The following is a 72089-nucleotide window of genomic DNA, read 5'->3' as shown; positions in this document are numbered from 1 at the left end:
TTACAAACAATCCATGGCTGGCATAGGATAGCCACAATATCAATAAAAAGCATCTTTATCCAATTATCATTATCATAATTCCAACCAATCCATACTCAAATCTCCATCACTATCACAGTTAATCCTTATGTAGGCCACATAGCTGCAATGATACCATGTCCAATATTTAGGCTGTAAAATGTTTTTTTTTTTTCATTTATTAAGTTAAATAAGTGAATATGAATATCATTATCGATGTTGGTTCCACATTCTTCATTATCTATACTCCCCCGATGGGCTTTCCAATTTTACATATCTACTATGGCACAATAAGTGAATCATAAGGTAATTCACCAGCAAGACCAAGCTATAAATATTTACGAGGGGTCGGGATATTTATATAAAGCTTATATGTTCAAAGTAGGCTCGGTTTATTTGAATCGAATATTTTAAATTTAGTTAGTCTTGTTACCTAAATTGATATTTAGAAAAAATAAAATAAAATAAGAGTATGTTTGATAAATTATTATAAATTTTTACTTAATATAATATTTTCAATAAAAAAGTGTTAATAAAATAAGTAGGTAAGATAGCTACTTATCACTTAAAGTAGGAAATGTTAAGTTGATTATATTTTATTAAAATCTTGAAATAAATTATTCTTTTTTTTTTAAAAAAAAAGTGAGATATTCAAATTACAATATTTATCTTTCATCTAAAACTATCCAAAATAATATAAATATTATATTAATAAGATAAAAAAATAACCTTTTAAAACTCAATACTTACTTTTATCAAACAATATAATTATATTAAATACTTATATTTACTAATTTACCAAAAAATTTCTAATAAAAATTTAGCACTTATTTTAAAATTTTAGTTTATCAAACACACTTTTAAGTTAAATGCTCAATTTGTATTAGATATTATAATTATTTAAGTTTATTTTCTATCAAATTAATATTTAAGTACTACTTTTATATTTAGTTACTACAATTATTTAGTCTTATCCTTTACCTATTTATATGCTATTTTGTATTAATTTATCAAATTAATATTTAATATTACAAAATTTTATCATAAAAATTATAAATTCTATAAAAGAAATTAAGCTAGAAAAATACTTTGGAGAACTTTGGGGGTTAGACACAAATTATCAAATTTTTTAAACATTAATTATGAGGTTAAAATAAAATTTTAAGAAACTTCATAGGATTAAAATAAAAATTTTACAAAATTTAAGGGCACTTTAAATTCTTCCTTTCTGACTGGATTGAATTTTAACTTGGTGTTGTTCAAAATTCTCATATTTATGCATGGTTTAAAAAAAATAGATATTTGATAAGTGCTTATGAAATTCATCCAAAGTTATCTTCAAACTAAGTGTTGTAACATCTTTGTGGATAAAAAAAAGTGTAATACCTGCAAATAAATATGCAAATTCAATTATGTGCTTACTTTATTTATATTTATATCTGATTATTTGATATAAAAAAACAAAACATAATTTTATTTTTTATTGTTTGTTTATTTATTATTTATGAATTTTATTAGTGAATATGTTTAATTATATCTTCGGTAATACATTTGTTTAATGTTCACTAACACATTCATTTGATGTCCGTAAATAAATTCATTTAACTTGAGCTAACGTACATAAATATATATAATTTTAAATAAATTAATATGTACATAATTTTGAAATTCTTAAATATAAACACCAAAATAAACAAACAAAATTAAAGATTCAAAGCATTAGACCTTGCAGACACCCATCTTCATGCCTGGAACTCATAGACACACCCATCACAGCATGTTGAACCTTGGAAAGCATTAAACCAAACAAAATTCAATTTCATTCAAATTCGATTCATTTACAATACAATTCACATATTCCCCTCCATAAAAGTCAGCTATAAGCTCACTTGGTAGAATATACTCTATTTGTTGCACGTGCCAGATAATTTTGTCAGTCGATCCTCCATTTCTACCACTTTCATAATTAAAACCTGGTCGTATCACATCTTGAGCCCAAAGTCCTTGAAAAATTGCTTAAGACAGAACCAAAAACTTTTATTTTTAACTTCTAAATTTTCTTACTTTTTCTTTCTCTATCTTATATCAAATGCTTACAAACTATTTATAGACTATTGCCCTTAAAAAAAACTGAAAATATTAAAATCTAATAATAGCCATAAATCAGTGACTCTTGACCTTTCATTCTCTTAAAAACAAATTCTGAATTAAATCCATTAAAATCACATTTAACGTTTAATCAACAAAACTCACTGGTAAACTTAAATGTTTCTGCAATCCTTCATGCCGATTAATTTCTTGCAGTTGTAAAAAAGTACCATCGATAACGGTTTTGTGAAGATATTTGCAACTTGGTCCCGGCTTGCCACGTGCACTAACTTCACACTTCCTTCCTTTACATGATTTCAGATGAAGTGAAAATGAATGTCAATGTGTTTGCTTCTCTCATGATTCACTGGGTTCTTTGCTAACTCAATTGCTGATTTATTGTCAACTCGTATCTCAGTCGCACCGAGTTGTTGTTGCTCCAACTCGTCCAACAAATTTCTGAGCCATATAGCATAACACACACACCAAGACGCTGCCACATATTTAGCTTCACATGTCGAGAGTGTCACGATTGGTTGCTTCTTTGAAAGCCAAGTAAACGCCGTGTTACCCATAAAGAACACATATCTCGATGTACTTTTCCGATCGTCTAAGTCTCTGTACCAATCACTGTCAGAGTACCCAATCAACTTGTAATCTTCCACATTTGAATAGAATAGGATTCGCTTCAACGCCTTCCAATGTGAATAAACTAGCTCCTCCATGAACTGACTTACAATGCCAACACTTAGCGAAAGATCAGGCCTTGTACAAGTGAGATAGCGAAGACTTCCCACCAAACTCCGGTATTTGCTCGTATCGACTCGTTCTCCTCCATCGAATTTCGAAAGTTTTACACTTGGTTCTATTGGTGTTGATACCGGTTTGCAATATACCATCTTGTATTTCTTCAAAATTTCCTTTACATATGCCTTCTGTGACACAAAAATATCTGTCTCTTCTTGTCTTACCTCCAAACCAAGGAAAAATTTCATCAAACCTAAATCTGTCATCTCGAATTCTTGTGTCATTGTGCTGTTAAAATCTTGTATAATCTCACTATTGTTCCCCATAAAAATGAGATCATCAACATAAAGAGCAACAAATAACATATTACGTCCATTCTTCTTCTTCACGTAAAGGGCATGTTCATAGGGACATTGTTTGAACCCGTTCTCCTTGAAGTATGTATCAATATGAGTATTCCATGCCTGCGGTGCTTGCTTTAACCAGTAAAATGCCTTCTTCAATTTCGGCACATTCTTCTCTTTTCCATTTTTCATGTACCCGGGTGGTTGTTCGATGTAAACTTCTTCTTTGAGCACACCATTCAAGAATGCCGACTTGACATCCATTTGAAATATCGACCATTTGAATTGAGCCGCTTGTGAAAAGAGCAATCGAATTGTCTCCATTCTTGCAATGGGAGCAAACACCTCGTCATAATCGATTCTCTCTTTTTTTTTTGTATCCCTTTGCAACAAGTCACCCCTTGTACCGTTCTATCTCGCCTTGAGCATTCATCTTTCTCTTGAAACCCATTTCACATCAATGGGCTGGCTTCCTTTCGGCAACTCCGTTAACTCCCATGTGTTGCTGCGGTCGATTGCTTTAATCTCCTTATCCATGGCAGTTTGCCACTTCTTATCTCACACCGCCTCTTCAGAACTTATATTCTCGGAATCTGCCAAAAGACATACAATGTGTACCTCATTTTTTGAATCATACAAATCTTGCAAACTTCGTATTTTGGGTTGTTGCGGTTCATCTTCATCATCTATAGTTTCAGGATTTGTCGGTATGATTGTTGGTGTAGTGGTTGATGATTCTCCATCTTTGATGATGACCTCCGTTGAGTTATTCCAATCCCACTGACTTGCTTCATTAACTTGTACATTACGACTCAACACAACCTTCTTGCTTTTCGGGTCGAGTAGCTTGTATCCTTTTGTTTTCTCATTATACCCAATAAAAATAAACCTTTTACTTTTATCTTCGAGCTTCGTTCTTCGCTGATCCCGCACATGTGCATAGGCCTCACTACCGAATACTTGAGATGAAAAACTATTGGTTTTTGTCCGCTTCATGCCTCTTGTGGTGTTTGATCATTCAACTTCGCATGTGGACACCGATTTTGCACATAGATAGCACATTGCACGGCTTCCGCCCAAAATTCCTTCGGCATATTCTTGCTCTTGAGCATTGATCGAACCATCTCGAGAACAATCCAGTTCTTCCTCTCTGCCACACTGTTTTGTTGGAGAGAGCACGGTGTGGTTAGGAATCGTCTTATGCCTTGCTCCTCACAATACTCCATGAAAGCCGTCGAAGTATACTCACCACCTCAATCGATTCGTACAGATTTGATGTGTCTACCAGTTGCCTTTTCCACCACCACTTTGAACTTTTTGAACACTCGAACCCTCGGATTTTTCTTTTAAAAAATAAACCCAAGTTTTTCTTGAGAAATCATCGATAAAGAAAATGAAATACCTTTTACCGCTAAAAGATTCGGGGGTGATTGGTCCACATATGTCGGTATGAATCAATTCGAGAGGTTGCTTAGCCCGATATTCTGTCTTCTTTTGAAACGAAGTTCTCGCATGCTTGCCGAGCACACACTCTTCACAAAATTTTCCTTCGCAGTCTATGTCCAGTAACCCGTGCACCATGTTCTTCTTTGCCAACTCGTTTAGACCACCATAATGCAGGTGACCAAAACAGAGATGCCACAGCGACGCCTTGTCTTCTACGTCGACTCGAAAATATTTTTTTCGAACGCTTCTCAAATTCAACTTGTATATGCGATTTCTCCCTATTTCAACTCTAGCGACCAAACACCCTTGCTTATCTTTCAAGTGTAACACCCGGTCTTGCATAAGTACCGAATAACCTTTTTCCATGAGTTGCCCCATATTCAAAATGTTACACTTGAGGTCTGGTACGTCATACACATCTTGGATAGACCCAGCTAACCCATCCTTTTGTAAATAACAAATGGTACCTTAGCCTTTTACCTCAACTTTCGACGCATCTCCAAACGACACATGTCCCGTTTCAACCTTTCGCATCTCTTTGAATAGGTGCTTGTGCCTGCACATATGGTTACTTACACCCGTGTCAAGGTACCACACCATATTGTTTTTGGTGTTGACTTCGTTGTGTGCCATCAAGAGAAAACCTTCTTTCGCTTCCTCATCTTTCGTGGTTAGGTTGGTTGTCTTTTCCACCTTTTTTAAGATGTGATATTCTTTCGCGAAATGCCCTGTCTTGCCACAATTGTAACACTTATCAGAGTTGCAATCCTTCACATAGTGACCATATTTGCCACACTTGTAGCACTCGATGTTAGAATAATTCGACCGACCGCCTCTTCCACAACCGCGTCCTCTTCCACGCCAATTTTGTTGGTTTGATTGCTCCTTCTCCTCATAATGCCCTTCTTGACCGCGATCATTTCCTCGACCTCTACGGCCACGCCATCTACCTCAAAAGTTTTGAGAATAGAAAACCTTTCCGTCTTTGATTGAAGCCTTAGTTTGAAGTGTTTGCTCGTCTCCTCTTTCTTCTTCTTCTTACGTTGTTCATGTGCCTCGAGAGAACTGACGAGCTCGTCGATTATGAGCGTTGCTAGATCATTTGACTCTTCTATGGCACATACGACATTCTCGAAACTGTCAGTTAACGACCTCAAAATCTTCTCCACAACTCTTGCATCGGTTAACGCATCTCCATTTCGGTTGAGTTGGTTCACCACGGTTTGAACACGCGTAATGTAGTTGGAGACACCTTCCGATTCCTTCATCTTCATGCCTTACCAAATTGAAAAATTGCTTAAGACAGAACCAAAAAACTTTTATTTTTAACTTCTAAATTTTCTTACTTTTTCTTTCTCTATCTTATATCAAATGCTTACAAACTATTTACCTACTATTGCCCTTAAAAAAACTGAAAATATTAAAATCTAATAATAGCCATAAATCAATGGCTCTTGACCTTTCATTCTCCTAAATTTTTTTTTCTAAATTAAACTCATTAAAATCACATTCAACGTTTAATCAACAGTGCCATCCCTCAACCATCAAATGCTGACTATATATGGATTATTGAGGGTAGTGAAGTGGTGTGGTCCTCCTTTATTGCGGCTTTAAAGCTGGCTGGCTGGTCCATAAGACACAAGTATGAAATGAATTAAAGAAGTAGAAGAAGAAATGGCGAAAGTTCTAAACCAACATCATGAGGTGATGAAGAGTTTCTCAGTCAAGCAGCAGATTTTCGTACTTGCAATGAAGCACTGGAGGAAATCATTGTCTTTCTGACAACAGCAAAATTTGACCAATGTCTTCTCAAAACTGATTCAGCGGTTTAGGACAATAAGACTGTTGGTATTGTAGGTCAAGTCGTCTGAGTTTTGTTTGGTAAAGTGCCACGCATATCTATTCCAATGGCATCTCTTTAAGATCAGATTGTATGGGTGAGAGTTTGAAAGCGATTTCACCTTTGCGGCAGCAAATATTCCAAACCCAATTGCAACTAACCCATGAAATACGGAATTCAGTGATTTGGGCAAAAATCATCTATCTAAAATCTATAATTAGACCCTCTTTGAATGTTGGGATGGTTCAATGATTTGGTGTCATGTCGCTTGATGAGACACATGGTGGAATAAAGGGGAAAAAACCCATTCCTCTTGTTTTTGAAAAATTTCTAAATATGAGCTTTATTTTAGTTGGAATGTTAAAAAAAATAATACAAATAGCACAAATTATTATAAAGTTTTGTGTAATTATAATGTCAAAAAAGTTGAATAATGCATGAACCATGATGTGCTTCTCACATACGGTCATAATGAAAGCATGAACATTCTCACCATTCATGACATGCATGGAACATAAATATTGGGTTCAGTTAATGAATCCAAGTGCAACTAAATGTTACTTCCAACAGCCAAAAACTATGTTAAACTCTAAAGCTTTATTACTCTCTCTGTCAAAGGCACCAAATTATTATTTTATATATATATTATACACATACATATATGCCTCATTTGGTGCATGGAATTCAACAGCACAAATTGTAATTAAAGTGCAGTTTCATTGGCAGGTATATAATCAGGGCGAAACAGAACAATTTTTTAAGGGTCGAATGAAATTTTAACTTTTTATAATTTATATTTTTATAATTTTTAAATGATTAAATCGATTTTTTTATAATTTTAGGAGGGTCAAAGTGTAATCTTATCTTTATTAATTTACAATTTTAAAAAGACCTAAATAATAATTTTTCATTTTAGGGGCGGTGCCCCTGCTTATTCCCTAGCTACACCTCTGTATATATCAAGAACATTAAATAAATAAAGGGTTAAAAGTAAGGATGCATTGTGCAATTCCTTTCCTAATCTAAACCCCATCATATGCCTAAGTAAAGCTGCAATTGGAATAATATAATTGTTGCAATTATGTAGTCCAATTTGGTCATGGAATCACTTCCAAAGGACACCTTTTTATTTATTCATTGCTTGCATGTAGGTGAGTGGGTAGTCTTTATTTGAGTAAGTTTCCGAGTTTAAAGCCAATATGAACAGTGTGGAATACGCGTTTATGCCTAACAGCATATTGACTCAATGGAGAGGAGGCAAACATAGGGACCACTACTCCATCAAAACCATTCCAATCAATCCATATAGATATTATATATATTAAAATAGAATTTATATATTACTATAAGGATATTTATATCTTTTCTCATTCTAAAATTAAAATTTATTTTTTATATAAAAATAATGATATTTGACACATTATTAGTAGAGTTTTTAAATTCTATATATAAGGTAAAGAGGTTGATAAGTGTCTTATATGTAGGGGTGTTCAAATTTCGGTTAAAACCGAATTAACTGACAGAAGTGATTTAATTCGGTTAATCAGTCGGTTAACGGATTTAATTCGATCGAAGGTTGGTTAATGATTTTTTGAAAGTTTGGTTATCGGTTAATTCGGTTCGAAATTGGATAATTAACCGAACTTAATAATTCATAATAAAAATTTTATGTAGTTTTAATTTAGATAATTCGGTCAAATGAACATTATCAATTTATATTTTTTTTATATGTTTTATACTTGTTTTGACAAAAAAATGTAAATTTTGGTTAACTAACCGAATTAATCAAAATATTTCGGTTCGATTAACGATTAAAAGATTAAAAAGTTTGGTTAATTCGGTTAATATTAATTCGGTTCAATTAACTATTTGAACACCCCTACTTATATGCGTATAGTAAAATATTAAAAAAATATAGCTTATATACACTTGTCATCATCCCAACCTATTTGTGGAATTTTTTATATAAAAAATTATAATTATTTAATACATTGAGGTTGAAAAATTTTAACTTCACAAAGTGTGGCTCAATTTTTTTCGAAGTATATATTTAAAAATTTTAAAAATAAATTAATAAGCATATGAAAAAATCACTTGTCTCTTGGATGTGTATCTATGAAAAAACTCCTCATATTCAAATTCAATAAAGTTACACTCAATTTAATAAAAATAATTATCCAAATTCAATTAATGAAACATGATTGTGGTGAATAAAGCGAGTTGTGTAGGGATGAAAGCTGCTAACATTTCCCTCACTAATTTTTTAATGACCATTTAAATGTCTAGGTTTTGGGGTTGGTCCAGCACTTTTCCTTTTTCACCCTCAACTCTAATGAAACGTGTACATAATTTATTGTTAATTTGAAAGTGGTGTGTATGCATGATGCATGCACGTCAACATTGGAAAACTCCATACTAGGCTTCAACTTCTTTAAAACAAATTTAAAATCCAATTTGATGTTAATATATATTGATTAAAAATTTAAACATGCTGGCAGAATAAGATGATGATAATATCTTTTAAATTTTGTCTGATTTTGTTCAAATAAATACGCAGGTGATGGTGTGAGTAGGCAGTTTGCATGACATAACTGGTCCGCTTGGTGTAAATTCTGGGCCTAGGTGATATAGATTTGCCTACTGTGGGGACATTGAGTACATGATTTTTGGCTAAATGATGTCATTTTTCTTCCTTAAATCTCCATATATTTTAAAGTTTTTTTTACCAAAAAAAGGGTGGGGAATTATTGTAGTTTTGACTTTTGATTCGTTGGTCCTTTTCAAAACAAATACACTTAATTTCATATAAAATATTTTTTAACTTTGTTCATCAATTTAACTTACACCAAGTAAATGCGTGATAAACACTTCTAATATGTCTAACACAATTATAGCCAACGTTTAATGGCGTCACACTTTTTTTTGTTGTCTCTTGTACTTTCCTTACGTATTATTTTACATAACATTTTTAATGTTACAAATTTGTAAAAAAAAAAAATTGTACTTCAAAAGCCACATAAAAATTAGATTTGAAAGATTTATAAATATATATATATTTTATAAATTTTAAACTATGAATAGTTTATTAAGTTAATAAGTATACACGAAAGCAAAAAGAGTAGGGAATTATGAGGGAGTAGAAGCACGTTTAGCGTATGCTTCACGTGTCAAAAACGGCAACCGCCGATAAATAATAGATCTAAATTGTAGTACCTTCCAAGTAACGATGGGTGTGGTATGCCGTATGGCTTATGGGTATAATGAATGATGTGATCATCCAGATTCTCTTCTCCAACCAAACACTAATGTTAAGCTTTCCTTTTTGGATGAGCCGGACATTGCACATGTGATTATGGATAAATCCATTTTTTTTTATTTACCCTCAATTAATTTCAGCTATGGGTGTGACAACTTTAGTAATTTATTAATATTATAGAGTACAGACTGTAGCCAATCTGGAGTTCCCACAGTCCATATATATGTCCCTGGTGCTCTAGTTGGAGTATCAAGTTTGACCGTTGACACCTCCAAATCATTTTCAACAAAATTTTCCTAAATTCTCTTTATTGTCTCTCTCTAACAACGCATACAAAAAAACATTCCAATTTTTTAAAATAATTAATCATCTTTTATTTTTTAATTATTTGTCAAAATATTATGAAACGTGGGGAAAATGAAGATAAATCAGTAATTCCATTTTGGTCAGTCAAACCCATTGAGTGATGTTCCATTAATTACTCATTAATTGGTAAGGACAAATTCAATGCCTTACTTACTCGGCAACCTCCTTTAGTATTAAATGCCAAATATTTCAGTTTTTCCAGATTTAAGTCAGAATATTTCTTCCTCATTCTCCTCATCAAATATTGGACCACATTCATTACTCCAATTTATTACTACTTTATATATACATAATTCTTCATTATTGATACCATGTGTTACTACATATATAATATCACCATTCTATTATTTTATGTGAATATGGATCTATATAGTCTCAAATTAATATATAAATTTTTAAAAAAAATTATGCATGTGAATCCGATGTAATGGTTTAATGGTTAAAATGTTCATTATTCCAAGTGTTAATTGTTCAAGTTTTACCATATTCTTATATTTCACTAAAAAAAACATTATGCATGTGTTTGGGTCCTACAAAATAATTATAAGAAATCACATTTATTATGTAGCAATTACAATGAATTCTACTCTTTTTTTTTATAAAATGTAATTATTTTTTTAATTGAATCCTCTATGCATATTAGTTAAAGTAATGAATAATTACAAATAATTAATAATTATATTTAAATCTAATTATTAGATGAATTTTACATCTCAAATCCATTATTAGTAAAAAAATCAACTTCTTTAATTGGTTCAATACTAGGAATATATTGCATTGTAACATCTTAAATTATAATGCATACTAATAATTGAAAGTTAAGAGCATGAAAGTAGGATGGTGTAGCTAGTTTCTGTTGTTTTAGCTACAAATTAAATCAATATTTGTTACTCCATAGCCTTCCTTGAAGTTTCTGAAAAGACAAAAATAATGCAAGTAGTGCTTTATATCTTACTAGTAGGAATATTAATGTCTAATTATGCTTTTAATCTTTACACTCTTTCAAATTTTGAATTTTTTTAATAATATCTAGTCTAATTGATAATACTCCAAAAGTAATGACATTTAAAAAAAAAAGTCTCACGTAATCAATTTAAAGCTACATAGAAATTATGTAAAAAAATAAGTATTGACTTTTACTGTGCTTAATTGAAATAATGCTGAACAACCTTATAACAACATATTTAGAATTGAAAATCTTGCCATATTGAACTCAACAATTTTATTTGCTTTATTTTATATGTTATATATATATATATTAAAGATGCCACATAACCTAATTTAACTCAATTCATTTGGTAGTGTTATCAATTAAACTTAATTCTGAAATTAAAAGAGTAAAAGAACTACTTTTCTAAGACTGAAAGTAAATTTGTTGAATTTTTTATATCTATCTATACTATTATTTAAGAATTTTATTGAGTTGGTGTTACCCATCAAATCAGCCCTTACTCAATTGTGAAATTAGTAAAATTTTATTATTTTTATAAAACAACAAATATTTTTCTAAGGATATTTTTATCTTTTATATGAAATCTAGGAAAATACATACCTATAATAAGTGTGATATAATTTAATATTAATTTAGGAAGGATTGAAATATGGATGAACCAAAGTAGGAGATTTAATGAAACAAGCAATTAGGAAATTACAAAGCAATTGGGTACTACGAGTATTGTAATGGATGATAAGTCTAAACGGCTTTTAGTTGGATCGAGGAAGAAAGGGGAACTTAGAATTCAAATGGTTAGTCTAGGTGGTAATGAAAAGCTCGTGAGTGTTGATAAAAGGGTGATAGATGAGGCCATTAATGTGGATGAGGAATGGAAGGAAACATGATGGTGCTGATTAGTTTGTAGTAGCTCTGAATGATGAGGAAAAAATCATTTGTCCTTATTTTGTTGAGTTACTTGATGAACCTGAGAGTTGTATTGTTAGGAAACAAATTTCTTTGATGGAGAATATGGTATTATAGAAAGAGTTTAAAATGTTGAATTTGAAAAGAAGTTTGGGTGAAAGGGAAGATGATATAGGGGAGGAGAATGAGAGGAATAGAAGGAGAATGGAGGTTTTGGTCGAATAAATGAATAATAGTTCTCAAGCTAATATTAAGGAGGAGGGGTGTGCCAAACAAGGGAGACCAAGAAAGGGTACCACTAGGAAGAAAATGAAGGTGAAAATTAAAATAAAGAGTATTGTTGAAGGGAATGGAGATTTGGCCCTAGTTGAAATTTCAATTGGATTAATGGTAAATGTATTGGGTGTGGTGGTTGGCTTAAAACAATCACCAAGCAACCATAATCCTACTAGCATTGAACTGTTAGGGTATTTGGATCACCCTAACAGTTCAAAGTTTAAAGAAGTTGATAGGAAGATATTATCCAAATATGGTGTTTTTGATGAAAAAAAACAAGAAAGATAGAGTTGAGTGTTGGAGGAGAAACTTTAAATTTGAAGGAACTTGGTATAAGGAACCTAAAGGTTTGAGTGGGGGTCTCTCGTTATGATAGAAGGAAGATTTATAGGTGAGAATTGTAGAAGGATGTAAGAATCTTATTGATTCTAAGGTAGTTTTGGAGAGTGGGGTTATTATTAGGATTTGTTGGGTGTATAGAGCTATTGTGTCTGAAGATCAGAAAAAAGTGTGGTAAGCTTTGAAGATTAAAGAGGACTGTATTAGAAGGGCTTGGTTGTATTTTGGAGACTTTAATGATATTATGTGTCAGTAAGAGGAGGGAGGACAATTTAAAGAAAGAAGAAAGATGGATTATTTTAAAGAGATGATCTTTTGGTGTCGATTGAATGAGATTAGTTTCAAGAGACAAAAGTTTACCTGGTTTGGGGTATGGTGAAAGAGAGGCTTGATAGGGTTTTAAAAAATGTTGAATGGTTGGATTTGACAACCATAGGATTAAATTATTCCCTTATTCTGGTGTATAAAGATTATAAAGATAAAAAGAGCTCTTATCAGTTTAAATTTAAAAATAGTTAGTTAAATAAAAGAAGAAGGTTGTGAAACGATTATTGATTTGTCGTAATTTGATACGTTAAATTAGGCCCTCTGTTACACTTGAGGAGCTTATTCTCAACCAATTTAAGTGTATAAGCTCATCAAGTGTCTTTTATATATTTTTATCGATTATTAGTTTCAAGTTTTAATAAACATTTTTGCTTGTTTTACACCCTTTTGAGATCTAAATAGGCCAAACATGTCATGGGGAACCTAATGATGTGATTGAGATGGTATAGAGAGACAATAATGGCTTAAATTGAAGAAAATTGAGAACAACTCCAATGGTATCGCGACACTAAGACCTCGAGACCCCAATTTCATCACAATTTTGGGTATCACAACACCGAAGCTTGGCTGTCAGGTTTCCGCTACCTGACGAGATGAAAAAAATGTAAGGGACAATTTTGTGTCCAAATAAGCTTAAGTCCTTTTTTTTTATTTAAAGGCATAATAGTCAATGTTAGGTTAAATGTCAGTAGACTATAAACACTACTTTATAAGCTTTTGATTTTAGATTTTGTTGGTTGAACATTTGTTCTTTGCTTTTTATATTTCTTAGTTTGAGGTTTTTATTTTATTTTCTCTTCTTTTCTTTCTTTTTATTTTCTTTTTGTTTTTGTTGTAGTATTTTTGTTTCTTCATTTTTGCTGGAACATTGTGGATGGAGATGTATTAAATTCTCGCGCTTCATTGGATGTTTATTTATTTATGAGAATTTTCCCAACCATTATCTTTTATATTTTATGCATGCCATATGTTTGTTAAACTGCTTGTGCAGTGGTTTATTGATGAATAGGTTACTTAGCTAAATGAGACAAAAATAGATGAGACCGAGAGGAGACTCTATTAATGAACATTTTCTCAACCCTCATCTTTTATATTTTATGCCTACCATATTTTATATTATATACCTTGATTGGTTGGTTGTTAAAGTGTACTAAATTGTATATTACACTAAAATTGATTCCTCTAATGGAAGATTTAGATAGATGAAACTGAGAGGAGACTCTATCGTGTAGGAATTTGATACACCTGTGTCGAATAGTGAGACTGAAGGGAGATCTATATGCCTAAGTGAGACTGATAGGAGAGCTTGGGTGGTATCTTTTAGTTTAGGATGAGATTGAGAGGAGATTCCTAGCTAGGAGTAGCAAATAATATAATCATCATAGGTTTATTAGATTATTTAGTAATCCATGACTCATCCAACTTTCATATCAATCCATTTGCATTATTTCTAGTAAAAAGGAAGAAAGTTAGTTTGATATTTTTATTTATTAATGTAGATATAACTTAAATATTATTTTATTCGAACTTGCACTAATAATTTTCGACTTGATTAGATTTGTAATTTATTAACTTGTAATTAATTTAATAAGACACATTTACCAATTTAGCAACCCCTTAGGTTCGATCCTTGGAATACTAGAGTGTTCTATTGTAACACTACAAATATTACAACTAACCTGTCACACTTGCAGTAAAGCCGCTAAATGTTTAAGTATAAAAATTGAGTGGTAGGATAGGTGAAGTGGAAGTGTAACGCCCAAACTCAACCCGATTCACCGGGTTCGGATTTTGGGTGTTACTACACAAAACTTAATCATTAACAAAAACAACTTATAGTTTCCTTTTTTTTAAACATGTTCTATGGCATTTTAATTAAATGCTTTTTATAAGAAACAAGGGAAATATTTAAAATATAATTTGATTACTACATTCTTGATAGAAATTTTTACAAGTTAGAAGTTTATTTATTATAGACTCAAAAGGTGTATTCAAAACTGAGTCACAAAATCCACTGTATGCTTAATAGCCCATCTTGCCACCAACTTGGCATACTCCTAGCGTTGCCCTTCTAGGCGAAGCCTCTTTCCAAATGGCTGAAAACAAAATAGTAAATCTCGTAAGTACATGAGTACTTAGTTAGTTGAGTCTTAACCATACCTTGACGGGTGCTTCACAATCTTGTAAAAACTATTGTGAGTTAACCATTATTCTGCGTCATTTATTTCAGTTGATACCATTACAGTTTTATCATTCTCTTATACTCCAGTTATCATTCTGTTAACATACTGTTATCATACTAAGTCTTTTTTATCTGGTCCACTGAGAGATTCTTCTATTCAATTCATAAATCTCTGATCCCCTAGTAATTTCTTAACAGAAAATATCCTTAGAGTCTACTTCCAACAACCCATGTTTTAACCCATGCACTTATTTCAACAGATATTCATTGACATTTATCTTGGGCGAATAAATATAGGGTTGGTGAATACTTACACAAAATGTAGTACAATCAATTTACACTCAAATGTACCATGATTCAGTACCATACATTTTCCTATTGATAGATCACAACATAGAAATCGGAACAGTGGTTTCAAAATCACAAATCCGAAGTAAAAAAAACTTTATATTATTATTATTTTATGTTCTACTGTATGATAGAAATATAGTATAAAAATTTTGTTAAGAATTTTTATCGTTTACATACCTAATTTGATGAAAATGACTAAATTACATTAAGTGCAAAAGTTGAGTTCTAATAGCTAAAGGTATTAAATAGCTATAAAATTTGAAACTTGAGGTCTTTATATAGTAAATAGACCATTAAAATACTTAATGGTTAAGCATGAGTAATCATCATTGGAAATTTAATAAATTATTAAGGGTAATTTTGAAAATTAGTGGGTAAAGTGATATTAAATAAAATAAAAAAAATCTATTATCATTGTAAGGCCTAATTTCCGCCCGGGCCCATACCAAAACCAAATAATAATAAAAAATCAAACAAAACAAAAAAAATTAAAAGTCCAATAAACAGTCTATTAACCCAAATAAATCCCTTAAGCCCAATAACAAAACACAGCCCAAACATACACCAGGACTTAAAAATTAAGACCTAGACCCTAACCCAAAATCCCATTACACCCAAAACCCCTAACTTAATCCCTAACCCAATTTACAAACGGCCCAAAGGAGCCCAATAGTTTGAAAGTACCAGAAACCCTAGAGGTTTCTAGAATATGCTAGCACTGCAGCTAGCTAGGGGATCGGGCTCCCACGAGTAGTTTCCCACACACGGCCTCCACGTCACCATGGCCTCTTCCTCCGTACAGCACTCCTTGCGTCCATAGAACCTGCGAGAAGAACAAAATAATGGAGAAAGCAATAACAGAAAAAGAAATTTGTATTTACATTTTTTTTATTTTCTTTTTTCTTTTTTTCCCTTTTCTTTTGGTTCAGCTATAAAAAGGCCGATTGTATACTGTAAATGGGGACGAATGCAGATTGAATACAAAGAGAGCAGTCAAAATTTTTAGAAGGTGATTTCTGTTTAAGTTTCTTTAAGTTTTTGCATTCTCTTGTGATTTATTTCCTTCGATATTTCATGATTGCATTTGAAAACAAAAGAAAAAGGGAAAAAGAAATCTTACCTTACGAAAACGCCATGGGTTTCCTCTTGCTTTGTTGAAATCAAGGCTGATAAGGGATCCTAAGGCTGAAAAAACAATCACCAAAGCTCGAATACACTGGTCGCCGACTGTGGTGGCGGATCGGCGTTTGAGCAAAAAGGGTTAGGGTTCGGCTGAATAGGGAGAAGGGAGTGTTTAGTTTTTTTTATTTTTGTTCCTAAATGGTTAAGTGTATTAGTTTTAAGGTTTTTTTAGTGTTAATAATGTATATAAAATGGCACCGTTTAGGGCCTGTTTCAGTGGCTCCAAAACAGTGCCATCCAGGCCAACCCGTTTTGACCCAACCGATTGCCCTCAGGATCCGCGCATTTCTGCGGAGAGGGGATATTTGCGCGTTGGTCCCTCCTTTTCATGTTGTCTTTCAATTAGGCCTCGTTCATATTTTTTTTTAATTTATCCCTAAAATTTGCGCATAGACACAATTTGGCCCGCGCCCCAACGCTGCACTTTGGGATCTGGAATATTTCCAGTTTTGATCCATGTGTATTCACGCGCATTGCGCTTTAGTTCTTATTTTAATTTCAACGGTTTATCTTATTTATAAAGTATCCCTTTTATTTTAATTTTATTTTAATTGAGTTTTCTATTTGTATAATTCATTATTTTTTAAAATTCACTTAACATTTTTTTAATTTTTATTTTTTTATATATGTTGATGATTTTACTTTGTTTTTATAAAATCATTATTTTAAAGTTCTTTTTTATATCATATTATTTTAGCATTTTGTATAATATTTCATTTAAATGTTCTTATATATATTTATACATATATAGTCCATGATAAAGTTAATTTGATTCTATATACATTATTAATTCCATGTTATTTTATACATATAATTTCTTTTAAATCTATTCATATATATATACATATATATATTTTTTAAATCTATTATGTATATAGCTCATTCCCTAAGAACATATTTTATTATATATTTTTATTATTTAAAAATCTTTCATATTTTATATATTATTTACATTATTTTTTTATTATTGCATGAATATTGTCAACCTCAAATAGATGCATCATCTTTTAAAATATTTTGCATATTATTTAATTTAAATTTCTTCTTTTTATAACATTTATTTTAATAATTATTTTTTATACATACAAATTATTTTAAATTCTAACATGTGTTATTCATTTGTAAATTTTTCATATAGTTTTTGTATTATTTGGTATTGACTCCTAGTTTCCATATTATTTAGTATATTATGTGTGGTTTTTGGTTTTCATATTGTTTCATATGTTATTATTTCATATTGTCAATTAGTCTTTGGTGTTATTTTCTTAATTTTATTTATCTATGTTTGAAAGCTTGCTGTAGTTGTATTTTGATATGTTTCTTTAATTAGCTATATTTCTAGTTTTCACTACTTTGATTATTAATGCTTGGATGTGAGCTCATTGTTATTGTATGTTTGTAAATTTGTTCCTTTTATTTTTACGTCTATACTATTTTCACTCATTAGTAGGATATGTTATTCGTGTATATTGTCCAATGTTTATAATTTCATCTTTTTTTTTCACAAGTGTTGCATTGTAATTTTCAAATTTTTGTTCTAAAATTAATTATGCAATGAACCGAAAGTTACGGTATCAGAAATTGAGTCTTGAGTATTGTTTCCGTGAAATTAATTCATGAATATTTATTAGAAATATTTATGAATTATAGTTGAATGGTTATTTAGTGTTTAATTAAGTGAAGTAGCTTGAATTTAGTTTAAAGGACTAAATTGCATACGGTATAAAAGTTTAATTATAGATTAAAGATTAGTAAAGGGACTAATCTAGCAATTAGACCCTAAGTGCCATGTGTGTGAATGTATGATATAACATGTGTAATAGTTGGTAAAGATATTAAACATGTTAAAGTAGTTTTTCTTATAGATTAAGTTATTTTATTAGAATAATATTATATTATTAATATTATTATATTGAATATAGATTTATGAGTAAGTTAAAAAAAAAGAAAGAAAGATAGAAAGAGTTACAGAGAGCAAACGTGAGAAAGAAAGAAAGAAAGAAAGAAAGAAATAGAAAAGGGAAATTTGAGGACTAAGGCCCTAAAGCTTGATTGGTAAGATGTTTTAGCTTATTTTCTTATAATTTTTATGTTTATGGATGCCTAATTCAAAGTTCTACATGTATGAGGTTAAAATGAAGAAAAATAGAAAATTTTTAGATATTGATTTAGTTGAATAAATTGAGGTTTTAAGGGTTAAATTGATAGAAATTAAAGTTAGAAGTGAAAATTGAGTGATTTATTAAAAGAATTCTAAGTTAGGTTTAAATAGGGATTAAGCTGAATAGAGCTCAAAATTTATGTTTTATAATGAATTTTATGAGTTAGAAATTGTTAATGAGTTGATTAAAAGAGAATATGAAGCTTAAGTTAAAGAAAAAAGGTTAGTAATGGAAAAAGGACGAAATTGGAATTTTTGTAAAAGTTTGATAGAAAGTGAAAATGTGTTTTATGAATTAGTATATTGATGATTTTTAATTGTATGATTGTTAGTAGCAAACGTATCACCGGATACATCATCAAAGAAGGGAAAAGAGAAAGTGAACGAAGATATCGATTAAATTCGATAAATAGTGGTTTGTATTTCTATAAACCGAGCTTAATCGTTATTGCTATATTTGATATTTATATTGTATGAAAATGTGAATGACGTAAGTATTTTTACCATATTGAAATGAATGTGATTTTGAATACCCTATTAACAGTGTCGGGCTAGTCGGATATAGTTGACATGTCATAGGAATTGGAAGTATTGGGATATTCCGACATTGAGTCAATGAGACACTATGTGTCGGCTACTGTTAAAGTTTCGGATTTGTTCCGATGAAGTACTTTGTGTACTATAATGTTAAAGTTCCGGATTTGTTCCGATGAAGCACTATGTGCTTATCCCGGAGTGTGGGTTGGATCCGTGTATCCGTTAGTGTTCGAGTTATGTTAATAAGGGAAAATAAAGTAAAGATTATTAAAGTACTGATTAATATTGAATAATAGCAATAATGTGTTTGAATTACCATGTTTTAAAGTTGATTAAGCTATTGTTTATAGAAATACCACTGAGAGTATTCTCAGCGTACGGTTTGTTTCCGTGCGCAGGCTAGGTACGAAAGTATAAGGACTCAGTATACAAGCCGATCCCCAAACTCAAATTGGTGAAGTTTCTATCTTTTTGGAAAATGGCATTGTACCTAGGATGCCTTTTGGTCATTTTGAAAGTATCTAAGTTGTTAAGTGATATTTTGGTATGTTTTGTAAATGTTACCAAAACCTTAAGTATGGTATGTTTTGATATGTTAGTGAAGAGTAATAAGAGGAAGTGTTGGTAAATATTGTAGAGAGAAGAAATGAAGATGTTATAAACTTAGTTATCAACATTTTATACTAAAACAGATTTGGACAGTAACAGTAGTCCAAATTTGAAAATATACCAAAATAGTATAAAGTGAATTAGATGATGAATAAAATATGTAATTAAAGCTTAATGAATCTATTTTTATATGGAAGAAACAAAATAGGTAAAGAGTTGTATTTTATGAGATATTTATGTTTTGGTGAAACAAGGTTAGAGCAATTTCTGGATTCCCTATTTTGACTTTAGAAATTCACCATAAATTGTGTATTAAGAATTAGGACTCAAACTTTATATGTATGGATTACTTATTGAGTCTATTTTTAATTTAAACAAATGGCATAGTTATTGGATTTCTGTACAAGAAGAAATTTGATTCGTAGTGCACAAGGGTCAGAGTAGCCGAACCCTGAAACAGGGGAGACTTTTTCTAATAAACTGTACTAATTGGCTTGACCAAAAATTCTAGAAAAAAATTAGTAAGTAGATATATGAGTCTAGTTTTAGGGAAATTTACGCAATTGGGTTTCGAGTTTTGTAACTCGAGAAATGATTTTTTTAGCGACCGTAACGCAGATGGATTGTATACTACGAAAACTGTTTAAGTGCTAAGATAAGTTTTGTAATGTCTCCTGCTTGACTCCGGCAACGGTCTCGGGTAGGGGGACGTTACAAATTATTCCATTTTATTTCAAGTCAAACCAATGCGTTTTGAGCTAGCTTTACAATTGTTTATTTGAAAATTCCTTAAAACAAAGGCCATGTTTAATGTTTGGAAATTCAGGAAATCGTGCCCTGACGTGCTGGGTTTCGATTCTCTGTTTGTCCAAAATAATCAAATATTCTTTTAAAATTTCATCCGTGTTTTCTAAATTTTAAAACAAGGAAATGTTCTATGTTTGGAAATCCGAGAAATCGTGCCTTAACGTGTTGGGTTTTGGTTTTTCGTTGGACCAAATAATTGAACATCATTTTGTGATTTTCAAATGTACGAGCTTTTGGAAGTCAAGAATTGATCGTGGTTTCGAGAGTTTAAAGGATCGTGTCCTAACGTGCTGGATGTGATACTGTATTCCTTCGAAACAAGAGAATTTTGACGTCCAATTTGAGCCATTCAAATGTTTTAAAAGAAATCATATTTCAAAACATTTTTCTTTAAATCTTAGACATAAGGACATTATTTAATCAATTTGGTACCAATTTTGGGCGTAGCAAAGGTGCTAATCTTTCCTCACATGTAAACTACTCCCGAACCCATTTTCTCAAATTTCGTAGGCCAAAATTGATTTAAATAGAATAAGATGTTTTATTTGGTGATCCAATCACACCTAAAAAAAAGATTGGTGGCGACTCCATACTTCGTTTTAAAGTCGATCCCTATTTTTTTCAAAACTTAAAAATGGTTTCGACAATCATCATCTACCACCAAATAAAAAAGAAGAAGAAAACCTAGCCATGGAAGCTTAAGATATTAGCAAGCTTATTTTGCTCAATTAGGTATGTATCATTGTCTCGTTTTTAATGACTTCTATGCTTCCAAGACCATAGTAGCTTAATCTAGCTAGCTCAGGGATTAATTTGCAAAACCGTTAAAGTATTAGGGTTTTTCCATTTATGAGTATACTTGAATTTTGAAGTAGTATACTTGAATTTTGAAGTATTATGATAGAAAATAAAAGGTTATTATTAAATAAATAACTTTTGTAAAGAGAATTTTGATGAAATTATTAATTAGGGATTAAATTGAAAAAATAATAAATTTATGGTAAAATTGTGAAATTGTGAATTATGTGGGCTGCTATTAAAATGTCTAAAAATTGACTAGGCTTGAGTAAGGATTAAATTGCATGAAAGTCATTTTCTGAGCCAGGGACTCAATTGTAATAAATTTAAAGTAATTTTGCCAAAAATGTGTTGTTGGACTAAATTGAATATGAATTATATTAAATTGAGTTAAATTCATTCGTATAGATTCGGTTAGACCTAGTACGGAGTTAGATCGAGGTAAAGGAAAAATATCGGATTAGTTGCCTTCATATCTACATAAACTCGTCGAGGCAAGCTCGTATAATTAAATTATACATTTATATGTGTTAAACTAAATTATTCTTTATGAATTGTATAATTTCCATGAATAAATACCGGTTGTATATTCGATAATTACCGAGCCTCGTGTGAACGTTATGAAATTCGTAGGATACAATTGACATGTCATTAGGGTCGCCGATTTGGTTGGGGTACTGCATGAGCTTCCCATTTTTCAGCTCGCATGAGCTTCCCATTTTTCAGCTCGCATGAGCTTCCCATTATTCAGCTCGAATGAACTTCCCGTTATTCAACTTAGAAGAGCTTACTTTTTACAGCTCATATGAGCATACATGAATATGATTTGACGGGTTACAGTTCAGTACACCTCATGTGTACTACCCGTGTATCCAACGATATTTTAAATGGTGCAACGGGCACAGTTCTATTATGAAATCAAATGAGTTTGATATGAAATATTACTGATATATACATGAAATACATGAAATATGATTATTTGATGAATTCAACCATGTGTGTTGGATTTTATATGTGATTTTCATGGCTAATATGTTGGTGATCATGTGTTTAGGCTTTTGGCCAAATTGATTGAGATATGCTATGTTTACTTACCTATTTTGTGGAAATATGGTAAGTTAAATTCTGTATTATACGAACTTACTAAGCTTAAATGTTCTGTATTATACGAACTTACTAAGCTTAAATGTTTACTCTGTGTTACTTTCTATTTTTTTTGTAGTATTTCAGAAGCTTATTCGAGTTGGAAGCTAGTCGGAGTTATTTCACACTATCCATCGGCTCTTTTGGTACTTTTGGTAAATTAATTCTAGTTATAATGGCATGTATAGGATATTTTGGCCAATGTTGGTATATAAATGATTTGTTGAGGCAAGCCATTTGAATGGCTTGTGTTTGATATATTTTGATGTGTTTATATGTGTGGACTTAACACATTTAATGTGTGTTTGATATGGTTGAATGATGGAAAACTTTTAGGTATATTGATCATTGGTTTGAAATAGTATATTTGGTATAATTATGCTTATATACATTTGGTTATCTAGGTAAATATGAATATTTGGTTGACATGTTAATAATTTGTCATTTGAGGAACCTAAGGGCATATTGGTTGTATGTTGTGATAATACTTATTGAAGATTTGATTTTAACTTGATTTGAATGCCTTGTTATGGCTTGCTGATATGCAAATTGTTGTGTTTAGGTTAGTACCAAATTGGGTGAGAAATGTGGCTTAAAAATGACCTATTTTTGTCCACACGGGTAGAGACACGAGCGTGTGTCTCAGCCGTGTGTGACACAAGGCTAGGTGACACGGTCGTGTGTCCCTTGTATCTTTGAAATTGTGTAAGTTAGTATGCTCAACACGGCCTAGCACATGGGCGTGTGACTTGGACATGTGACCAAAGTTAGAGAGTTACACGTCACACGACCTGAGACACAGGCATGTCTCCTGACCGTGTGAATCACACGACCTGGCCACATGGCCGTGTGTCTCTTACAACTTTGAAAAATTTTAACTTTTTTTGAAAAATTCTTTGAATACCCGGTTTAGTCTTAACTTGTTTCCAATGCATATTTTGGGCCTCGAAGGCTTATATAAAGGACAATATGTTTGTTTTTGATTGGTTTATGACACAAATATTATATGATGTGAAATATTTGAAATTTCTGTCTATTTGTTCTGTAAACTCCAGTAATGCTCTGTATCTATGTTTTGGTGACAGATTCGGGTTAAGGGTGTTACATTTATTGGTATTAGAGCTACGATTTAGTCGATTCTCATACTAACGTAGCATACACGGGACTAGCTATACATGCCATTATATAACCTGTGAGAGTGTGTTATCTCCTATCCGTTTTAAAACATGTTTTCATATAGCAACGACATCCAACCGAGCTGATTCCGATGAAGTAGAGAGTAACGCTCAAGCCTTCACTCAAGGAGTAGCTTTGAATAGTAATATGCCTGTATTTGAGGGCCAAGGAGTAGAGGCTAAAGAAGCCTTCTTCCAGATGATGAATGAATAGGTCACCAAGTTTGTACAAACAAACCCGGTTGCTCAACAAGCTCCACCCCCTTCTGTTCCTTAACTGGCTCTCGTTATTTCTCAAAGTACAGAACCTATCAGAGTTAGTAAGTCTCCTATTGATAAGATCCGTAAGTATGATGTTTAAGAATTTCGAGCTACAGCTGAGGAAGATTCCAAGAGAGTTGAGTTCTAGTTGAAAAATACTATCAGAGTTCTTGATGAATTATCTTGTTCACCGACTGAATGTCTTAAATATGCAGTATCTCTATTAAAATATTCGGCCTATCAGTAGTGGAATACGTTGATTTTTGTTGTGTCGAAAGATCGGGTCACTTGGGAATTCTTTCAAACCGAGTTTCGAAAGAAAATATATCAGTCAGAGGTTTCTAGACTAGAAATGTAAAAAATATTTAGAGCTTAAATAGGGTCATATGAAGGTGTCCTAATATGAACAGAAATTTGTTCGATTGAGCAAATATGCTCGAAAATGTATTCTGACTGAGACTACAATGTGTAAGCAATTTGAAGATGGCTTAAACGAGGATATAAAACTATTAGTCAGGATCTTCGAATTAAAAGAATTTGTTGAACTAGTTCATCGGGCATATAAAGCTGAAGATTTGTGCAAAGAGAAAAGACAAGCTGAGACTGAAATTAGAGATTTAAGTAAGAGATTGACAGAAAAGTCATACCAGTCAGCATTGAAGAAATAAAAAAAATATCACAACCGTTCTACTACTTTTGCAGGATACTTCAGTAAAAACAGATGTACCCGATGCTCAAGTTCTAAATCTCAGGCTACATCTGTAGTGAGTGTGGGTAATGCTAGAAACATTAGACCCAAGTGCAAGTACTGTAACAAGTCACATTTTGGTGAGTGTCGAATGAAGAGTGGAGCGTGTTTTAGATGTGTTTCCTTTGACCACTATCTTAGAGATTGCCCGAAAAAATTTGAAAAAGATAGTATTAACTTTGAGGTCGAGTAACACAACTGCGAAAGGTAGACCACCTCATAATCTTGGAAATGTAAACGGTAGCCGTGGTGTGATGAAAGATTTTACTGTAAGATCTGAGGCACAAGCACCAGCTAGGGCTTATGCTATTCATGCGCGCGAAGATGCTTCTACGGAAGATGTTATTACTGGTACTTTCTCTCTTATTAGTACTGGTGTAACTGTTTTAATTGATCCTGGACCGACTCATTCATATGTTTGTATGAAATTAATGTCTAGTAAAATTTTACCTATTGAGTCCACTGAATTCGTTGTTAAAGTATCAAACCCTCTAGGCCAGTACGTGTTAGTTGATAAGATTTGCAAGAATTGTCTGTTAACGATTCGGGGTTACTATTTTCTGGCTAATTTGATGCTATTACCGTTTGATGAATTTGATATGATATTAGGCATGAATTGGCTAATTTTGCATGATGCTGTAGTAAATTGTATACAAAAGCATATCTTATTAAAATGTCAGATTGTGATATATTTATATTAAATCAAATAAATTGAATGGGTTGCCTATTGTGATATCAGCTTTGTCAGCACAGAAATATGTAAGAAAATGTTGTAATGCTTACCTTGCTTATGTATTGGATACTAAAGTGTCTGAGTCGAGCTTGAATCAGTTCCACTGGTTTGCGAGTACCCTGATCTATTTCCAGAGGAGTTACCTGGATTATCACCGGTCAGAGAAGTTGAATTTGCTATAGAACTTGTACCAGGAACAACACCAATATTGATAGCACCGTACAGAATGGCTCCTACCGAGTTAAAAGAGTTGAAAGCACAGTTGTAAGAGTTGATAGATAGTGGTTTTACTCGACCTAGTTTTTCACCTTGGGGTGCACCAGTTTTGTTTGTTAAGAAAAAAGACGGATCGATGAGATTTTGCATTGACTACTGTCAGCTCAACAAAGTTACAATCAATAATAAATATCTATTGCATCACATTGATGATTTGCTTGATCAGTTGAAAGGTGCCACAGTGTTATCGAAGATTGATCTTCGTTCTGGCTATTATCAGTTATGAGTGAAAGATTCGGATGTATCGAAACAACATTCAGAACCAGGTATGGATATTATGAATTTCTTGTGATGCTGTTTGGTTTAACTAACGCGCTTGCAGTGTTTATGGATACTACGGTGTTTATGGATTTAATGAATAGAATTTTCAGACGATATTTAGATAGATTTGTTGTGGACAAAAATACATGGGCACGGGCACGAACATAGGCTGGAACACGGTCGTGTGTCCCTATTTCAATGCCCACACGGCCTGAGACATGGACGTGTCTCTTGACCGTGTAAATCCACGGACTGGCCACACAGTTGTGTGTCCCCTGCAACTTTGAAAATTTTTAATATTTTTTAAAAAATTCTTTGAGTACCCGATTTAGTCCTGACTTGTTTCTAATGTATGTTTTGGGCCTTAAAGGCTTATATAAGGGACAATATATTTGTTTTCAGTTGGTTTATGATATGAATATTATATGATGTGAAATGTTTGAAATTTCTGTCTATTTGTTCTGTAAACTCCTGTAATGCTCCGTAACCTTGTTCTGGCGATGGATTTGGGTTAAGTTGGTTACAATATGTCTTGTTCGAACCTAAAGAATACTTATGACTCCATGTCATTAGGTATTGTACGGTATCGGGTGCTGGTCCTAGATGTCCTACTTATGGCTGAGGTCCTGCATTTGTTGTGGATTCTTCATAGCTCGTGTGAGCATCATCATGTAGCTAACATCCTGACACACAACTTATGTGAGGAGGCCCATTTTACAGCTCGCGTGAACACTATATGATATGGTTACAGTTACATGTAAACGCATACTATATGTGAGCATTTCTCGAGTATCTAATGTTATTCTAGTTGGTTCAATGGGTAATTAAAGTTTAAAATGGAAAAGTGTGTATATGAGATGAGCTATGTTATTAAGTGTACGAAAAGGAAAATGTAATATGTGTATTGGATGGAAAAGGTAACAAGTGAAATATGGAATGGATCGTTTATACATTGAAATCAATTTCATGATATGTTTTATGTGCTATAGGTTGATATAATCTTAATTATATCTATTAACTATGTAGAATGTTGTGGGTCGGAAAAGGAAAATATTCATATGATTTATGAGTAATGTTTGAATGGTTTTATTTAAGAGAAAATAAATATATGATATGTCACATGTTAAATTATGAAATGGAAAGTATTTGTGTAATTGATATAAAATGAATGAATGATACAAGTTGGAAATATGATAAATTTAATGTTTATTACTATGTTTTGCATTTATATGCATGATGTGGATAAATTATATGTTTCATGTACGAATTCACTAACTTGTGAGCTTGGTGATGTATATAGGGAATGGTTAACTATTGAGCATGCAAATCGCAATATACATGAGTTATATAAATTGAGCTTAATTGGTAAGTTATGTTTAAGATTATATGAGCTTACTAAGCATTATTTACTTATGTAGTTGTTTTCTCTATCTTATAGATCATCAGAAAGTTCAACCGGTTGGAATTGCGCCAGAGTACGACCACACTATCCATCCAACATTTTGGTAGTTTTGGTTAATGGTTATAAATGGCTTGTAATAGGAGTTTTTTTATGCTATTTTCCAATGTGATGTAGTTTAAATTTATTTGCCTATATGTCTTGATGTTGGCTTATAAATGTATATATGTAAGTATGGGTTTTTGATATTTGTGAATGCCTTGTGATTTAGATAGTTTTTGGTTCACTAAAGTGTGAATGAAGTGGTTAAATAGTAGATGTGTGATGTGTGGTATAAGTTTAAAGTATGAATTTGTAACATTGAGTTTGATTTGATTTGGATGTTATCTTGTGGTACCATTGAGGGTACATTGGTTAGACATTTAAGTTAAAAAATATATGTACGTTTTGGCACGTAATAAGGCTTGAATTTTGATTTGATAACTTGGTTCATTTTTAGTTTGTGCCAAGCTTATATGTGTCTTAATGTCCTTAGTTGATGAGTTGCAAATGAAAGTGAAAATATATGGTATGTGACATTTGTGTATGTTCATATGAAAGTAGGTAAAATATGGTTGAATAGCATGCTTTGAAATGGTCAGTTGGTATATATGATTTATGCTTAATGAATAAATTTGAAATGTTGAATTGAATCAAGTTGATGAGTTAAATTCTAATGTCAATTGAAGGTATATGGATTTGGCACCTAAGTTGGTTGTTTTTTTTTTGTATGTTTTAAAGTGTTTTGGTCATGTGAAAATGATTGGAAATGGTGTGGTTTGTTATGCAAGAAAATGTTAATGTTTTGGCTTGTTTTAAGGGCAACTTATGTTCCACACGACCTTTGACACGACCGTGTGGCCTTATTTCGAATAACTACGTGGGTGGACACATAGGCTGGGACATGGCTATGTGTCCAAAATTCGAATGTCCATATGGTTTGGGCTATGTCACATGGCCGTGTGACCCCTATTTTTCAAATTTACAAGTTTTTCCAAAATTTTTTATTTTGTTCCAAATTAATCCCTGATTTTACCCAAGTTGTTTTTAGGGCCCCAAAGGCTCGATTTAAGGCCTGTGAGTGTATTTTTACTATAATTAGATTGAGTTATTAAATGTTAACATTAATTTTGTGTAATGTTTTCTGTTTTAAAGTTAAATGTTCTGAATTTTATGGTAATACTCCATAACCCTAATCTACTGATAGAGACGAGTTAGGTGTGTTACAATTCCTTTTAGAGTGTGCCACAAAGGCTAATAGGATGCCACATAGGCATCTCAAAATTTTCATGTTTGCGATATGGATTTGACTAAACTCACATTGAGTGAGGTTTGCCCATCATCGCTGTGGGACACACAGAGAACCTTATTAGATAAGATGTCATTCAACAGATCTTTTTTAGAGTATGCCATGGCCATGGACTTTTTCCTTCAAATTTTGTGTTTACAATCCCAACGAACTTCCTTATTTACCACTGCGGTGACTCAAATTATTTTACCAACTTTATGAACAAACACATCCTAAACCGAAGATTCCATAAGTTCATGACACTCTTCATACATCCCATAAATCTTATTTTCAAGCAGACTGACTTATATTTTAATCTAATCATAACTTTATTCCTATAGTTGTATAAGTATCACATTTATACTATACTATCTATAATTTCTAGATTCCAGATTGTTCACTTTCATATAGATGTACTTCAGTATGAGTAGTATACATGCAAGAGTCAGGGTAGAGACTCACCTGGTTCTTACTAACAATAGTTCAAAACTCCAAATCTGAATATTCATCTCGAACCAGCAACAACACTACTTTCAGAACATAAGAACATCATTAAGACTCATTCGTATATAGTTTACCATTAATTAAAATACTGACAAATCTCATGCAAAGCCTTATACTTACATTTTACTGTTCACGCACCTCTTATAAATTTACCCATCCAGAATTTAACATACATAATAGTAATACTTACTCTTGAATGGAATAACCACTAATCATAACATAACCAAAACTTCTAGATTATCAACAAAGAGATACATCTAGACTTAAGGAAAGTATCATTAAATACCACTTAAGAAAGATGAAGAAGAAAGAAGAACCCCTTTACGAGCATACTCTCACATATTAGTGGAATTTCACAAGTGTCATACATATCAAAACTTCATTTCTTATTGGCCAACAATTTTTGAGAAAAATATAAATAAGTTCCCTTCATCAAACTTATCAGGCTAAGCTGTACAGTTGGTTTCTAACTAGATTACTTAAAGTCTAACTAGCACCGTATTTTATACAAACCAGGTGTACTATACCTTCGACGAATACTCATTCCATATTTCCTTTTTATCCCTTAACATGAACGTCTCCTCAATATAATAGAATATCATGAAATCAAATTCTTACGAACTCAAGTGGCGATCACTATACGCCCACATGTATATGCCAAAATGATCGTTTGAACGGATAACACTACGTTAAACAGATTGTTTACTATTATATGCCCAAAACTTTAGATCCGCTAGAACTGGGGTGTTACAAGAAAAGGAATGAATTAATTGAAGGTTCAGTTGAAGAGATGTAGGAATATGCTTCTTGAGTGGAAGAGGAATAAAGTTCAAAATCACAGGGTTGTTATGAAAAAGTTAAAACAAGTGCCGATCTTTATACAAGAACATGATTGTGGGAGAGAGGATATTGAAAAGCCTAAATAACTAAAGATAAAGTTGAGAAAGCCTGTTGAAATAAGAGAAATTCATTGGAAACAAAGGGCAAAAAGGGACTAGTTGAGCTTGGGGGATAAGAATACAAGAATTTTTCATCAAGCCTATGCGACGTAGAAGAAGAAATAAAGTTTTGAGGATTAAGAGTGGGGATAATGGATTGAAGAAGAAGATTTGCTTGTAGAAAAATTTAAAGAATTTTATGAAGACTCATTTTGTTTGAATAGAGTTAGCATATCTAATAGGGTGTTGGAAAATATTCTTGTTGTAGTTAATAATAAAGTGAATTTAACTTTGGTGAAGGAAGTGATAGAAGATGAAATTAGGGATGTCGTGTTTCAAATGGGGGCTCTTAAAGCACCAGGGTTGGATGGTTTTAATGGGCTCTTTTATCAAAGATTTTGGGAGGTCATCAACGTTGATGTTATTAAGGCAGTGATGAAGTTTTTCAAGTTGGGAATGATGGATAGGGAGGTTAATAAAATTGAAATAGAAATTATTCTAAAGGTGAAAGGGCCTAAAAAGATGGCTCAATTTAGACCTTTAAGTCTCTGCAATTTCTTTTATAAAATCATATCTAAGATTATGGTAAATAGAATGAAAAATTACTTTGGGGAGTGGATTAGAGAGAATTAGTCAGCCTTTTTTACAATGAGACAAATTCATGACAACATTATTGTAGCTCAAGAACTGTTTCATCACTTGAAATTGAAGAAGAAGTGGAAGAATTTTAAGGTGGCTTTGAAACTTGATCGTAATAAAGTATACGATAGGGTTTAGTAGGCTTTTATGGAGGTTGTACTAAAGAAGATAGGTTTGACCAAATTTGAATTAGCTGGATTATGAAGTGTGTGAAAACAATTTCCTACAATTTGTTTATAAATGGTAACCCTTGTAATAGAATACATCTTTTTAGAGGTCTTAGATAGAGGAATCGCTTATCATCCTATTTGTTCTTGTTCATTATTGATTTCATGTTTAGAATGTTATCTAGTAGTATAGAGTCAAATTTAATTGTTGGGAATAAACTTAATAGGTTTTGTCCTATAATTTCTTATCTTCTTTTTACAGATGATTCACTTCTATTTGTTATGCTAATACATAAAATAGCCAGAAAGTTTTTGTTCTATTACATAAATACTATGAAGCATTTAGGCACAAGGTGAATTATGAGAAATCTATTATGATGTTCAGCTCAAGTACACCAATTGAAATTCAACAAATGTTGAGTATGAGATTTGGTGTTGTTGTTGAGAACCTGAGCACTTATTTGAGCATATTGAACCTATGGGGGAAGACAAAGGTGAAAGCTCTAGATTCATTAAAGATAGAGTGGTGGCTAAAGCTAAAAAGGTGGAAAGGGCAAATGTTATGCTCTGGTGGTAAAGAAATTCTAATCAAAGTAGTAGCATGTGCAGGGCCAACACATACTGTGGCATGTTTCAAGTTTCCTAACAAGATTTGTAATGAAATGAGTGGTGCAATAGTCAACTTTTGGTGGGGACAAGTTAGAGATTAGAGAAGGGTGCATTGGAGAGCTTAGTTCTGTCTTATTCAAAGAAAAGAGAAGGGGTATGAGGTTTAGGGACTTGGAGGATTTTAATGTTGCTCTTTTGGTGAAGCAAAGTTGGAGGTTGTTAGAGAATTCTAATACATTCTGGGCTAGAGTTCTAAAGGGTCTTTATTTTCCTCATGAATTTGTTAGAAAAACGAGTTTGAAAAATGCAATTAAAATTAAATTTAGGAAAAAACCAAAGTTTTAATTTTTCTTTTCCGAAAACAAGATCTTGGTTGTAATATATAAAATAATAAACACTTAATCAAAATTGTACATTTTCGATTTGTCTAGGATGAGCGCTTCGATTGAGTAATCTTCTCCGCTTTTCTCAAGCTCACATCTGCCGAGTGTGGGTTCACTTTGAATAAGAAAACTTTTCACAAAAATTACCGGTGAGGTAATTTTATAATTTCTCTAAACTTTTGGGTCAAGTTATAAATCAGAAAAATATCTCTAGAAAATTTTTTGGAATAATCTTTTCAGAGAATTTTCTCTCTATAACTTTCTTTTGGATTCAAGTGTGTAAAATAATCACTCAATGCTCTCTTTATATAGGGAAAGTTTAGAGAGTTCAACTATAATTAAACTTAATCACTTTAATATTAAATTAATAAAATATTATTAATATAAGAATTAAACTAAATTTAATATTAACCTATTAAAATAATATTATTTTGGAATAATTAATCTAAAATCAAATTCTCTGGTAGAATTCCAATAGGAATGTAATTCTTCCATTACTCAACCACCAATAACCAATCGCTGCTAGCCACCGGCACCGCCGTGTTCGGTGATGCAGGTGCGACACCTTTATAGCCATGTTTGGGTCTTGGTCTCAGTTTTTAGGCTCCCAGGCCCAATTTACGATCTCAGGTCCAATTTTCAAGTTCAATTACCCATTGGGCCAATTGTCTAACTTAAAAATTAACCTCCAAAAATATCATATTAATTTTAATTGATTTGATTAATTTAATTTTACTTTATCAAAATTAATTTTCCAAAAATCTCTTAGATTTTCCAAATTAATTTTTCAAGAAATTTCTTTAATCAAATTCTCTAGTTGAACAATTCTTACGACTACCTAATTTAATTCCACATCGAATAAATTGACTCAATTAAATTATTCCCAAAGTTGTAGAATTTTCTTCTGATTCAAATGCAGTCCGATCGAGCTTTTATTGAGCTAGCGAAGAGACCAATCGGACATATACAATTAGGCTCTAGTGGTTGTAATTATGTCTAGAAGCATTGTTCTGATAATTCGCAATCACTTAATCATGAAGTTAGTCCAGAAGAAGTACCATGATTGAAAACTCCTTATTGTATACTATTTACGAAAGCAATTCATCCAACTGCTTTGTCCAATGACCTCGTCATGTGTGTGTTACCCTTATACGATATCATTGACTCCTTTGAGTTAAATTCGTTCACTCAATAAAATCCTATTTTATCTCATTGTCACCATTATGTCTTCTTAATTATTAATATGATCACTGTCAAAAAATGACTATGATAAATTGCTTGTTTGAGAACAAGCAACTTGTGACCACGTTCCATATTTATCAATCCATACAATGCAAGTGAGAGGATATCATTAACTTAATTGAGCTATAAATTCCAAAACTAGCCAATTGCTTTAATAGTTAAGATTAGCCATCTCCCAAATTGGAATTGTAGACGACATAATAATCATTCTCAGTATTTGAATCAAATACTAACTTTATTTATTTATTCATCGTTCAAATAAATAGAAAATGGTTACATGTTTACTACAATATGAGCACATTTCCCAATAGAATCTTTCTTTAATGCGAGAAAAGGGTCTAAAGCATTTTAGATATAGAGTAGCTCGTTGAAATGAAGGAAATCCTTGAGCAGAATTTCTTATGGTAGATCATGAGTGGTGGAAGTGTTTTTACGGAATGATTGTTGGGCAAGGGGTATTACAATATATAGACTTAACAACCCTGGTAATATTAGTAATGATGTCCTAATTAGAGTGGTAGAGATTATTGATAGGGAGAAAGTGGAATGGAATTTGGAAGCCACTGAGAGGTGGTTGGCTAATAATGAGAAAGAAGCCATTCTTTGGACTCCAATAGGTAATGAAAATGATCAAAACAGAATGGTATGACCTCTCACTCTTTCACGAACCTTTTTTGTAAAGTCTAGATATAGAACTATTTGAAAAGATAAATGGAATTTAGATTTGAATAGGCCATTTTCTTTTTCTCATGTTATTGTTAAGAAATTGTGGAAGAGCTTATAGAGTTTGAAAATTCAAAATAAAGTTAGATTTTCTTGTGGAAATTTTGTATTGATGCTTATGTACCAAATTCAATTTGTGGAGAAGATTTGGATTTAAATCTCCTATTTGTTTTATCTGTAATGAGGAAAATGAGACTGTTGAACATTTGTTGTTAGGGTGTAGTTGGGTGAGAGGTGTTTGGTTTGAAATTTTTCATGGTTAAAAAATCTAAAGAGATAATATTACTAGCTTTATGTGTTGGTTTGAGGAAATGATGTTTTATATTGGTAGCAACGGTAAGGATGTTGAGGAGATAAAGATAAGACTGGTGTACACCTATTGGTTCATTTGGAAAGTTTGATGTGAAGTAGTGATGAATGGTAATGATATTGATTTGAGAAGGACTATTTGTAAAATTAAGATGTAGTCAATTGAGATTCTTTGTATGATGGAATCCTCAGGGTGTCATTTAAGTGTCAATACAATAGAAATCTCTTTGGGTGAAGTTTGGAAAAAAAACTAGAGAATGAATGGATAAAGATTAATACTAATGGATCTTTTGATTATAATACAAAACAAGCTGGCGAAAGAATAATTGCTCGAGACTCAAATAGTGTTGTGATTGATGGGGAAGGGAAAAGCTTGGTGGCTGAATGGCAAGTTGTCTATGTAACACCCTTAACCCGTATCCGTCGCCGAACTAGGGTTAAGAGGCATTACCGGACAATTCAGAATATTTATCAATCAATCCACAACTTTAATCATACATCATGATATCATAGCAATTCATATACATCATGATATCATAACAATTCATACATATATAGTCCCTTTAGAAGGTCTATGAAACCTTAAACATGTTTTAGAAAGGGGTCGGGACTAAACCGATCTCATGCAAAATTTTTCGAAACTAAACAATTTTTCTAAATTATAAAGGTCACACGCTCGTGTGAACAGGCCGTGTGCCTCACACGACAATAGACACGCCCGTGTGTCTAGGCCGTGTCAAAACAAGGCATATATACTGACTTATTCACACGGCCACAAGACACGCCTATGTGTATTGGCCGTGGTTGAAACTGACTTACGTCACACCGCTAACCACACGCCCGTGTGTCTAGGCCGTGCTCGGGACTGACTTTAAATTGTAGGACTACCCTAGGGGACACACGACCATGCAACATGACCGTGTGTCTCACACGGTTGAGACACACGACCGTGTCTCTACCCGTGTAGACAAAAATAGGCTATTTGCAAAGCCAATTTGCCGCCCATTTTGGGTTATCCCTACAAACATAAAACCAAGCACATTTCATGTCCCAAAATCAGTCAAAAACATACTATTTCATTTGGCCATTCAAGAGCACATCAAAACATGCCATTTTTAAACACAAAGCATATACCAAAATTCATTCATAATTTCATCCGTAACCAAGCCATAACACATGGCTAGATATACACATCTCAAAACATATCCAAAGTTCTCTAGCCTATACATGCCATACTTCACTGTTCACATTTTCATATGATACCAAAATATAGTTTGATAGTGTGGTGATGATCCTCAATGATCCCCAAGCTTCCGGTAGCTTCGATGATCTATAAAAAATACAAACACACACAAAGTAAGCTTTCAAAAGCTTAGTAAGCCATATACAAATAAATTATCATATAACACAATTCTAAACCAATTCATTCATGTAGTTCATGGCAAAATACAATCACATATCCATATGTCTCATATAGCTCATTTGATCATAATTCACTCATATATATCATATGTCCACAAATGTACATATACTTACCTTTGATTCTCAAACATGATATTCGAATGTACCTAAATTGGATACATATTCACATAGTTATTCATTTCTTGGGATGCCCGTTGAACCGTATGGAATCAAATAGGATATGCGGATAGCTCGGAAAGCTCGTACAATGCCAACATCCCAGACTTGGTCTTACATGTAATCAAATATCGACGCTACTGTCCTAGACAAGGTCTTACACGAAATCAAATACGATGCCGATGTCCCAGACATGGTCTTACATGTAAATATCAAGTCGATGCCAACATCCCAAACGTGGTTTTACACGATAACTCATATCGGAATCCTATGTCATGACATATGTATCCTAACTATTCCTATGGTTCTACAGGGCTTTCGGACGTCGTCACATTATCGAAATTTTCTCAATTTCAAATATCCAGCTTCTATAACCATTCATCACAATTCAGTATCATATAAGCATGAATAAATCAATTCAATCACATTTATTTGTATATAGACTTACCTCGTACGAAAATGAACGGCTATTTAACTACTTTTGACTTTCCCCAATCTAATTCTGTTTTCTTTGGTTCTTGATCTATGCACATTCAAATTTAACTCTTTTATTCAAAAAATCATTCAATTCAATCCATATACACATATTTAGGGTATTTTACAAATTAGCCCTCATATTTTCACGATGTAACACTTTAGTCCTTAATCACAAAAATCACAAAATATACAAAATTTCTTTATACGCATGCTTAGCCAAATTTTCATGTAGTTCATATAAGCCCACATATTTGATTTATTTCACATTTTAGTCCCTCAATTTCTCATTTTCACAAATTAGTCCAAAATACTTAAATTCATCAAAAATTCAAATACAAAACATATTAACCCAACACATTTCTTTCATTTTCTATCATCAAACTTCATAAAACTCACATTATCAACAATGGCACATCTTAAAATCATAATCAAACTCAGAAATTGAGGAATGGGCTTGAAAGATTACTAAGCAACGATCACAAAAACGTAGAAATTATCAAAAACGGATAAAAAACCATACCTTAGTCACCAATTTCCTTAGCCGAACCCTAGGAAGCTTATTTTCTTTTCTTTTTCCTTGTATTTTCGGCAAAGATGATGAATATAACACTAAATTCATGTTTTGTTTTATTTAATCAACATTATTACATAATTTATCATTTTAACATTTGTTTAAAACATTAAAATTCATCCATTTTAAGGTCATTTATGACCAATCCCAATAGTCATGGTCAAATTACAACTTAAGGACCTTTCCTTTAATAAAACATAACACTTAAGTACTTTTAACAAATAGCTAGCCACTTTTACATTTTACGCGATTAAATCTTTTTATCAAATCGGTCACACAAGCGATAAAATTTTCACACGAAATTTTCACAGATATCAATTCACATATTATAAGCACGGAAAATAATATTAAAATATTTTTTTGAATCAGACTGTGGTCCCAAAACCACTATTCCGACTAGGGTCTAAACCGAACTGTTACAGTCTATTTAGGCCTGAAGTTGGTTGTCAAGAAGAATTTGGATAAAGTAATTATTGGGACGGAATACGAAGTTGTTTTTGATGAGGTTACCAACAAAGACAAAAGGAGGATATAGCATATTTATCCTAGGCTTAGTAGAATTGACAACTTGAGTAAGGATTTCAACATTTTGAAGTTCAATTTTGATCAAAAGAGAAACTAATTAAGCCACTGATTGGGTGGCAGCACATTTTAGAAAAAGGATGTGCATTGAGGGATGGGTTAAATCTTTTTTAATTTTCATTCTGAACAAAGATGGTTTACCCGCTCCATTTAAATAATTGTATTGTTGTAATTGAAATCTGAAAGCTTAGAGAATATGCTTGATAGATTTTGAATTACTTTGTATGTTTGCCGGTTAACTTTGGGAACTTTGTTAATTTCCTTTGATGAATAATACAATATTGTTTTGCCAATAAAGAAATATGGATGAACAAACGTAGGAAAATTAATGAAACAGCGGATTTGGAACTTACAAAGCAGTTGAGTGGAGGATGAAATTGAAAACGTTTTCACTCAAACCGACTATCTATGTGAATAATGACATTAGTTAGTGATTAAACAAATGCAAGTAAATTTCATGGTTGTTGACGTAATAACTAAATATCTACTTTTGGATGGACGGCGCGTCAACTCCTCGTCAATTACCAGTACAAATTCCCATCTCCCTACTTAACCATCACAAAACTTAAATGTACACTTTGTAAAGATAAAAAAAAAAAAAACTATTTTTTTATTTAATTACTAGTATTTAATAAATTTAAAAAAATACAAAAATAGCGAAAAAAAACTCCTTTATAAACGGACTCCCGCTATTTCTGTTTTGTCTTGCCATCACTACTCAGACACAAAATCTACAGTCATTTGAATTTCCCTTTTCCTTCCCATTTTCTCTTCCATCTTTAATTTTTTCTCTCTCTAATGGAGCCTTCTCCTCGGTCGTCCGTTATTATCATCGGCGCCGGCGTCTCTGGTCTGTATCGTTAAACAATTTGATTTAACAGTGAATTTATTCTGTTAAACGAGCAAACACGTGTATATTACATGTTGTTATGATATATTATAATTTTAAAAAATATCGTTTTAATTGATGGATTATTTTTAAAAATTCTGGATAGGTTTATCGGCGGCGAAGGTTTTGGCTGAGAATGGAATTGGGGATTTGTTGATCTTAGAAGCGTCTGATAGAATTGGCGGTAGGATCCGGAAAGAGAAGTTCGGAGACGTCTCGGTGGAGCTGGGAGCGGGTTGGATTGCCGGTGTAGGTGGCAAAGAGTCCAACCCGGTTTGGGAGATTGCCGCGAAGCTTGGCCTCCGAACCTGTTTCTCTGACTACAGCAATGCCCGCTATAACATCTACGATCGGAGGTCCGAATCCTTTTTTTTTCTCTTTACCTTTTTTCTTTGGCGGTGAATGATTGAGCTTTGAGAATTAGCTTCTTTTTTTCTTTTTTTTCTGCGGGCAACGCTACATGGACATTTTGATTCGCCGGCGTAAATTATTAATTTTTTTTTCTGTTGAGTCTCTGTTTTTTCGTGATAAAAATGAAATGAAATTCTGCGTCTGGATGAATTTAAGCTGATTTTTTTTTTTACGAATGAGTTGCAGCGGGAAGATATTTCCAAGTGGAATCGCCGCCGACTCGTACAAGAAGGCGGTGGACTCAGCGATTCAGAAACTAAAGGGCCTCGAGTCAAACTGTGTGGAAGATGCCACCAATAGAACCGACTTTACTTTGTAAGAAGAATATACGATTGTTTCATAATTATTAATTTACTAATTAGCCATCGTTGAATTAATTTTTCCTGTTCATTTGTTTTTTTTAGAACACCGAAGACACCAATAGAGCTCGCAATTGACTTTATATTACACGATTTTGAGATGGCAGGCAAGTCGAGCAACTCATTTTTGCTTTCCCCTGCTTGGATGCCAAGAAAAGCAATGCAAATGAAAATATTTTAGTGTTTTCATTCATGCATTTGGAATTTTGGATCGGTTCTTTTCCTTTGTGAAAATATGCTCCGAAAAATCCTGTCATTAGAAATTTCTATTTCAAATTTCTTTTTCCTACTTTCACATTGAAATGCATAAAATATCCAGTCCTATTTGGCTGATGCTTCTTGTTTTAGCATACAGAGGTGGAGCCAATATCAACTTACGTAGATTTTGGGGAAAGAGAGTTTTTGGTGGCAGATGAAAGAGGTTATGAATATTTACTGTATAAAATGGCCGAGGAATTTCTATTTACCTTGGAGGGTAAAATCCTGGACAATCGCCTGAAACTGAACAAGGTATGAATACCAACCTTTTGATTTCTTTTGCTTTTTCTTTTATTTTAATCAAAATTTTAGTCCATATAATATAATCGTTTTGTTTCTTTAACTCGATCATGGAATGAAAACAAAGGAAACAGGAAGGGTGCCCCCCCCCCCCAAAAAAAAAAATTTCTGAGGCGTAGTTTTACTTTTATATGCATCCACTGTTTTCCTTTTGTTTTTAAGATTGATTGACCCACTTTTGGGAGTTTTCAGATGATGACGTTGACTAAAAGTTATTTTAACACCTTTGTTCATTATTATTTTTATGATCCATCCTTTTCTTCGGTATTTCACCATGGAGGGTCAACTGTGTTTTTTTAGTTTCTATTTTTCAGTTTCGTTTGTTGATTAATTATGTTTCTCCTCTTCTTTTTGTTTTCTTTTTTTTTTTACTGTCATCATCATGATCTTAGAAACGTCTGCTAATTAGTCATTAGTACAAATGCTAATATATATATTTTTCGTTGAAAATTTTGGATTTTTTTGGTTGTTTCTTTTCTTGACTCATAAGCTTAACTCTTTTCCATCATTGTAATGATATCATCAATGTTTGGAAGCAAGAAAATAGTTAGTCAAACTCAAATGTTGGTTATGTTCCCAGTTATGAACTTTTTCAATGATGCAAAGCGGGAAACTCGTAAAACAGTACCTTATAATTTTCAGTTTAATTATATACACATGAGTTCAATTTTTTGAAACAATTAAAGTCAATTTTGCCTCGCACACTAATCATCCATTAGTTTTTTCTTTTTGTTCATTACTAATCATCTATTAGGAGGGCCCCGAATTCTCCAATTTTCAGTATTCTGCAGTGTCCACAATGACCAGATAACAACACCCTGGTGTTGAGATGTCTTGTCACAACTTACATAGGGACATGCAAATAGAGAGTCTTGTCAGTTTCTTCATTTAATATGTTGTTGTTTTCACTATCGTTGCTCTAAAATCAGACATCAATTACCTTTTTCTTTCCTTCCCTACTGTTCACGATGCCTTGTAGAACCCCCCCCCCCATTAAATGGGTAACGAGGGTATGGGCTCCATGTACCTCCTTCAATAAATCCTTCCCTTTCTGCCTGATCGCTTCTGGTATTTGAATTGCATAGGTTTTGTAGCTTTGACTTCTCAGAATCCGAGGAGACGTTTAAACTTTTCTTTTTAAAAAATTTCAATTAACTAATATGTTGCTGTTTAAGTATGTTTACTTTTTTGTGCATGGACTTGGGGCAGGTTGTTAGGGAATTACAGCACTCGAGAAACGGCGTCACAGTGAGAACAGAGGATGGTTGCGTTTACGAAGCCGACTACGTGATTTTGTCTGCTAGCATTGGTGTTCTTCAAAGCGACCTCATTTCCTTCAGGCCACCCTTGCCTGTAAGTATCCTCTTGCATTTCTATGAACACTTGTTCATCAAAATTATGTTCTTTAGGAGGATCTTTGACCGTTGAATCAATAGGGTGAGAACGCTAGGCTATAGGTCCTCATAGATGCGAGTTGCCAAACTTGTTTTCTTGTTTTCTTAAGGTGTGTGGGCCACAATATTAAATATCATAAAGTTAGAAAGAGTCAAAGTTCATGGTTATAGCCACTTAGCTGTATTAAATAGAGTTTGCTGATGGGTGATGAAAGGAATATATATTTTCGAGGTGCCTTTATTATATGCAAATACCATGGGTTGCACGATGATTCACAGATTTTGTAACCCATAGGTTCACGTGATTATCTCTTTTCTAGCGTTGAGATTCTTGAGAAGTTGAGAATTTTTATTTTACCACAACACGTGTACTTTTGGGGGTGATCATTTGTAAATAAAATATATTGTACAGCTGCATTTCATTTTCTTGAATGGTACTACTTGACTAAAAACGGAATATAAATTGTAAGTGATACTGCAAGATACTATAATTACCAATTATTAATTAAACATGTTAATCTTAGCAATGTTAGACTTAACTTCATGGCTAGCTTTCTTAAGAACTTAAAAATGTAGGGAGAGTATGGGTCAACCTATGATTTAAGCATTTTTCTGAGCAGGTAAGCCATGTTTAATCTAGCCCTTAGGAGACAGAGACATCATATATTCACCCCAATGATTGATAGTGATATGTAGTAGAACTGGAGTTGGATGGAGAAAGTGGTCAATAATCCTTGAAAAAATATTTGGGTCTGTTTATGAGGATGAGCATGAAATTCATGCCTTTAATTAACATGTAGGGCTCAGGTGTGGATACTGTGGTTGTTGGAACCAAATTCGTAAATTCTTTTATTTAATAGACCACTTGCAAAAAGTTGAAAGGAAATATCCCCCACTTGCACTTTTACACGTAATGAGCTTGGAGATGTCTTGGACTAAGACTTTCCTTTTTATAATGCATATTTTTTCTAGTGGCCCCCCTGCTTAAGATTGCTTAATCGTTTAAAATTTCTGTTCATTATCGCAAATTTTCTTTTGCTTGATTAACGTAAATATATTTAATGATTATAGAGGTGGAAAACGGAAGCGATAGAGAAATGTGATGTGATGGTGTATACCAAGATCTTCCTCAAGTTTCCGTATAAGTTCTGGCCTTGTGGGCCTGGAAAAGAGTTCTTTATCTATGCTCACGAGAGGAGAGGCTATTACACGTTTTGGCAGGTTGGTTTAATCGTTATTTCCTTTATAATATTGTTGCCAGCTAACTTTGATATTTTTATCTAACAATTCTCTTGCTGCCACCTCAGTATTATAAAATTCAATCTTCATTTTTCTTGCTACTTAAAGAATGCTTTGTGGTGTGCACTGTCCTTGATCCTAGGCTGCTCCATTCATCATGTAGGAATAAAAAAAGCCCGTTTTTCCTGCATAAAATGACAACGTTTTTGTGTTACGTAAATGATTATGCAGCCGCTAAATACTGGTTCAGTAATTATTGGCATATAGTAATAGTATTACTTTTTTAATGAAGCTGGTGGTTGACTTTGTTGGTTGTCTTATCTGTTAGGGGCTATGATTAACATTTAACAACCTAGCAGCCTACGTGATATGTTTAAATTTGATGACTAATATTATGTGTTTGAATATATGGAATCATCCCAATGGTAGGTCCCGGCAACTTTGAATTCCCAAGTTTGAGTCTCGACTTGTGCAAATCATGTGCGGGTTCTTAGTAAAGATTTTATTCCAGTTTAAGTCCCACTATTTGTGGGTCATATCTAGATTTATTCTGATCTTGGTATGTATATACTCCAGTCATCAGTTCAGTCCACCAGAAATATTGATACGGCATAGTTGCTCCTTCAATGATGTGCCTGTTTTTGTCACATTCACTGGCTTAGAGCTGTGAATTGGTTGCATTGTTGGTACCAGTCACTATGAGCTGTTTTCTGTGTTTTTTCTTTTGAGAGAGGATGAAATGCCTTTTGATAATCAGTTTGATTACCAAGAAATCATGAATTACTTTAATTTCTTGACATTGAAGAAAACAAACTTTTTAATGATCATGGTGTGGCCCATTGAGGCTAAAATGGGATTATACTGACCTTATCTTGTGTTCTTTTTTAAATAATAAAAAGTATTTTGATTAGAATCCTAAATCTTTTAGCATCTATGAGATTATATCATCCATCCATTTATTTTTAGCTATTCCTGGAATTCATCTAAAATTGGCTGCTGATCTGTTGCTATGCCATCAGCACATGGAGAATGCATACCCTGGTTCAAATATTTTGGTTGTAACGTTAACGAACGATGAATCGAAGCGTGTGGAATCTCAATCCGATGAAGAGACATTGAAGGAAGCTATGGTTGTGCTTAGGGACATGTTCGGGTCTGACATACCCGATGCCACTGATATACTTGTTCCCCGCTGGTGGAATAACAGGTTCCAGCGTTGCAGCTACAGCAACTACCCTATGATATCTAATAACCAAGTCATTAATGATATTAAGGTAACTCATAATTTATTTATTTATGTTCTCAAATTTTAGTCAATCATGGTTTAACAATTATTTTCTTATGTTTTTTTTTAAAAAATTGTATAGGCCCCAGTGGGACGCATTTTCTTTACTGGTGAACACACGAGTGAAAGATTTAATGGCTATGTACATGGTGGACACCTTGCAGGTGAGGGTAGAGGCTATTTTCTAAACCGATTGGTGAATGGATCTTATTGTTTAAGGTTTTGCTAATATTTTTGAACAACTGTTACAGGCATTGATACTAGTAAGGCAGTACTGGAAGAAATGAGAAAAGATGAAAGACAGAACGACAAACAGAACCAAAATTTCTTGTTAGAGCCCTTGTTAGCATTGACTCTGACTCAGGCGGATGCAGTCTCAGGTCTCCACAAATGTGATGTTCCCACACAATTGTATCTCAGCGGCAAGCTTGGCATTCCGGAAGCGATCTTGTGACTATATGGACCGAACTTTGACAACTTCAATAGTACCAAAATCATGAAGAATGAGAAGGATGGTTTGGACACAAATGTAGATCGACCCCTTAACACAATCCACAAGGTGAAATGAGAATAGAGAAATGGAAAAGTTGGCTAAAGTGGGAAGTTCCACGGCTCCGCAATCCATATTGTATCAGTTGTGAGAAATGATAGATAAAGCAAAATGAAAAAGAAAGAAATCACATGCTGTATTCTAATTGTACTTAAAAAGAAAAACCCAGGATTTTTAATTCCATCTTAATACTATGATTAACTTAGGTATTTGTCAAATAAAGCCTTGGCTATAGTAAGGAAATTTCCTTGGGCCTTCACTGGGTACAGCTCAAGGCCTGCTTGCCACTTATTTGAGAATGATATCCATTGTTTCCTCCATTCCACCAATTTGAAACTCTCATTTTTCTCTAAGCTTTTGAACAAATAGCTAAAATAGCTTGAAGCTCGTGGCAAATAGTACCCTTCCAGCAGTCCACTCCAAAACTTGTTGGCTAATCAGAACCGACAAAAAGAATTTAAATGTAGATCGGTGATTAAAACTTCAATTTATATTGGATGATGGCAATATGTTCAAAATTACCATGGTCATGAAGCTTGCTTTGATTGGTTGGTGTGGTATCAAACCACATTGTCACTTGCGTTCTAGCATTCCATTCATACTGTCGCACAGAATAAATATAACTTCAGCAGCATTCCAATCAAAATCGAACAATGGTATATACTGTCGAATGGATAGGGTTATAAAGAAAACCAAATATATATGATTTGGTTTTGAAGTAACAAAACAATGAGGAAAATATTTGTACACACCTGTCTCATCTCACTTGGGTTTTCTGCCAAGAGTTTTGCACTTTCAAGCCATGTTCCAAGCAGAAAATTGTCATCAGAAGCTAGTAGTACATCAATATCCTTTATTAGTTGAATGAACTTCTGGCTGTGAATATTCAAAGCTTTGACATCCTTCCTTCGGAAAGCATTTATTGCATCCAAATAGACTTGGTTTGCTAGCTTTGACAACACTTGACGTGTTAAGTCGACCAAGTCGTATCTGTCAACAAACCGTGAATAAGTGGATATAGTCCTTACTCATATTTTACCCTCTCTATTAGAAGCTGCTTTTATTCCTCTTGCTTTTAAATTGTTATAGCGAAATATGAAAAAGAAAAAGGAGTAACCTATATGTGAGGCTCCCAGCTAAATCATTTCCAGCCGCAAGGAAGAGCTTTAAAGCATTGACAACCTCATGAGTAGAATACCACAAATGCGCTTGAGGCAGATCAGAGCTACGTTCCTGAAATGAGAATCTTCTGCTTCTGGTTCTTGAGCGGAATGTATGCATACTGTTTAGCTTTGATGGTCGAGATCCAAAATTTATTGATGGGTCCCAATCTGGAAACTTGACTATGAAATCAATGTTATGATCCTGCAACAAAGGAAAATCCAAAATCAGGTCCTATATAAATGACTATATAAATTTATTGATGGGTCCTAAATTACAGAACTCAGAAAAATTTAGCAGCTGGAATATTTATTCCATGTGTATATATTGCTGAAACATATCAAATAATTCCATAATGGAGTTCAACAATTAGATCTATTTCCTTTAAGGTAATTCTTATAGAGGGAAGTAATATGAAATAGGAATTTGCAGTTCATCGGTGCATTGAAACATACGGCGATTCCATCTGTGCAATTGTAAACTGTGTGATACAAAATTGCCCATGCTTCTTTAATTTGTTGAACTGATTTACCATAACGTCTGTGGGTGTAGGTCTTCAGCCATTCCTACAAAACAAGAAGTTAGCTACTGCCAAACAACCTCCACGCTTAAAAAGAAATAAAAACGAGCACTATCACTGCATGCATCTCAATATTCTCATGATCCTCATTGTCAGTGATGGTTCACAACATCAGAATTAACACGCCCAACATGTGTCTCTGTGTCAGTCACTACCAGCTAGAAATATAATGGACTTCCATCAATATATATATAAAATGGACTTTTATTTCGACAATGATAAGGAAGAGAAAGAAATGGAAGTTCCATCACTTTCTAGTTATGAAACAAAATGCACTTCAAGCAATTGAAAAGATGTCAAAACAAGTTGATTACCAGAACTGGAACTTTTTCCTTTCGAAATGCCATTTCAGACATGAACTCATATACAACCGGATTTTGCTCTATTCCTTCCATGCACATGCCAACACCGACCTACACATTATAAAAAAGTTCCATGATTGAAACTGTTCCATAAAAGTAATATGTCAGATCATGAAAGTACCAAAAGTTCATATATGTTATACACCTAAAAATCATCTAACACCGTTGAATGCAAGAAGTTAAAAAGAATGGGCAAAAGATGACATCACAAATAAAATATAGGCATAGAAATTATATGACTTTTAACCTCCACCACCATGTTGCATTATATAAAGCAATTTTCCTAAGACACTCTAAGCCTAAAAGCTTTAATTATTTGAAATGTTTGTTTCTAGCAATGATTAGAAGATATTTAAACGCAAGGCACTCTGCCTACCATGGTTGAATTTTTACTGATGCGAGCATCCACTGGACCTGAAGAAATTGCATCCAATGTTCCATACATTTCAATATTTCCTCCAAAATTATGCAGTAGACACCTGATAAAGAGATACTTAACATAAAGTGATATTCTGTAATACAAACATCAAATTACATGTTCAAGAAGAAAAAAAAGAATATAACTGAATTAAGAAAGACATTTCAATAAGTAAATATCTTGCTAATGGCTATGGAATGCCATGAAATTGCAGGAGACAATGATAAGAGAACTACCAGACATAAGGAGTGCCATAAAATTGAGAAGAAGTTGCCCATATTGGTTTGACATCAGCGAATAAATCAAGAACTATCATTTTCCCCACTGGAACAGAATGTAAAAGTGCCTGTGAATATTACCAGATTTATATGATCAAATCACTTACAATATGGTGCCCAAAAAGTACTATTTCTTAAGCAATAATATGCCAAATGACTTCTTTATTTTTCTATTGAAGCATTCTAGCTTTTGTAACAATTTAACCCTTATTCCAATGTTGTCCAAATCCTAAAACCCCAAACAACAGTTCCCAAAGCAGCTTGTATAGGCAATTGCTTTATACTTCGGTGAAAGGATAAAACAATACTTTCCCAATCAGCTGAATATTTTAGATTAATAAAAGTTGCAAACTTTTATAATAATAACAAGGTAAGAACAAAAGATGATAGCTACTAACTATTGTCCTAGGTTCATATATACCTTCATTTGGGGTGGCTTCCAGAAAGTTGAGTCCGAGTAGAAAAGCCAACCCTGCATATTGGTAGAATAATGTGGCAATACTTTAACTGGTAAAAGAAACCTATGTTATAGGATCCAACTTAAATTTGGCCTTGTAATTTTGCAACGCAATGATATAACAATGTCAAATCTACATCATGTCATTTTATGGAAATATGATTAACTGTTTGCAAAAGAATAAACAGAATAAAAGAGGAGGCAATGTTGCAGAAATAACCATCATACTTGCATCAACCACACAGCATCCTTGTCACCATTGGACATTGCTTTGTACACAGCAGCACCAAGTGATGAGATATATGTTGTATCATTTGTAGGCGGGGAATTTTCATTGAAGGTGTCACTGCATATTACAGAAACATATATTTCTTCAATGTCACTAAGACAATGTAAAATTCAAAAACAAAGGAAGAATGAGAAGATCTACTTCTAATAGGTTAAAGCAAGAGGAGAAAATAAATATGATGGAAAAATACAGTAACTAAATAGATTGAGGTAAATTACCAGTTGTAGATGTCAGTCACGTCACCATATTCTATTGAAGTAGATGAAGAGAGTATGAACCCACAAGAAATAATCAACACATTAAGAAGAGAAGAAATTGTGTAATGCTCATATTTAGCCTCAGAGCTTTTAAAAGTATATATCACGGTAGCGGGAACATAAAATGTATTACCAATTCAGTAATAAGTGGCTTACGTTTTCTTGCCAGTACCATTTCTTTACTACTTTGCACAAATGATGTTAATATATTCATTCTCGTGTGCTCACTCTCATATATGAGCATTGTGCACTAACACATATAAATTCTCAGTAAAGGTGATATACCTAAATTTCATCTGGTATATAAATAATGTTTGACTTATTTTAGTTCAGGTTTTCTTGATTCTATTAAGATTTTCCTTTATATATTCTTATCCATGTTAAATGCAGAATGTTACCTAAAACATTACTAATGCAAATATTTAACACTTCTATATGAGCACAGACCTTTGATTTGCATTTTGATAAAAGCCTCTCCAATCTCAACAAATAACGGATCAGAAGGATTGAGGAGATAAGTACTGCACCAACGGGGATCACTGTCCACTGTGTTCCTATTAGGGGTTAAAACAGAACAGTAAACTCATGCTTTTAATAAATAATTCTTAATCAGATAAGATTTTTTCAGTGCATGATGTCTGTGGTCCAAAATAATTACAACTAACAATTAAAGTTGTCATGTGAAACCCATAAGGAATTGTATGATTAATTCATAGTGTACTTTTGAGAATAAGAAAATTCAGTACCAGTCCCCTAGTCTAGTTATATTAGCTGTAGGAAAAATTGTCTTCAAAGCTGCTGGAACATTCCCAGAGAAAGAAGGAAGCACTAGACAGATCGAAAACAATATAATTTATCAGCTCAAACATAATTTTTTCTGCAATAACTAATGTATAGACCTTTAAGGAAAAAAAAGTAGACATAAACATTGCAACGGAAACAATTAAACTATATCAGAAAATTTAACTGTACCTGGAGTCATGCCTAGCTCTAACATCCGAGATAATATCTTCTTCTGTAAAACCAACTGCTGTTTCAACCAGTTTTTGGATAAAGGACCACCCCAACTATGACAAAAAAAAAAATCATAGGTCCAGAAAGACAAAAGCTGGAGATAAATATGCTGATTACAGGACTCAGTACAAAGTGAACAATCCACAGTTAAGATAACTTTAGGAATATATCATGATCATGCCTTGTGTATAACCATTTTTTGGTAAAAGCTAGACATGTGCTACTGCAGAAGTTTAACCATAATGAGAAAGAATAAATAGAACACAAATCAACATTTGTTGTGTGTATAAAACCCGTTTTTGGTTAGTCATGCCTTTATGGGTAAAGTTTCACTCAAACCCTTTCTAGTACTAGAACATCTAATGGCAGATTCAACAGTAACTTCTACTTGCAGCCATTATGTTTGAGAAATAGGATTACAGCTGATCAAACCATGTTTAACCTACGTATGTAAATTTCCCATGCGAGCCCAAGCAAGGAAAGCCGGTCCACCAAAGAAATCATTCAAATCTTCCATGCTAATATTAAACCCCTGGAAATTAGAAGCCAATTCTCAGTAGATATAGAAGGAAATAAGTCGTCATGTATAGATAATGTTAAAGCAAGAGAAAACTGATAATTTATGATCTGTATAGGCAAATCAATATGCTTAATAACAATAAAAGTTCTTCACCATGAAAACTTTTTGCCATATGGCTTCTTGTCCTGAAAATGCCAAAGGCAGGTTGATTCCTTGGAGAGCCATCCAGTCTATCTCTTTCTCCCATCTTTCCCAATCCCACCAGACATATGAATCTGCAAGGAAGGATTTGATATTGCAGTGAGTATTAAATTTGACCAGCATCATGAAATGTCTAAAGCTATATATCTGTTGTTATCATCTTGTTCTCACTGTCAAATCACTTGTTAGTTTATTATAATAAGACATTTAAGTACCATAAAATACACTACAGCTACATTCCAACTATAAAACACCCTAAACCTATATAACCTTATTCTTCCTTCTTTGATGTTAAGCAAACATACAATGATCATGATGATTGGAAGGAGTGAAGGCAGGAACAAAGATTCATATACTTACAACTAGAAGTAACAACATTTTGGTAATAGTTCCATGGTACTGGCCGTTGAATCAACACACCGCTGTCTTTTACAAGGGGCAATGACCCTGGCTTGGGAACAGAGGCTAACTGCACACCACCAGTCTTGTCCCAAGATACATGAGCACCACAGAAATATTTAATATACCAGTGGAGGCCAGAGGCAATTTCAACTGCTGTGGTACCTTTAATTCTGGAGTTGAAAAAGAGCAGCATAAAAAATGCGAAAACAGTTAAAGCGTTTTAAACTGTCTTACTTAAAATGAAGCAAAAAAGAAAACAATCGGGCGAAAACCATAGTATCATCTTTTTAATGATGAGTGACATTACCTACATGTTGTAGGATATGATCACTAGTCAAATTAATTAAAATCCCAGAAGTTCAGAACAACACAACCAAGCATAAAAAGACATCCATCCTCACACTCAACAATTACAAAACTGATTTGCACATACAGTATCTCGGGTCCATTTTCGGTTGGGCCATCGTAATTTTCTATCAAAAAGCAACCTTGTCCGCCACAAACATCCTGATACTCGGAACAGAAAACACTAAAAGTCAAAGATAGTAACAACAACAGCAGCAACACGTCAAATTGCAATTATGCTAATTTTCCTTTTAAGGAGCCAATAACTAATTCTTCCTTGCAACGAATGGCAATAGCAGGAACTAGCAAACCAAACCCAATTGAAATTAGATTCAAAGGAAATACCTTGGAGACAATCTTAAAGTGGAAACTGTGCAAATGGGTAGGGAGAAATCTTCCCAAAACGGCTTTAGCAGCCGATTCTTGAACAGATGGAGACGAGCGTTTGGAATCTAACCGAGTGAGTGATGGCTGAATTGCTTCCGTTGTTGAAAAGGATTGCGGCAGTCGCGTTATAAACAAGATGAAGATGATAATTAGTACATCACCAATGATGAATTTCATTGTGAGGGAATTGTTCAGAATTCTGATAATTGCCACTGCCATATGCAATTGCTTCCAAAATAACAAGGCTTAATCTTCATTATCATCATTTTCACCCTTGTTTATACCGCGCGTAACTTGTTCAAGTGAAGCAAACGAAAAACAGAATCCCCAAGAGTAAACAATCAAGACTGACACGAGCGTCATGTTTGTACGTGCCGCCTGTTTAACACTCATTGTGGCGGTTCTCGTTATCTTTATTGCTGGTATTTGTTTCTATATGATTCGTCAATCATGTGATGAAATTTCAACTTAAAGCAAATTAACTTACTTATTTCAACTTAAGGGTTGTTTAAACATAAAATTTTGCCTAAACTCAAACTTTTTCGAAAATATTGATTAACCTTCTCTCATCTTTTTATACCCAATTAAGCTATGAACTAGTCAAACTAATCAAATCAACCTTTTAACTAAGATTAACCATCGATAGATTAGTTAGCAAACGCCACTTTAGCACCGTTTATTGATATGCCATGTCATTCTCCAGCGCTGACATAACAGTGTTAGGTCAGCAAAAATAAATAAATATATTTTAAAAATACTTTTAAGATGCGTGTATAATGAATTTGAAAATGGTTGTCCCGAATTTCGACAGATACATTTTAGAATTATAAAATATTATAAAAAATATTAAAATTTATAATAATTATTAAAAATTAATTAAGCAAAGTAAATTTTATAAATAAAATAATTTAAAAACCCCATAAAAATTAGAAAAAAATTATAAAAATGATTAGAAATTAAATAAAAACCATAAAATTTTATAATAAAAAATTCTTTTATAAAATTTTATAAAAAAAACATTAATTTCCTCATTTTCATTAAATTATTTGACTAATATAACTTGCATAAATTGAAAAATGAGAGGTAAAAATATAACAAAAAATTTGTTAACTTGATTTTATGATATAAATAGTTGATTTTCGTTTTTTAGTTAAAATATAAAAAAAATTAAGTTTTACAAAATTTCATGATTTTTAATTAATTTCTAATAACTATTATAAATTTAATGATTTTTAATTTTTATAAAAAAATTTTGTGTAATTTGTAATTCTAGAATGAATCTAAACGAATAGGTGTCTAAATTCATTGTGTATTTATCTTAAAAAATAATTTTAAAGTGTTTTTAATTTTTTAAAATTTTCTTTTGCTGACATGGCAATGTTAGGTTAGCACTAGGTGATGTCATGACATTCTCACGTCAACACCCGACGATGATATGGTATTGTCACTCCAACACTTAACATTGATGTGGCAACACCATGTCAATGTAACGGTGCTAACATGGCATCTATTAATGGTTACATCAGCGTTGTTAAAAATTATCGCTCAACGTCAGTCAAAGTGTTGATTTGGCTGTTTTGCTAGTTCAATGGCTCAGTTAAGTGCAAAAAGTTGGGAGGGGCTTAATTGATTTTTTTTAAAAGTTCGAGGGCTTATTTTACCAATAAACCTAAATTTTTTTTACATGTATTTTTTACCTAAGTTTTTTTTTTCATCCATAATGTGGGTGTACCGTAAAATTGGTCTCAGTGTTGTTTGAACCAGAGCAGATTAGTTGGTCGAATCGGTTGGACCAGGAACCAGTCGAGGTGCCGATACAAATAGTGTCTTTGAATCAGTTAGGCCAAGAATCGGTACAAACCGATTGAACCAGATAAAAGATAGTTTAAATCAATGGTTGAACTGGTTAAAAATTGATTGAACTGATGGTTGAACTAATTTTTTAAATTTTTTTATTTTTAATTTTTTAAGTGGTCTAGTTTAAAAAACATTAATTAGTCTATATTAAGCCCGGTTGACATCACAAATCAACTAAACACCAACTTAATTTGTAAACTATTAGAATAACACTTTATATACTAGGTCAAATATATTATTATGAAGGTAAAATTACCTTTTTATATATTATAAATCAATAAAAAATCAATTATAGTAATATTTGAATATGTGACATCGAGAATAACAAATTAACAAATATTTGACTTTAACATTTAAACCAAAACATCATTTAATTTTGGGTAAACTACTGAATTAGTTACTGAACTTTTCGCATGTTTCTATTTTGGTCATTTGACTATGAAAATTTCCAATTTAATCACCACTCTATTTAAATTTGCTTTTTTAGTCACTGTGTCGTTAAGTCTAAAATAGCTAGATGACATGGTTGTTGTAAACTACATGAATGTCACTCAACTATTAGGGTGTTTTGTTTTGGTCATGCAATTATAAAATTTTTTATTTAGTTACTAAAGCTTTTGGAATTAGATTTTTTTAGTCAACATGCCGTTAAGTTGATAATAGAAGCTTGACAGGGCATTTTTTTATTGGCCTAATAACAAAAATTTTCATTCAATATTTATACATTTTATCAATTTAGTCCTAATTCTTAAAAAAATCAATAAATTTAGCCCGAAACATTCTTATTAGTATTTGGCGCTATAAAGTTTCTTTAATATTTTTTTATTTGACTCTAGTAAGATTTGAGTTTGTTGGCACATGACAACCATTTTTTTAACATAAAAAGTTATAGATAAAAAAAAAACTTCCCGACAACTAGGCCAGATCTTGACATTTTTGGGGCTCTAGGCAAAACAATAAAATGGGGTTTTAGATTCCTTAAAAGTTGGAGAAAAAAATTTTAGATCCCTTAAAAGTTGGTAAAAAAAATTTGGGCCCTTAAAAGTTAAAATTTTTTTTGGGCCCTTTAAAAATTGGAAAACAATATTTTGGACCCCTTTCAGCCTTGGGCCCTGGGCAGCCACGCCTTCATATGACCCCCAGGGTCGAGCCTGCCTACAACTTATGATCTTTCTAGTGTCGAAAACTAAAAACCTTTTAGTTTTTCAATATCCAAGAAGCACTATTTAATCTAAAATGTTTAAAAAAAACTTTATCAACAATTTATAATCTTTCTAGCATAAGAAACTGGAAACCTTTGAGTTTTCATGCGTTGAATAACACCAATTAAGAGCATAAAAGAATAGGCTTAGAGAAAAAAAAGGGCCAACAATTAGGATTAAATTGAAAATGTCTATAAATATTGAGGGCTAAATTTATTGTTTTTTAGAGTTAGAACTCGATTTATAAAAGGTATAAATATTGGAAGACTAAATTTATTATTAGACCAATAAAAAAAATAATTTTTATGGTATCAACAAAAAAGTATGCTTTTTTGTAAAAAAAAAAGTATATGCTTTTTTGTGAAAAAAAAATCCTTTGTCTTGTCAAACAACACAAACTATTTCCTTTGAATGGAATGATTTCAAAAACTTTTTTAACGATATAGTATATCTAAACAAAAAAAGTTTCACATTGGACTCCTCCGATACTGTACTTATATTTCTTTAGATGTATAAGGTTTTTGTACAATTTTTAAGGTTTTGAATGTCATATTTTTTATTACTGTTAGAGTTGAAAATTACAAATGACTACAAGCAATGGTACTTTTTGGTTAGAATGTAAGATTACTCGTTTAAAGAGAAATCATGCTTATGGATACAGAAGACTTTCTTCAATTTTTTCAGTTCAATAGACTTTCTTAGGATAAAGAGATGACTCAATTGTTTTTGGGGTTTTTTTTATAACTTTTCCTTTAATTCTCATTTACTTTTATTATTTGCTTTCAAATTAAATCAATAAAAATCTGAGATATTAATTTTTTAAGGAAAATAAAAGCAAAAGGTAAAATTGCAGAAAAGGGCTTATGAAATGCGATCAAGGGTCAATTACTGGACATGTGGCGTGCTCCGAGTGAGCGACACGCCACGTTAGCACAAATCCTGACATTGTTAGGGTCAGGTACTGTATTAGTTAAAGAAAATAAAGTACAAGTACTTAATTTGACATTTTGAAACATTAGGTACCACATTAGAACAAACCTCAAAGTATAGAGGTCATCCATGCCATTAACCCTAAATGTTTTGATATTTGAAATTTAAATAATTCCGAGATTTTTTATGGCTCCAGTAGCACCTCTCGTTCATACCATACATTGAGACATGTGAGGAGTGTTACAATAGTTGTAATGGATTTTCCAATTGTTGGTTTTTAATTTTTGTTGAGGTTGTAATTTTCCAGAGGTGTCTATAATAATTTTTAGTATCAGGAAATAAATTAACTAGACTATGATCATATCTATCTAAGGTGTCTATAGTCAACAACTTGTAGTCGCTTCACATCGACCAGAAGTATGCATTCTTACCTCTATACGCTACAACATTTTTCACCTAATTGCGAGCCAGAGAAAGATCATTTGTGTTAATCAAATTTGAAATTGTATCAACATAATTACTCACTACAGTCATTTCTATCTTGCAAGTTGCCAAGCAACCAACTGTCATTCCAAATTAAGATACAATGACACCACCCAACATTCCATCTTAATCTTACTTTCATAAAGCCTTAAGCACTCCAAATACTTCTCCAAATGAGAGAATGGTTTGTCCCTAAACTTGCTTTCATGAAATCTATAGATTGATAATATTTAGATCTAGTCACTCTTGTTACCAATGAAGTGGGGTTGAACAAAAGCCTCTAACCATTATCTGCTAACAACACTATATTGAACTTGGCCATATCACAAAAGGAAAGTTCACCATTTGCTTTAGACATAAAACTAGTAGAAAGGAAAAAGTTTTCTAAATGTTTTTCGATGACCCCTTAGGCTTCCTTCATCTCTTCTTTTATAGGAGAATTCTTGAACTCTATTTAATTTCCTTTGAATCCCGCACAGTTTTCTGATAAGGATAATGTCTCATCATTGATTTGACATGGTTGCTTCTACGTTGCTTCCTTTTTTGTCTGCATTTGGATGTCGTTTTCCCAAATTGCTTTCTTGAATGTCATTTTCCCACGTAGCTTTCTTTTTTTTGTTTTTACTTGGATGTCGTTTTCCCAGGTTACCTCTTTGATATTAATTGGTTTTTTCCAATTGGCTTTTATCCTTCCTGAATATTAACTAGATTCATTTCCTCCATTTCATCTAGCTGTAATGGATCTATTGACAATCTTGGTGAGTTCCAATTTTCCCACATATTCTTGATTTCTTCTATTATGTGTGATGAAAAATCATCAATCTCCATGTCAGCTATATTTTTTAATAGTTGCACGGATTCTTCGTCTCTATCATCCTGAATGTTTCTAGTATCATATGCCAATATTTTTCTTCCATCAGTCCATAGGCTATAAGTTTTTTGTTGAAGTAAATATTGGGCTTTGGTCATTAAATCTATTCTTGTTTGGATCTGATAATAACTAGGATTATTATAACACTTGTCAATATTTTTTGTCAAGTGTCTTTTTTCTTCCTTAGCTGCTGAAAGGTTGGGACCTCCAATGGTTCATGATCAAGTCTAAATTTTATAGTAGGGAATTTTTCATTTAAATCATTTGTAAAAACATAAGATTGTAAAAAATATTCTAAAAAAGCTTTTGAAATTGAACTTGCTGTTTACAGATAGCTCCATTTATTTTTGTAAACATTTCCACTGGTAAAATTTTTCTAGCCTTATTATATAAACATAACTTAAACATTTTATTCATAATAGCGCTATTTGTTTATTTATTAATAAAATACTGAAATATATTGTAACGTCCCCTAACCCTATACCGTCACCGGAACAGGGTTACGAGACATTACCAGTCAGTACAGTCCAATTTCGGTCATTAATTAAAATAAATATTCACACACATCCTAGTTTTAAGATGTCGTCCCTTTAATGGGCCCTCGCGGTCCAATATGAACAGTAAATTCAATTCGGGACTAATTTAGGATCACTACGAATTTTTAGTAAATTTCAAAATTCATACTACATACCGTTGCCAACCATAATTTACTCATTTCATCAATTCTTTTACAACCTAAATGACTCTCATTAAACATCCTGGGTACATGCCATTATCAATACTCAACATACTTTACCTTAATGAATTCGGGATCGTCTTGGGATGCTAATTCAACGTACTATCTTTACTTAACCTGCGCACGGAAACAAACCGTACGCTGAGTATGGTATACTCAGTGGTATTTCTATAATCCGAACAATTAATAATATAACAAATACTTAAAATCATAATAACAATTACAATTATTCAATTATTTATTCATAGATAAATTTCAACTACTTACCATATAAATTTTATACAAATCATATAATAAAAACAATAACATAATTGTTCAATTCTTAACTAAATCCATTATTATTTACTCCATTCTTTCACTTACTGCTCGGTATAGTTTTCCTTAATTTACTCACAATTCAATATCATTAAACTATATTCAACTATACACTTATCAATCATATTCCATTTTAATTCATTTCAATAACAGTCAATTTCATTTATATCATATCAACTTACTATCCCTGATAGCTTTCAGTATATACATACGATTCATATATCTCAAATCACATTTCAATTCATCAAGGGGCATCATATATCATCAATTCGAACTCCAATCATTTCATGAACCTTTGGTTCATATTTTCAATTTCATATCTAAATTTTCAATTCTCAATTCAATTTCTTGTTTCATTTCAATAGTTTGATCAATCAAATTTATTCGATTTATCTTTCACTTATTTACCCCTATTAACAAACCCGGACTTTGACGGATACACGGATTCCAACCCAAACACACCAGTACGGCACATTGTGCCTAAAACGGTACATAGTACCTGATCAGTATACGACACATAAAGTGCCTAAAATGACACACGAGGTGCCTGATACGACACACGAGGTGCCTGAAATACGACACATAAAGTGCCTGATCGATAAAGCCGGCAAATCCCGTACACTTCCAGATCCTATGGCATGCTAATTATATCCGACTCAGCCCGACTAGTTAATAGGGTATTTCATTCACTTTCTCAATTTAATAATTCTTTCATCAATATACCATTCTGATAATCACATATATTCACCCATTTTCACAATTCATACAATTTCTTTCAATTCAACAATATATTTCAATTATTCACATTAATTCATAATTCAATACAATTCAATTCACTTTTCAATATCAAATATTCAAATATCACAATCTCATATATTCATATCAATTTCCTCATATTTCCAATCAATATATTTTTTAATATAATATTCATTCAATATTCAAATTTCTACATAAATCATATATATTATATAATTCAATCAATATAAATTCAATCAAAATAATTTCAATCAATATAAATTCAATAAATTCATCGCATACCAAAATCAATCCATTCCAATTGTAAAACATCATAATTCTAACACTAACAATTGCCATATGTATATAAATATAACAAATAATAACTAAGTTCGGATTATAGAAATACAAACCGTAATTTTCGAGCTAACTCTAGTTGACTTTGTCTTGTCCTTTCTTAGCCGAGATTTCCGGTACCACATTGACTACGAAATTAATACAATTCATAATCATTAATACATTACTAATTTATATATTGAGTTACAGAACTTTAAATTAAGATCCGCTAATTTTTCCTAAAACTAGACTCACAAATCTTCTTACAATAAAATTTTCAGAATTTTTGGTTTAGCCATTAAGTACAGTTTATTCTTTAAATTCACCCCTATTCTGCTGTCTGACAGTTTCGTCCCTTCTTCACTAAAAATTAATTATCTCATAGTACAGAACTCGGATAATATTCCCATTGATTTCTCCTAAAAATAGACTCATTAGGGATTCTAAACATATAACTTTAAGCCTCTAATTATTTTTCTTGTCAGAACAGGGGAACCCGAATTCATTCTGACCTTGTCTCACAAAATTCATTATATCTCATAATTTACAATTCAATTGCTTATATCGTTTCTTCTATAAGAAACTAGACTCAATAATATTTAATTCCATATTTTATTCATCCTCTAATTCAATTTCTACAATTTTTGGTGATTTTTCAAACTTAGACTACTGCTGCTGTCTAAAATAGTCTTAGTACAAAATATTGATTTACTTTAATTTCAATTTAATCCTAACTAAATTCACTTACTTTTCTATCTTAATTCATACTTTATTTCTACTCAATTTTTTAACCAAACTTAGACATAATTATCTATTTTTCATCATAAAACCATAATTTCGAAATTCTTTCAATTTAGTCCTTAAAGCATAAAACTTATGAATCATTTTACAATTCAATCCTTGTATCATTTTTAACTTGAATTTCTATCAATTTAGCCCTTAATTCATCATTTTATTTAACATGGACAATATCTAGAAATCTAATAACTTTCAAAATATCAACTTAATTTCATCAAAACTTTGTTCTAAAACTTCTAAAACATCAAAATTAAGTAAAAATGGCTTGATTGACTTACCTATTAAAGCTTAAAGCTTCAAACCTTTAATTTTCCCTTTTCTCCCCTTCTTTCTTTCTTTTTCTCCCCTGCTCTATGTTTCGTTTCATTCTGTTTCTATTTTCTTTCATTTGCTTCTTTAGGTTATATATATAATATAATATAATATAATATAATATAATATAATATAATATAATTAAAACATAAAGTATCTTTATTATATAATAATATAATAAACATAAAAAAAATCTTAGATTTTCTTCACGATAAACCGCCTCAATTTATACTTTTTGTATAATTGCCCTTTTAGTTCTTTTTATTTTCTTTTAATCTATAATTCAACTTTCACACTTTATTTAATTTGGTCCTTTTACTTAATTACTCTTAATTAAATTAAATTCACTTAATTAAACTCTAATTAACTACTCATTTTACTTCGTAAATATTTTTAATAAATATTTACGAATCCATTTTTCAGAAACGGAGACCCGAAAATATACTTTTTCGGTAACGGTAAAATTCGGGTCATTACATATATCAAGAAGATTGTTTATCTCCTTAATATCGAAATAATTGATTTCTAGTTCTTCCCAATCTCGATATAAAATGTATTTTAATAATAAAACATGAGCTTCGTGTTCTTTAGTTATTTTTTCAACAAAGCTTAGTAATAGCTCTCCTGAAATTAGCTATTTATTCAGTAATATGGGTTTTCCATATATCATTAACAAAATTATATAATTCTGATGGTAAGCCTGGATTATAAAAATATTTTATTTCCTGAATTTTTTTGTGGTTTCAACAAATTGTTTGATGCACAAAATTTTTCTGCTCCTTTTATGATTTCAGCATAACTGGCTTGGTATGCTAAATTTGGATCTTAAGACCAAGGGAATTGACTTACTGATTGTGGTGTAAATGATAAATGAGTTCCAATTAGTTGTTTTACCATTGGATGTGGAATGTAATATCCTTGGTTAGGATAAAAAGATACTTTGAGAAGGTATTGTCACAAATCCTTAATTAGGATTTGTCAATTTGAATGTTTTCCCTTTGTTGGGCCTTTTATGAACAGTTGTCCATTCACTGACTTTTTCTAGAGGTATTTTACCTCTATCCATATGGCTTACTAAGATAATCCGCAACAATATTGTTAGTTCCTTTTATATATAAAACTTCAAAATTAAAAGTACATAATTCATTATACCATCTAATTCTTTTAGGTATCGTTTCCAAACTTTTATTAGTAAGGAAATGTTTAACTTCCTAATTATCAGTTTTTCTAATAATTTTTTCAGGTGCTAAATATATAAGAAAGTTTTTTATTCCTCTCTTTATTGCTAATTATTCTTTTTCATATATGATATAATTAATTTCATTTGGTTTAAATTTTCCCGAACTATATCTACATATTAATTCTTCATTATTTATTGTTCTAGCTTTTAAAATACAACTCCAATAATTTTGTGAGGCGTCTGTTTCTAAAATTAATTTATCACCTTGCTTAGGTAAATAAATTTTAGAATTTGATTTATTTCAGATTTTAGATTTTTTATGATTTCCGAGTCTGTTTTAGACCAGATAAAGGGTTTATCATTTTTTTAATTTTTCATATAACCTACTTATTTTTTCAGATAAGTTAGAAAAGAAATTTTTTCCATAATTAATAATTCCTAAAATTGTTGAAGCTAGGGGTGAGTATTCGATTGAGTCGAGTTGAATCGAGTCAAAAAAATTTGAGTTAGTCGAGTTGACGAATCATATTTTAGTAACCGAACTCAATTTTAACTTTTTTGAATCGAGTGAAAAAATTTCGAGTTAAGTCGAGTCGAGTTAATGAATCATATTATTTATACTCAATGTTTCGTTTACATTGACCGATTATTTAACTAGTAGACGAAGTACAAGATTATTTAACTACATAAACAATATAATTGTTTTACCTTTTAACTTAATGAGTAAATATTTATAAAAAAAAACATAATTTTGTCTTTTAACTTTAGAAAAGGTAAACATTTATCAAAACGACGTAGTTTTGCCTTTTCTTATTCGGATTTTCGGATAACTCGAATTGTGTAATTCATATTCCAGTTAAAACAAAAAAACTTATTTTTTTATTCGAGTTAATCAGAATAACTTGATTAACTCAAATAACTTGAACTATTTAATTCAAATTTTAAATTTTTTATCAAGTTTTTCGAATCGAATCAGATTTTGCTCACCCCTAGTTGATAGGGGTGAGTGTTCGATTGAATCGAGTGAAAAATTTCGAGTTAATCGAGTTGACGAATCATATTTTATCATCCTAATTTGATTTGAAATTTTCTCGAATCGAGTCGAGTGAGATGGAATTCGAATCGAATTGAATCGAATATATTTGTTCGAGTTAAATTTTAAAAAATAATTTTGGGTCTTTGTAACCACTATCACCCATCGTAATAAAATTTGTCTACCGTAATCAATTTTTTATTACCTTTCATCACCTCATAATTTATTTATTAATCTTTTATATACGGGTTAGCTTCTTTACTTACTTAGTTGTTTCAATTATCTTCATATTCTTGTCACTATATATTTTGGAATTAAAAAATATATTAAATGTAAAAATGTGATTTTTTATTAAAAGTTATTTTAAAGATAAAATGTAACGTCCCCTAACCCTATACTGTCACCGGAACAGGGTTACGAGATATTACCAATCAATACAGTCCAATTTCAGTCATTAATTAAAATAAATATTCACACACATCCTAGTTTTAAGATGTCGTCCCTTTAATGGGCCCTCGCGGTCCAATATGAACAGTAAATTCAATTCGAGACTAATTTAGAATCACTACGAATTTTTAGTAAATTTCAAAATTCATACTACATACCATTGCCAACCATAATTTACTCATTTCATCAATGCTTTTACAACCTAAATGACTCTCATTAAACATCCTGGGTACATGCCATTATCAATACTCAACATACTTTACCTTAATGAATTCGGGATCGTCTTGGGATGCTGATTCAACGTACTATCTTTACTTAACCTGCACACGGAAACAAACCGTACGCTGAGTATGGTATACTCAGTGGTATTTCTATAATCCGAACAATTAATAATAGAACAAATACTTAAGATCATAATAACAATTACAATTATTCAATTATTTATTCATAAATAAATTTCAACTACTTACCATATAAATTTTATACAAATCATATAATAAACACAATAACATAATTGTTCAATTCTTAACTAAATCCATTATTATTTACTCCATTCTTTCACTTACTACTCGGTATAGCTTTTCTTAATTTACTCACAATTCAATATCATTAAACTATATTCAACTATACACTTATCAATCATATTCCATTTTAATTCATTTCAATAACAGTCAATTTCATTTATATCATATCAACTTACTATCCCTGATAGCTTTCAGTATATATATACGATTCATATATCTCAAATCACATTTCAATTCATCAAGTGGCATCATATATCATCAATTCAAACTCCAATCATTTCATGAACCTTTGGTTCATATTTTCAATTTCATATCTAAATTTTCAATTCTCAATTCAATTTCTCGTTTCATTTCAATAGCTTGATCAATCAAATTTATTCGATTTATCTTTCACTTATTTACCCCTATTAACAAACCCGGACTTTGACGGATACACGGATTCCAACCCAAACACACCAGTACGGTACATTGTGCCTAAAATGGTACATAGTACCTAATCAGTATATGACACATAAAGTGCCTAAAACGACACACGAGGTGCCTGATACGACACACGAGGTGCCTGAAATACAACACATAAAGTGCCTGATCGATAAAGCCGGCAAATCCCGTACACTTCCAGATCCTATGGCATGCCAATTATATCCGACTTAGCCCGACTAGTTAATAGGGTATTTCATTCACTTTCTCAATTTAATAATTCTTTCATCAATATCTCATTCCGATAATTACACATATTTACCCATTTTCACAATTCATACAATTTCATTCAATTCAACAAATATATTTCAATTATGCACATTAATTCATAATTCAATACAATTCAATTTACTTTTCAATACCAAATATTCAAATATCACAATCTCATATATTCATATCAATTTCCTCATATTTACAATCAATATATTTTTCAATATTTGGTATTGAAAAGTAAATTGAATTGTATTGAATTATGAATTAATGTGCATAATTGAAATATATTTGTTGAATTGAATGAAATTGTATGAATTGTGAAAATGGGTGAATATATGTGATTATCAGAATGGTATATTGATGAAAGAATTATTAAATTGAGAAAGTGAATGAAATACCCTATTAACTAGTCGGGCTGAGTCGGATATAATTAGCATGCCATAGGATCTAGAAGTGTACGAGATTTGCCGGCTTTATCGATCAGGCACTTTATGTGTCGTATTTCAGGCACCTCGTGTGTCGTTTTAGGTACTTTATGTGTCGTATACTGATCAGGTACTATGTACCATTTTAAGCACAATGTGCCGTACTGGTGTGTTTGGGTTGGAATCTGTGTATCCGTCAAAGTCCGGGTTTGTTAATAGGGGTAAATAAGTGAAAGATAAATCGAATAAATTTGATTGATCAAGCTATTGAAATGAAACGAGAAATTGAATTGAGAATTGAAAATTTAGATATGAAATTGAAAATATGAACCAAAGGTTCATGAAATGATTGGAGTTCGAATTGATGATATATGATGCCACTTGATGAATTGAAATGTGATTTGAGATATATGAATCGTATATATATACTGAAAGCTATCAGTGATAGTAAGTTGATATGATATAAATGAAATTAACTGTTATTGAAATGAATTAAAATGGAATATGATTGATAAGTGTATAGTTGAATATAGTTTAATGATATTGAATTGTGAGTAAATTAAGAAAAGCTATACCGAGTAGTAAGTGAAAGAATGGAGTAAATAATAATGGATTTAGTTAAGAATTGAACAATTAAGTTATTGTGTTTATTATATGATTTGTATAAAATTTATATGGTAAGTAGTTGAAATTTATCTATGAATAAATAATTGAATAATTGTAATTGTTATTATGATCTTAAGTATTTGTTATAGTATTAATTGTTCGGATTATAGAAATACCACTGAGTATACCCGAGATACATTTACTAAATAATTTATTTCTGGAGCTACGAAACTCCAAATTAAGCTCCGTTAATTTTCCTTGAAACTAGATTCATATACCTTTCTCCCATAATATTTCTAGAATTTTTGGTTTAGCCATTTAGTACAGTTTATTCATTAAAGTTTCCCCTGTTTCGCTGTCCAACAGTTCTGATCTCTCTTCACTAAAAATTATTTATCTCATAATTCGGGATGATGTTCCCGTCTATCCCTCTTGAAAATAGACTCGATAAGGATTTTAAATATATAAATTAAAACTCAAAATTATTTTTGTACAATTTCTAATGATTTTCTAAAATCAGAACAGGGGATCTCGAAGTCATTCAAACTCTGTCTCACAACAATTTAAATATCTTATAACATAAAATCCAATTGCATGCACCGTTTCCTCTATATGAAACTAGACTCATCAGGTTTAATCTCATATTTTATTCAGCCCTTAACTCAATTTCCACAATTTATGGTAAATTTCAAAAGTTACATTACTGCAGTAACCCAAAACTGCCAAGGCCATATTTATTCATTCACCACTATTATTCACTAAATCCATACAATATCATTTCATCCATCATGGTAAGAACACATAATTATGCTTCATAAGCATAGATCCATAATCTCAATGTCATCAAGTATCAAGAACTTATTCCAAATCGTGTCATCTTCATAGTATTCACCAATTCTTAATCTTTTCGGGCCATTTTACATTTTCGTTCATAATCAAATTAGGGAACGATTACGGAATTGAGTACCTCATTATCACAATGCCATAGTAAAACTATGGTCTTGCACATAGTCACATATCACATACCGAGGCCATAGCCCAGCCATGGTCTTACACGGATCACATATCACACTGATGCCATATCCCAGATATGGTCTTATACAGTAGAACATATCACACCGATGCCATATCCCGGATATGGTCTTATACGGAAGCACATATCACATTTCTTCGAAGCCATAGCCCAGCTATGGTCTTATACGGAAATCACATTTCACATGCTGCCATGGTCCAACCATGGTCTTTTCCGTCAATTCGTCTTAGCCACTAATCAAAGTACTCAAGTCCGTTGTTCCATTTAATTTGTACTTTTATTCAAATATCATTTTACAATTATCACAGTTTAATGACATTTTATATGCAATAATATACTATATCATTCATGAAATTTTCATTTCAAAACATTAAATTACACATTGCATTATTAAAAATCATATGAACTTACTAAGCATTTATGCTTACTCCTTCCTTTTCATTCCTTGTAGTTTTGACAAGCCAGCTCGGAAACGGTCGGAGGCCCACTCACACTATCCGTATACCATCTTGGCATAATGGCTTGTATATTTTGAGTATGGCATGTATAGCATTATAATCATTTTGTATATATGGTCTTATGATATGGATATTGAGTGGTATGGAAATGCTTGGTAATGATTAGCCATTGGAATGGCTAATCATGATCATATTTGGTGTTATGTATGCTAAATTGCTAGCTAATCCATGGAAACCATGAAATAGGCCAAATTTACCATAAAATAGATTCAGACAGCAGCAGTGATGTGAGTTTGAAAAATCTTTAAAAATAGTAGAGATATAATTAGATGATGAATAAAATATGGAATTGAAGAATTATTAGTCTATTTTCATATGGATGGAACAAAACAGGTATATGAGTTGTATTTTATGAGAAGTTTAAATTTTTGTGAAATAGGGCCAGAGCGATTTCTGAATCCCCAGTTCTGACTTTGGAAATTCACCATAAATTGTAAAAAGATAATTAGAAGTTATGCTTTATATGTACAGATTCCTTATTGATTCTAGTTTTATTATAAACAAATGGCATAGTCATTGAAACCCTGTACAGGGAGATATCTGATTCGTAATACACAGAGGTCAGAGCAGTCGAACCCTAAAACAGGGGAGACTTTAACTAATAAACTGTACTAATTGGACCGATGAAAAATTCTAGAAAAAAAATTAGTAGATAGATATATGAGCCTAGTTTAAGGAAAAATTTACGGAATTTGATTTCGAGTTTCGGAACTCAAGATATGAATTTTTAAGAAATAATGACGCAGTTGGACAGCTTGTCCGAATTTGTTTAAGTGCTCAAATAAGTTTAGTAATGCCTCGTGCTCGACTCCGGCGACGGTCTCGGGTAAGGGGGCGTTACATAAAATGTGAAATCACCTCATAATTTATTTATTAATCTTTTATATATGGGTTAGCTTCTTTACTTACTTAGTTGTTTCAATTATCTTCATATTCTTGTCACTATATATTTTGGAATTAAAAAATATATTAAATGTAAAAATATGATTTTTTATTAAAAGTTATTTTAAAGATAAAATGTGAAATTGATACCGATATAAAATTTTAACATGAATATTTTATGGCATCATTAATAATTCAATTTTAATATAAATATTCAATATGACTAAACAATTCAATAATATAAATAATATAAAATGTGAAATTTAATTTAATAATATAAATAGTAGATATAAATAAAATTATTACTATTTATGTTTAGGGATTTTTTTTGGGATAATTTTGATTTTTTATTTGGGAGTAAAGAGTGAGAAGTAAAAGTTTAGGGGGAAAATAAAAAGTTTTGGAGAGTAAAAGTTTGAGGGAAAATAAATAGAAGGAGTAAAATTTTGGAGGAAAAATATTAAAAAAAAATAGGGGGGATGAGTTTGGGGTAGATGGGGGTGGGATGGGAAGGAAGTAAAAGTTTTGGGGGGAAAGTGGGAGGCAATAAAAATTTAGGGGGAAAATAAAAAGTTTTAAGGGTTTTGGGGAGTAAATTTTGAGGAAAAGTAAATGGGAGAGTAAAATTTAGGTTGGAAATGGATTTTGTGTAGATGGGGGGATTAGGATAGGAATGGAGTAAAAGTTTCAGGGGAAAAGTGAGAAGGAGTAAAAATTTTGAGGGAAAAATAAAAAGGTTTGGAAGTTTGGGGTAAAAATGTAAAATATTATAGTTTGATATTTGAATTATTCAAATTATTCAAGTTATTCGAATTTGAAAACTCAACTCGATTCGAACTCGAAATTCGAAAAAAAAATTTGAGTTGACTCAAATAACTCAATTAACTCGAATAACTCGAGTCGTTTAACTCGAAATTTAAATTTTTTTCGATTTTTTCGAGTCGAATCAAATTTTGCTCAGCCCTACTAGTTGAAACTTCTTTTTATCTTCAATTTTTTTAGGAAATTCTTTTATTTTTACTATAATATGATATTGTAGTTTAAGACCATCTGCAGATAATTTTAATCCTAACAATTCTATTTCTGTTTTTCTAGTTCTATTTTCTTAGGAGTTAGTACAATCTCATGTTTTATGAATTCTTGAGAAATGATATTTAAATGTTTTCTATGTAATTCTAATGTGTCAAAAAATATTAAAATATTATCTATATAAACTACACAAATTTTTTTATATTTATTAAATATAGAATCCATCCATCTTTGAAAGATTTGTGGTGCATTACATAATCCAAATAGCATTACTTTCCACTGAAGCTTGGACTCTTCTGTTAGCATAATTTGCCAGAATCTTGATTTACAGTCAAATTTACTAAAATATTTTGCTTGTTTAGCTTGCTTAATTAAAACAACATTTCTTGGAATAAAGTAACCATCAAAAGTACTATTTTGATTTAATCTTTTATAATTAATAACAATTCTAGTTTTTCCTCCTTTTTATTTCGGCATAATTTCTAACCATAAAGGTTGGACTAGAATGTGGACTATTAGTTGTTTCTATTAATCCTTTTTCTAATAATTCTTTAATTTGTTTAACAAATTCATCTATATCTTGTTTAGTATAAATCATTGGTTTAACTCTAATAATTTTATTGAGATTTTCTAATTTAATTTCACAATATTTAGGATTATTTTGCCATAATTCTAATGGTTCTTCACTAAAATTATATTCTAATATTTTAAACAACCAATGGCTTGTTTCAAGTTGTTTAATTTGTTCTTTTCTTGGTGGTGTAAAATTTTCATCACAAATAAATTTATGATTTTCTACCAATGGTATTTCTACAGAAGTTTTTCTACAGATAATATAGTTAAATTTTTATCAATAGAAAATGGTAAATGTTGATATATAAAATTATTACCTAATAATATATCTCCATGCATTGCTGGAAAACATAATATTTTAGGTATTACAAATCTTACATTAATTATATAGATTGGTATATTTCTAGCCTTATACTGAATTATGGTTTCATTACCATCTATTCCTATGACTTCTATTGGATGTTTTATAGGTTTCCATTTTTCTAAAGGAATGACATTCTTTTTGAAACTACTAATTGTAACTATAGTTAGGGGTGAGTATTCGATCGAGTCGAGTCAATTTTTTGAGTTAGTCAAGTTGACAAATCCTATTTTAGCAACCGAATTCAATTTGAATTTTTTTCGAATCGAATGGAGTCAAAAAATTTCGAGTCAAATCGAGTCGAGTTAACGAATCCTATTATTTATAGTTAATGTTGCTTTTAGATTGACCGATTATTTAACTAGTAGACGAAGTACAAGATTATTTAACTACATGAACAATATAATGATTTAGTCTTTTAACTTAATGGGTAAACATTTATTAAAATGATGTAGTTTTGCCTTTTAAATTAATTATTTTGAATTTTAACTTTTAAAAAAGTAAATATTTATCAAAACAACATAGTTTTGTCTTTTCTTATTCGGATTTTCGGATAACTCGAATTGTGTAATTCATATTCGAGTTAAACCGAAAAACTTAATTTTTTATTCTAGTTGATCCAAATAACTTGATTAACTCAAATAACTTAAACTACTTAATTCAAAATTTAAATTTTTTATCGAATTTTTTGAATCGAATCGGATTTTGCTCACCCCTAGCTCTAGTATCTAATAAAGCATGTAAAGAATATGTTTTATATTCTCTAAATTGAAATGTAATTTCAATATATGTGTAATATTTCCTAGATTGGAAATTTGAAAATGTAATTACATCACTTGTTCCAAGTTTCATTTGTTGGATTATTATTGAAGTTTGTATTTCTTCCATTGTAGTGTTTCTAGAAGATACAGAATTTCTACTTGGTTCTATGAGAAAAATAAGAATATGAACTGTTTTCATTCCTATCGGTGTTGAAGATATAAAACTTTTACTTGGATTTTCCTCATCTTCCTTTATTTGATTATTTGAGGGTAAAACTAAATTATCATTTGTACTTGTTATAGCTGCATTTTTAAAATATAATTTATCATCGAATGACATATATTCTATTGTACTTACAGGTTTATAAGTATTGGCACTACTTATCCTTTTTATCATCCAATCTCTTGGTATTGATAAATCTCTTAAATGTAATAATTTTAGTTGTATTTCAGTAGTGATTTTATTAGGTTCAAAGAGTTCAATAATTTTGTTATTAATTTCTTTGATTTCTACTTCTGCTGTATTAGTGTATATTCATTAATAAAAGTCCAACTAATTGCTAGATCTTCTGCTAAATCATTAATTTCAGAATTTTTTATCTGAATTCTAAAACATAAATATTCTTCTATCAAAGGATCTATAATAGATATAAAGTAATTTGGTTTAACTTTAAATCCTATTACTCCTGTATGTAAATTTGATTAAATTCCTCCAATAAGTGCTTTTATTAGATTTTTCAAATCTTTTATCTAATAAAACTGCTATTATTAGTATATCATGACATTTTCTAAACAAAGCTCTTATAGTTATCATTATTATTACTAAATGTATACATCTAACTTGGGGATATTTCTTTTTAATCCTCTTAATTTTATCTTTATTAAATAGTGGGATTTTTGTTAATCCACCTCTAATATCTTTACCTACTATATTATCACTTATTTTTTCTATATGTCTTTGACTCCATATATTATATTTAGATATTTTATAAATTTCTTCTTTAGAAATATGATTTTTATTAATTTTTTCCTATCATTTCATTAGAAAAATCTTTTTCTTCTCCAATTATATCTCCTAATTTTATATCTTGTTGTTCATTTTTAGAAATTTCTTCTAACTGATTATTAAAATAGCTTCCTATATTAAACATAAATATATATTCTTCTTTATCTAGATTAGAATCTGTTTCTAATATTAATTCGTATAATATTTCTTCAGGATTTATTTTCTCTTCTAAACATATTTCTAAATCTTGTTCTTCAAGTGTTTTAATCATTTTTCTTGCACTTTTTCCCTTTATTAGGAAAATTTGGTGCTATATGTCTTTCTTCATCACATATAAAACATTTGCATATTTGTTTTTTAGGTTTTTTAGAAGTTTTTCTTCTAATAAATCTTTTCTTTTTATTATAACTAAAATTTTTCTTTTTATATTTCTTATAAGTATTAGGACGTATTAATTTACATCCAAATTTCCATTCATTTGCTAGAATTTTTGTACAATGCTTATTACTTAGTTTATGCTTAATTTATTTAGAAGACTTACTTTGTAAATAATGCATAGTTATTCTTTCTTTTGCAAAATTAATTCTATTTCTTATAGAATCTATACTTTTTGGTTCTACACGAGCTATTTTACTATGCTTTTCTAAATAAGAATTGTACTTTTTTATACAAATCTAATCCATGGTAGTGGTAATTTATGAAAATATTGGTTTTTCTAGAAATTTATATTTTGCATTTTTTTAGTTTTTGATATTCATGAAAAAAAAATTTTAGAAAATTCTTCTAGATATCTTATGTCACATAATTTTATTTTTGACAATATATAACTAGACAGACAATCCTGATCTTTTTTATCATTATATCTACAAAATTTTATTTTTAGAATAAAAGGTTAACCCTTTTAATAAATCTTTGGGAGTTCCAATTTGGTTGATTAACTGCCCTTTCTATTCTTTTTCTCTTTTTGATTCTTCCCATCTTTTTAAGAATTGTAAAACATCTCCTTGAAATGTTCCAATAAAGTAGTTTAAAATTTTTTCTTTTGACCACATGTTATTGTTAACAACTATAGTCATGGATTGTGCCCAATCATCTATGGTTTTTTCATAATCTGCTATAGGAATATTAGTTAGATCTAAATATATTCCTCATTTAGCAACATTTCTTTTATTTAAATCATCTATTCTATGTGGGACTGGTTGAGTAGATGATTCTCCTAAATTTTCAGATTTTATTTCATTTGTGGATATATTTTTGGTTTGATTACCAAAAATTCTAGTTGTATTTTCAACTTGTTCATAGCTTTTATTAAAAGATCTAAAATAATCATCTTTTTGAAGATCTAGCTCTATTTTTCTTTTTCTATAAGGATCTGTTTGATCAGTTTCCATTGGTTTTGATATTTCTATATTTTCTTCCTCATCTGTTGAAGTATTTGCTCTATCAAAATTGTAACTTGTAACATTTATGTCTTCTAAGTTTATAGAATTATTATTAGAACTACTACTAC

General features: G+C 31.5%; 2 protein-coding genes across 4 annotated transcripts; one reads left to right on the top strand and one right to left on the bottom strand.

The window, feature by feature from the left end:
- The first annotated feature begins 38274 nt into the window (after positions 1-38274).
- Positions 38275-44480, top strand: LOC107942395 (polyamine oxidase 1). The gene is made up of 10 exons (XM_016876059.2): positions 38275-38427; positions 38573-38822; positions 39064-39192; positions 39282-39343; positions 39592-39746; positions 41004-41147; positions 42260-42409; positions 43447-43701; positions 43795-43876; positions 43964-44480. The coding sequence occupies exons 1-10, from the start codon at positions 38376-38378 to the stop codon at positions 44164-44166; spliced, it is 1482 nt and encodes a 493-aa protein (XP_016731548.2). The 5' UTR covers positions 38275-38375; the 3' UTR covers positions 44167-44480.
- On the bottom strand, positions 44375-51468 carry LOC107942396 (alpha-N-acetylglucosaminidase). Of its 3 annotated transcripts, none has more exons than XM_016876060.2 (19): positions 50892-51468; positions 50635-50708; positions 50160-50371; positions 49752-49873; positions 49525-49610; positions 49037-49131; positions 48811-48892; positions 48512-48618; positions 48026-48056; positions 47747-47864; positions 47483-47533; positions 47020-47129; positions 46742-46844; positions 46318-46416; positions 45879-45989; positions 45380-45627; positions 45015-45252; positions 44785-44863; positions 44375-44695 (listed from the first exon to the last, which is right to left on the bottom strand). In XM_016876060.2, exons 1-19 carry the CDS (start codon positions 51150-51152, stop codon positions 44460-44462), a joined length of 2463 nt encoding a protein of 820 aa, XP_016731549.1. In that variant the 5' UTR covers positions 51153-51468; the 3' UTR covers positions 44375-44459. The 3 variants fall into 3 exon arrangements, with proteins under 3 accessions (XP_016731549.1, XP_040930299.1, XP_016731550.1); XM_041074365.1 differs by having other exon boundaries at positions 45879-45977; XM_016876061.2 differs by lacking the exon at positions 48026-48056 and having other exon boundaries at positions 47747-47787.
- Between the last annotated feature and the right edge of the window lie 20621 nt (positions 51469-72089).

This window comes from Gossypium hirsutum, chromosome A08, assembly GCF_007990345.1.
Source record: "Gossypium hirsutum isolate 1008001.06 chromosome A08, Gossypium_hirsutum_v2.1, whole genome shotgun sequence".
Lineage (NCBI taxonomy): Eukaryota > Viridiplantae > Streptophyta > Magnoliopsida > Malvales > Malvaceae > Gossypium > Gossypium hirsutum.
The sequence above is the reverse complement of the archived record's forward strand: the minus strand, read 5'-3'. Positions and strand labels throughout refer to the sequence as shown.

What these genes read in the sequence shown, in the direction of transcription:
- LOC107942396 (XM_016876060.2), bottom strand. Translation starts at nt 51,152, where the DNA reads ATGGCAGTGGCAATTATCAGAATTCTGAACAATTCCCTCACAATGAAA. An exon ending in TATCAAAATGCAAATCAAAG is followed by an intron (nt 48,057 to 48,511) that starts GTCTGTGCTCAT and finishes CTACTTCAATAG; the next exon opens with AATATGGTGACGTGACTGAC. An exon ending in AAGCAAGCTTCATGACCATG is followed by an intron (nt 44,696 to 44,784) that starts GTAATTTTGAAC and finishes GGTTCTGATTAG; the next exon opens with CCAACAAGTTTTGGAGTGGA.
- LOC107942395 (XM_016876059.2), top strand. Translation starts at nt 38,376, where the DNA reads ATGGAGCCTTCTCCTCGGTCGTCCGTTATTATCATCGGCGCCGGCGTC. An exon ending in CATCGGCGCCGGCGTCTCTG is followed by an intron (nt 38,428 to 38,572) that starts GTCTGTATCGTT and finishes AATTCTGGATAG; the next exon opens with GTTTATCGGCGGCGAAGGTT. An exon ending in CCTTCAGGCCACCCTTGCCT is followed by an intron (nt 41,148 to 42,259) that starts GTAAGTATCCTC and finishes TAATGATTATAG; the next exon opens with AGGTGGAAAACGGAAGCGAT.